This window comes from Pan paniscus, chromosome 21, assembly GCF_029289425.2.
Source record: "Pan paniscus chromosome 21, NHGRI_mPanPan1-v2.0_pri, whole genome shotgun sequence".
Taxonomy (NCBI): domain Eukaryota; kingdom Metazoa; phylum Chordata; class Mammalia; order Primates; family Hominidae; genus Pan; species Pan paniscus.
In genome coordinates this window covers 944,748-1,008,156 of record NC_073270.2, presented here as the reverse complement: position 1 = coordinate 1,008,156, position 63,409 = coordinate 944,748, and the positions used below count along the sequence as shown (strand labels likewise).

General features: G+C 43.8%; 1 pseudogene; it reads left to right on the top strand.

Moving 5' to 3' along the window:
• Positions 1 to 5,934: 5,934 nt before the first annotated feature.
• On the top strand, positions 5,935 to 59,724 carry LOC129394898 (KN motif and ankyrin repeat domain-containing protein 1-like; annotated as a pseudogene).
• Positions 59,725 to 63,409: the final 3,685 nt, after the last annotated feature.

Genomic DNA, 63,409 nt, shown 5'->3' with positions numbered 1-63,409 from the left:
CTTTGTACTCTTACCTTGTTTATGGCCAGATTTGCCTGATCCCTGATTTCCCTCCCAACTGGATCAGAGGTTGTGGAATTGGAATTTCACCATACAAACCTTTACTTAAAGGAGGTAGTACTAGAGTAACCATTTATGGAAACAGTTTGCTACTAATAGTTACCAGTACTGAGTTTATTTTAGTTCCTTTTTCATGATTTTATTCCATTGGAAAAGTTTTCTCTCAGGGATCTTTTATACTTTGGACATGATCTCTGTTAGGCAGAATCAAAAGATAGCTGTGTGGCTTTCTGAATTTAGTCTCACAATATTTGGTTTAGTTGATAAATCCCATCCATCAGCTTTGCAAATAATTTTGTGAAAACATTGATTCAGCTTGTCCTGCCCAATTTTCCCATCCCTGCCCAGTTTACTGAGTGCCTTTTCCATTTGCATCCACTGTCCGTTAGGCCAAGGCGTTTGAAGTGTTTCTGTACAGCAGGTACATTTAAGACTCTCCAGGAAGAAAGGGGGAAGAATATTCCAAACTGAAAACATCAAAGAGAGAGATGGGGTATTTCCAGTAACTTATATGCCCAGTGCTTAATATCTTAAAAACCCTACTCATGTGCATCAGCTCTTACTTTTTTCTAACTAAAACCAGAAAAAAGTTCTCTCTTCCTCTGTTCTCAGTATCCCCCTCTTGTAAGTCTATCTACCCAACACGGTGCAGCCGATTTATTTATTTTTCCCTCAGCATTTTTAGGTGGATTGACTGGGATGCTTTATTCAACTCAGGGACGCACCATGAATATGTTTTTTGGGGCAACCCGTTTGGCATGTTCCCCCTCAGCTGTGAGGACAAAGACTGGTTTGTCTTCTTGTGACCTGGCAGAGGAGGCAGAAGTACCTGCTGAGCTTAGGCAGCATGTACCCCAACCGGGGCCCCACCTCTTCAAGTGGTGAATCAGCCTGATGATACACTGATTTTTAGAACACGCTAGGGTGGAGACCTGGAAGTCTGTACACTGGTCGGGGAGGGAGGGATGGTTTGCATGTCAAACCATTTCAACAATGCAGCTTACAGGAAAAAAAAATTAATTGCAAAACACTGTGATGCCCTTTGCCACCAAATTTTTCCATTAGCACCACACTTTATACAGCTTCCAAGTCTGCCCCAGGGACAACTGTTTGGCAGTGTGAGGGGAAATGGCAGCATCACATCATAAGTGCAATGATTGTTACCTATGAGCCTATCCGGTAAGGGATCTGAGTGGGCCCAAGCATCACACACGTGCTGGAGCTGAGTGTTCTCTGAGGAACATGCTAGGATGTTACTTGGGTGCTAGAAGACAGCAGCTGGAATTCACAACACCTCAGGACGCTGATTGTAAATGAAGAATCCTGAGACTAAACATCTTCTAGAAAGGTAAAGGGGGCTTAGGGCTGGGGGCTTTTCCTCTGGGCTCTTATCCTTTGGCATGTTGTCCCTGGATGCTTTGAGGTGAGACTTTGCAGATACTGCTGAATTTCTTTTCTTTTCTTTTTTTTTAATACTGCTGCATTTCAATTGGGGTGTTGTTTGGGGACTACTGGAAGGAATGTTATGAAACTCCATAGAAGTACTTCAATTCAGTGAGTTCATTCATTCAGTGGCTCACTTTTAAATGACCATACAAATGTATTTGGCAGATTAGTCTTTGCCATTTTCCTTCTTTGTGTGATGGACCAGCCCCGAGGCTGCGAGCCTTGCTCCTTTGCCTTTTTCTCCCTGCTTTGTGGTTTTGTGTATGTAAGGATGGCTGGCAAGATTAGGGATCATTGAGCTTTGTATTTTCTGTTATTTTTCTGTCTCCCCAAACATTTTCACTTTCACAAACTTTAATCTCTAACTATTATTCCCTTATCTTAACTCTGAACTTTTGTTTTGGACCTTATTTTGTCTGAAATCATGGTCTATTTCCGTTTCTTCAGTTCTTGTGTCTGTAAAAATCACAGTAGGCCTTACCGGAGGTCCATGACTACAGGTACTCAGAGACCAGCTGTATCCAAAGAGTTGTGTAAGATAGGGGCATCTGCTCCCTCCCAGTGCTGTTTCCCAGCCCCACCCTGCCCTGTTCCCCAGTTAGTGTCTTTGCTTTCTTGACCTGGATATCTTTCCCATATCTATTAATATAAGCCCTTCTTATCCTTCAAGTCTTGCTACCTCTCTTACCTCTCCCAACAGGCATTCTCAGATACTCCCAATGGGAGTTCCTCTCTTCCTCTTCTTTATTCCTTTTATTCTGTTATTATTCTATTATTATTTCTATTACATAATTGCCATCAGTTGCTTTTAATTAAGAGTTACGGTTGTGTGCCTCACTAATCTTATAAACTTGAGTGTTTTAAGAGGCAAGAATCATGTCATCTTCTTCATATGCCCAACAATGCCTTGCTTAGTAGTCCTTGTAGAGTCAACAGATTCAATGTTCAACCAGCAAATATTTGCAGAGCACCTACTTTGTGCTGGCATGATGCTGGGCATATAATACAGGTCAAAAATCAGGCCCAGCACCTGCCTAAGAATTTGTGGGCCTGAGCCCTGCCAGTTGCCAATCTGATGTGCTATATTCTTTGCAGTTTTCTTCCAGCCTTTTCCCCTAAGTTCCCAGTTGGTCGCTCTGTGAATTCATGTGTGACACTTCACCTGGGTGTGTTTCCTGGGTGAACAGATGGCTTTTACTGTGTCACACACACACTCTTACATTCTGCCTCCTCTCGTGAAAGTTGTAGTTACCTGCTTTCTCTCCCTCACTTGCTCTAAGGCAGGCTTGAGATGGTGTTGTTGCTGGGTGTGGTGGCTCATGCTTGTAATCCCAACACTTTGGGAGGCCAAGGCAGGCAGATCAGTTGAAGTCAGGAGTTTGAGATCTGCCTGGCCAACAGGGTGAAACCCCATCTCTACTAAAAATACAAAAATTAGCTGGGCGTCGCAGCGGGCACCTGTAATCCCAACTACTTGGGAGGCTCAGGCAGGAGAATAGCTTGAACCCGAGAGGTGGAGGTCACAGTGAGCCGAGATCTGCACTTCAGCCTGAGCGACAGAGCGAGACTCTGTCTCAAAAAAAAAAAAAGAGTAAGAAAGAAAGATGGTATTGTCTGTTAAGTGCCTTGGGTTCCAGAGAGAGGTGACCAGGTACGTTGTGGCTGTCTTAAGGGGAAGATTATTGTCAGGGGCCATTTGGAAAGTTCTTGCTGGCTGCCATGGCCTTTCATTGCTTTTTGTGGCATGTTAGCAGCACAACCAGTTAGGGAGGAGATGGGACTCCAGTTGGTTCCTTTTGTCTCAGGCTTATTCTCTGGTGCAGCTTGGTGGGCTGGTTGCAACTGTAGGTAAGAACCTGAGCTGGTAGCCCCTGGGGGTATGGCTGGCTGGCCTGCTTTCCTTCTTTCCCACTGTTTTCTTGGGAAGGTCTCTACAGACCTCACCTCTTTTAGGTGTGAGGAGATAAATAGTCCTTATTATCCCTTATTTACAGCCTTCATAGAGTCTTTGTAGTAATCTAAGTTAAGGTCTTAATGTTCTTATTTAGTTCCGTGTCCCCCCAATTCATTTGGTATTGGCTTTTCTTAATGCTGATTTCAAATCTTGGATGAAAATATATTATGAGACCATCGCTTCTTTAGATGTGACAAAGGTAATAACCATGGGGCAATCCAGACTGTGAAGAAAGCCTAAGGTGTAGAAAGCCCATGCGACACTAGTTTTAAGCCTTCACATGTGTTTGGGGAAATGCATTTGTTGAATAAAGGATCAGAAGACAGAAGACTTTTTATTTTTCTTGTCTTTTAAGGTAGGACCATCAGATAGCATCGTCTTCCTAAAGTCACTCTCCTGACAAGAATCAGACCCCTCTGCCGCGGCACACCCTCCTCATGTGGAAGGCAGGGTGGCCTCTCCTTGGAAAATCTCCCCTCCTGTTAAGTCTTCTGAGCGGATCCTGCTAATCCAGGCATGTAAAGGAGGAGTCCTCTTCCAAGACCCAACATGGTGCACACCTCCCAGGAGGAGGAATGGAAAAGCAGGCGCCTTTGCTGGACTTTCCTTTTAATCCCCTAAATCCTGTCACACCCTAAGACTATGAAAGAGATGGGTGGAGAAGAGCCTTGGTGCTGTGGAAAGGGCCATACCCACTTTCTCCCTCATTGCAGCTCACAGTGTGGGTCTCACACCCATCCCAAGCACCTCAGGGGAGGGGTGGTTAAAGCAGCACAATACAGTATTTGAACTCTTTAGGGGTTTGGGGAAGTCCAGTATAACAGAAATAACCCAGGCCCTCAGCGTGGGGTAGCAGAGCATCCTCCTTTCACTCTGTCTCTTTCTAAGGCAAATACTCATAGGTAGAGTTTTTGCAAGGTAAGCTTGCCTGAGCCAGAAAGGGTGGGAGGAATGTGAGATTGTTTTGATTGTTGTCCTTGGGTTTTGTTGTTGCTGTTGTTATTGTTGTTTATAAGAGCTACAAGAGGCTGGGCATGGTGGCTCACGCCTGTAATCCCAGCACTTTGGGAGGCCGAGGTGGGTGGATCACCTGAGGTCAGGAGTTTGAGACCAGGCTGGCCAACATGGTGAAACCCCATCTCTTCTAAAAATACAAAAAACAAAACAAAAAAAAACTAGCTGGGTGTGGTGGCAGGCCCCTGTAATCCCAGCTATTTAGCAGACTGAGGCAGGAGAATTGGTTGAACCCGGGAGGCAGAGGTTGCAGTGAGCCGAGATCCCGCCATTGTACTCCAGCCTGGGTGACGGAGCGAGACTCTGTCTCAAAAAAAAGAAGAAAAAAAAAAAGGCTACAAGAGAGAATGTCCCTAGTTTATGGCTTTTCAGTACCAAAATAGTATGCATTCAGCAGTAGAGTGAGCAGTAGCAGTAGAATAGCAGCATGCTTATGCATGACATAAGCTTCATCTGTAAAAGGCCGAAGTAATCATACCTTGCTGTATGGTTGTTGTGAGGATTAAATGAGTTCGTGTATGTATAAGGCACCTGCAGCAGTGGAGTCCAGAAGAATTGTGCACAGTGGGTGGTGGGGAAAGATGGGGGCAGGGAACATTGGGGGAGGAAAGTAAATTCAATGGATGTCAGGAAATAGGCATCTTGACCTGTCCACAGTGTAATTCAGGCCACCACTCACTACTTAATTTAACCTTGTTCTTATCTCTAGACTAAGGGAGCAGGCTCTCTGGGGGAAAAGTCTTGCTGCAGTAATCCTGTTAAGTGTAAGAACTGAAGGTTCAGGTTGAAGTCTCAAAGTTCCGAAGCCACCATCCCAGGGATAAAGACTGTGCTGGTGTACTCTCAGCCAGCCGGGTACCACAGAAGGCTTTTGTCTCCAGCAGGTTCCTTTTCTCACTGGGCGTCGCCTTTTCTGGCTACTCTCCACCTGTCAGAGGCCAAGCCTTGAGTATATCTTCATCTTCCCACATCTTACTTGGCTTCTTTCTTTGTATGTATATTGAAAGAGTAAAGGCAGATAGGTGTGTGTTTCTCTCTTCAGTGGGAACCTTTGTGACTGATGGTTTCCAGGCAGAAGGGGTTCATATTTTTAATTGTTTCCCTTCCCAACCCTTGTCATCGTCTGATAAAGGACTAGGCATTTATTTGCATACAATGACTTTTTCTGGTGGACCTCACCTTCACAGAAGCACAGAGGCAAACACCCATAGGGTCAGATACAAGCTACTTTAGCAAAATGATTGACTTCGACTGCTTTATGTAATCTAAACTCTTACCAGAACACAATATTTATGAATGTAGCAGATTTTTTTTTTGCAGGATCAAGAAACACTACATTCAGTACTTTATTCGTTTAACTTTTAAGAACAAGTCTTTTGATAGTTTTAAAATTTTATGTGTGTGTGTGTGTATATATATATATATATATATTTTTTTTTTTTTTAATAGAGACAAGGTCTCACTATTTTGCTTAGGCTGGTCTCAAACTCCTGAGCTCAAGTGATCCTCCTTCCTTGGCCTCCCAAAGTGCTAGGATTGCGGGCATGAGCCACTGCACCCAGCCGATATTAAATCTTAGTTTGGAATATAATAATGTAACTAAATAATACCAGAATTTTTTTTTTTTTTTTTTTTGAGACCAGAGTCTCACTGTGTCACCCAGGCTGGAGTACAGTAGCATGATCATAGCTCACTGCAGCCTCAACCTCCCAGGCTCAAGAAATCCTCCCAGTCTCAGCTCCCGAGAAACTGAGACTACAGGGGCAAGCCAGCACACCTAGCTAATTTTTTTTTTTTTTTTTTGGTAGAGACAGAGTGTCACTGTGTCATCCAGGCTAGTCTCAAACTCCTGGGCTCAAGTAATCCTCCTTCCTCAGCTTGCCAAAGAATTGGGATTACACGCATGAGCCACCATGCCCCCCAAAAAGGGTTCTTTTAAATGCCTTCTTCACCTTTGTCTAAGTACATTGGGTAAATGTGGCACTAGTTGAACAAGATTTACTGAATTTTATCACAGGGCAGGCAGGCAAAGCCAGTTCTAAACAATAAAACAGAGATCAACAAAGATGAGGGATGACTCTAAATAGCCTGCTTTGTAAAATTCAAAACAGGGGACAGCTGTGTAGAGAGAGGCACAGTTTTATAAGAATTCACTGGACCTGCCTAGTTTGGCTCATCTTGGTGCCTGCACATGCCCTGCCTTATTCCATTTACTTTCCTTCTGTCTCGTCTCCTACTGGTGACCACAGTTACTGATGGGAGACCTTAAAGGTGATTATCTTTGAGACACATACTTTCCTGTGTGAAGACACAAAGATTAAACTCTATAAGACCATGGCACTTATTTGGGCTTGGTTTATACCAAATAAACCAACAGATTAAAAAATAACAAACTAAAAACAAAGCTTCAAGTGCCGGGTATTTTGAAACAGCAGATCCAAATAATTTCATATTACTTTAGCCAACAAGGCCTCCATTAGTAAGAGATTTGGGTTAGATTTTTTCTTCCTTTTTTTTTTTTTTACTTTAAACTTTATTGAGCTGTTTTACATACCATAGAATTCACCCATTTGAAGTGTATGGTTTGATAAGTTTTAGTATATGTGGACAGTTGTATATCCACAAGCCAGTTTTAGAACATACCCGTAACACTAAAAATTCTCTTGAGGTTTATGTTATCATTTACTTTTGACAGAAATGTTTTCTTCTGCTTTTGAAAAAAAAAAAAATTGTGGGCCATGTGTGGTGTTTCATGCCTGTAATCCCAGCACTTTGGGAAGCCACAGCTGGAGGACTTCTTGAGCTCAGGCATTCGAGCCCAACCTGGGCAACATAGTAAGACCCCATCGCTACAAGAAAAATACAGAAATTAGCTGAGCATGGTGTCGTGCTACTCTGGAGGCTGAGGTGGGAGGATCACATGAGCCCAGGAGGTTGAGGCTACAATGAGCTGTGATTGCACCGCTGTACTCCAGCCTAAGTGACAGAGTGATACACTATCTCAAAAAAGAACTTTTTTTATTTTTTTGAGGTAATGAATTTAAATCATTGGGGAACATACCATTCTTACTAACTTTTTGAAACAAAAACAAAGGTTGCTCGAAGATGTTATTAATAAAATGTTTAAGAGTATGAGGGTACAGAGAAAGGGAAGGAGGCTTGGGCCTATGGTTTACAAATGGTGATTGTTTTTAGCCTTCTAATTGTATGTTGCATTAAATAAGAAGAAACCAAAAAGGAACCACTTGCCTCCACTCCAGCCTCGGTTCAGCATAAAACTCAATCATTTCCTTCACAAGCCAGCTGCTGTGCTGTAGCTCAAATTGTAACAGAGAGCCTTTCTCTGCAGTGGAGGGTTGGGGAAAGAGGGAGTAAGTCAGCACAAACAATGAGGAAACATTTGCTGCCTTTCTGATTTCTTCCTAGAATTAACAGGCTTACAGCTGCATTTCTAAGTCAGCATTTCATATGCCTGAAGAGTATGAGGATAGTTTGAAAAATCAGAAGGAAGATGAGAGAGGGCTTTGCCTCTTTTTTAAGATATTGCTAGCAGTTTGGTTTGTTGGTAATTTTTGCTGTCTCACTGACGCCAGGAGTCCTGGAATTAAACCCCGTGGCCAGCAGGCTGTTAGTTCGTCAGGAAATTCCAAATGGGTATAAATAAATTCTCTGCAACAGCTCCTGGGCTCTTTGCCTGCTAATGTGTGGAGTCCCTTTAATGCTGAGGGAAGTTTGCCTGAGACCTGGCTTCCTGCTCGCTGAAAATCACAGTTATTTTGTTTCTGGGTGGGTAAGTAAGAATGCCCACAAAAGAAAGAGAGGAGGAGAGCATGATGTTTGCGTGGGGGTTGGTGAAATATAAACTCGAGCTCTGTGTGTTGTGAAAAAGATTTGCTTTTACTTCAAGCTAGAAAGAATAACCCAGTACTTGATTTTTGGTCCAGTGAAAATTTCAGCTTTACCTATGGCTTTAACATAAAGATGTCATTGTTGCAGGAGTGAATGGTTGTACATATATATATGCTAAGATTTGAGTTTTTGAGTTTAAGGTTTAGTTCAATTCAATAATTTCCTTTTTTGTTGCTAAATCCATCTTTGGGTATTTGTTTTCAGCTCTGTTTTTCCAATAGGGAGTTGCTCAATATTCATTAAAGCTGGCTTCTTGTATAAACACACTATAAAACAAAATAAGGACAGGGATTCATACAAATACTAGTTTTCCACTACCACCCCACCTCCCCCTGGCCAAAAAACTGTAATGTTTTGTTAGAAAAGCCTGTTTTATCCCTAAGTTAGCCAGTGTTCCTTTTCTGCTTTTCACAGAATTACTCTCTGAACTGGCACATTTCCTTTTTACGCTTAGAACAGCATGTTACTTTTGAAGAAAGTTTGGAAAATAACAGTCCAAGCTCATTCTCTTCTGTGCATGCGTGATTGATTTGGGCTGTATTTCAGCAATAACTTTTAAAATGAGACAGTGGACATTAGAGAGCAGCATAGTTGGGGTTGCACTTAGGAGCCCATGGCATTTTGGCTGTTTTGAGACAGATTTGGGGTAAAGAGTTGCTGCATCTTGTGGTTGGCACTGAACACTGGAGAAGAGGGCCACTGTATAAACCGCAAGGCCCCTGTTACCATCACATGCCTCTCTAGCACAATGTGCCCTTTATTAAGACAGGCCGTTCCACTACTGGGAATAGTAACCCTTTCCGCTGTCTTCCCCTCACTCTTACGTGCAGCCTGGCTTCTGGCCTCTTAACTCATGCCCAGAGTAGAATTGGCAATACCCAGGAGGGACACTGCACTGGGGATTGTTAGGTCATGCCAGTTAGGATGCAGCTGGAAAGGTGCTGCTGAGTGGGACGTGCAGAGGGGAAGACGGCAGGCTCTGTCTGCCTGAGCTCATCTGGTCTGACACCTGCTGTGATTCATTTTTCTTCATGCCATGTTAAGAAATTTTGTATCAAGTATAGTCGACAGTTACTCATAGCCTGGAAGCAGCTTTGGAAATCAGAGTTCCACTGACCCCCCTCATTTTAAGGGGATGAATCACATCACTGCATTGTACGATTCCAGGGCTCTCTTGCCCATTGCTCATCCATGAACTAGGAAGTGATCATAGTTCCTGTTCTTGTTTTATGAAAACAAAAGTATATCTTCCCCCAGCCTAGGCAGGCCATTCAGGACGACTGCCATGGAGGTGCTCGGGGTGGTTTAGATCACCGTCTTTGCACAGTGTGTTAGAGAGCACTGTGCCCTGAGGACTTTGGGAGAGCTGCAGAATGAGTGTGCAGAATAATCAGCACTCACCTTTGTCCTCCTGTTGTGAGATGGAGATATTTTAACCTGGCCATAATATGCTTTAAAAGTTGGGGGGTGTTTGTCTGCTTTTGCTTTTATTTCCTTCCTGTGCTGGACTGGGACTCCCCCTTATCTAACTAGTACATACCACTCTGCCCAAGCAGTGCGTGCGCACACACACATCCCCTACAGCTCCCTGCTGGCATCTCCTTCATACACTCTTAAGAAGAAGAAACCAATGTAGAACTCAAGATTTTAGCAGACTTACTTGGTCTTGAACAAGTATCACAAATACCTTAAACCCTGACTTCATGGGGGTGGGGGCAGGGTATGGAGGAGGAAGGGTTCTGGATCCTCTCTGGGGGGCCAGGGTTGTGTTCTTCTCCAGACAACAGAGGGTGATCCAGTACCACTAGTAGTGACAATAGAACCCACACATTGTTCTAAGTGACAACACACTGATGCAGGTACTATTATTTTCTCAAACAATTGGAATATAGTCTAATTTGCCGACAGCTGCAAAGCAGCAGAGCCAGGATTCAAACCCAAGCAGTCTGGCCCCAGAGTGCCTGCTTCAAATCACTACATCTCTTCCTCTGTTACACTTATTCATCAGTAGATGCCTAGATGTGGGGCTTTACACTTCAGCAGATACTAAGAGGGCCATGTACCAAGCGCCAAGTACTGAGGAATACAAACATAAATACTGCTTGAGGGCCGGGCGCGGTGGCTCGCGCCTGTAATCCCAGCACTTTGGGAAGCCCAGCTCACGAGGCCAGGAGATCGAGACCATCCTGGCTAACACGGTGAAACGCCGTCTCTACTAAAAATACAAAACATTAGCCAGGCGTGGTGGTGGGCGCCTGTAGTCCCAGCTACTCGGGAGGCTGAGGCAGGAGAATGGCGTGAACCCGGGAGGCGGAGCTTGCAGTGAGCCGAGATTGAGCCACTGCACTCCAGCCTGGGCGACAGAGCGAGACTCCATCTCAAAAAAAAAAAAAAAAACAAAAAAAACTGCTTGACTTCTGCCTCCCGTAGACACTTAGAGTCTGGTAGAGAAACACAGGCATGTGCTTGCTAACTGTAACACAGTTCCGCATATACAGGCAAAGTGACTTAGGAAAAAAGAGGGAAGGAGGGGACCAGTTCTTCCCAGGACAGAGCAGTTGAGGGTAAGTAGGGCTTTACAAAAATGAGGTATGTGGGCCCTTTAGGACAATGCAGCTGATTTTGACAGATGGGAGAGTGTGGGGAAGGGTGTGCTGGGTAGAGGGGATAGAATGAGCAAAGATAGATAAGCTTGAAAATTTCTCAGTATGTTGAGGTTTGGGGTGGGGAGGAACCTGGGAGGTGCTGGATTGGGGCTAAATTGTTGACATTTCGTGCCACAGAAAAGAGCTTTTAGGCTTTCTTCTTTAAAGTGGAGCTCCTGGCACATCACTTTGCAAGGATAGTGATTGAGAAGTTGTAGACGTTTCCAGGAATACCTGAAACACATGTAAAATTTCTCAAATAATATGTAATACAGGAAAGCAAAGCCATCTGCCCCTGAAAACAGGCTGCATATTTGCAGTATGAGTAACCGCAGAGTCTGGGCTGTGCTCCCTAGTGGCAGGCTGACTGCACTCGTGCACCCTAAGGACATTGATGCACAGATGAAGAAAGGAAAGACAGAAATAAAATTTATTTTTAAATAATTTTAATCGTACATAAAAAGAGCTCTCATGTCTTCCTCACCCAGACTCAGCTTTCCCAGTGGTTAACATTTTACCATATTTGTTCCATCTGTGTGTGTGTGTGTGTGTGTGTGTGTGTCTGTGTGTAGCAATGCAGTTGTCATGTCTTTTTGGCCTCCTACCATCTGAAAAGTTCTCATTTTTACCTTTTTTTCATGGCCATGATGGTTTTAAAAAGAGAGGCCTGACATTCTGTAGAATGTGTTTCAGGCAGGGTCCAGGCCATGCCTTCTTGGCAGGACAGTGCAAAAGTGATGCTCTGCTCTTCCCCATGCAGATACCTGATGTCAACTTTGATCACCTGGTTGAGGTGGTTATTTGTCAGCTTTCTCATCATAGAGTCACCATTTTTTTTTATGGTTGACATTTCATGCCACAGAAAAGAGCTTTTAGGCTTTATTCTTTAAAATGGAGCTCCTGGCACATCACTTTGCAAGGATAGTAATTGAGAAGTTGTAGACGTTGGCAGGAATATTTTCTGGTGAGATATTCTGAGACCACATCAATATCTTAGTCTTTAGTAGGAAATCTCTACCCAGTAGCCTTAGCTAGTGATTCCTACCTGAATCCGCCACTGTTCTAATAGTTGGTCCATGGTGATTTTCTGTTGACATAATTCCTTGTATATATTAGTTGGTATTCCTACATATTTATTATAGCATGATGGACTCACAAGTAGATACCTATTCTCTGGATTGTAACTTGTTACTATCATTAATTATATTATTTTAATGCTCAAATTATCCTAGATTTGGCTAGTGGGGGTTCAAAAGAGTTTGAATCAAATAGACCCTTGACACTGGCATTAAATAGCCAATCTGATGTGTGCTGACGATTGAGACTAATAACTGGTAGGCGGAGGGTGTTACCTGAGTTCTAGATATGTATTTATCTCAGACAGTATGGGTCACCTGCAACAAGATCTGTTGTAGGTAGGCCAACAGTAACACTCGGGACCCCAGAGGCAAGGCAACCTGAAATTCAGCTTGTCAGAGACCAGCTGGTGGGTGGAAGTTTTGCGTTTTCAGAGTCTATTAAGTTCCCCAGGCCTATCGTCTACCTTTAGCTTTCCCTGTTGGCCAATTCAGGCCCTGGTCAGATGCGGGTGGAGAGGTACACAAAGCTGGAAACAGCGTGCTGCCCGCCTTTCTCTCCTGCCTCCAGAGACACTTGCTGGCTGCCAGGGTCGGTGTTGTCTTAGCCTCACAGGCGTTTTCAGTCCTTGCTCTTCCCATCCTAGAGTTTCAAACACAGAGCAAGTCTGTGTTCTGCATCTCAACATGCTAAATCAGAACCTGGATTCCCTAAAATGTTGTCTCCTGTTTCTTCCTGCCCTCACTCATGCCATATCCGTCCTTCCCAGGTTAGATTTCTCATACTTTAATGACCTTCAGAAAAGGAATCCCATCACTTTTCTCTGCGGTGAGCCATCCATTGGTTTAAAGAAAAAATTTTCTTTTTTAATAGCAGAATGAGGTAACAGAGCCCTAGAAGACAAGCCCAGAGACCTGATCCTGGTCTCCAGCTCAGCCCAGAGTAGCTGGAATTTGTCAGGCCTTCTCAGTTTCCTCCTAAGTATTAGGGGCAGACAGAGTTAAGGCTACAGGCTGGCTAGCCCAAATGCAGACAGTGTCAAAGTTCTAGTTGTTGAATACCACCAGAACTTACCTTACTATTACCACTTACTATCTAATTGGGTAGATAAAATTTATATGGTGCAAAGGAATTTGTTATACCTAGACAGAAATTCATGGGGACTTGAATAATCCATGGAAACCCTAATGGAGAATGCATTTTAATCTCCAGCATCTAGCCAGAGCAATCTTATTAAAATGCAAATCTGATCATTTCACTCCCTTGTTTAAAACCCTTCAATAGCTTACCAATGCATCTATGATGCAAAAACTTGATTCCCAGGGTCCTGTGGAATTAGGGCTCTGTCTGTCCCCTTTCTGCCTCACTGCAGTCTTTGCAAAGTCCCCTTTCCAGTTCTTAAAAGTGGCAGGTTTTGCATATGCTCTTTCCTCTGCCTAGAATTTCTGCCATCCCTCCACACATCCCCACCACACTGCCCGGTGGACTCCTTAGCTACCGCTCCCTTGAAGAACCCTCCCTACCCGTAGCCTAGGCAGGGTCCCTGCTCTGTTCCAACATAACGCCTGCATTTCACTTTCACAACACTTAATACAGTTGTTATTTATGTGATCACTTGTCTGTCTCCTCCTATACTTCATAAGTTCTACCCAGACAGGCTCTGTGTCTGTTTTGCTTAGCACCTAGCAGTGTTTGGCCTATTGCAGGCACTTAATAAATATTTGCTGAATGAAAGAATACATCCATCTTTCAGTGTAACAACTGCATCTTCCTTACATCAGCATTCTCTTTACAGAGTGTGGGAACAGGTAGATGTAGAAGATGGAGCTGGTATGGAGAAGGGTAGTGATGGGAGACAGTGGAAGATGTAGGAGTAGTGTGCAGGTTAATGTCTGTTAAAAAAGTCCAGATAAGATTATCTGTGAGAGGAAATCCAAAGATTTGTGGGGAGAAGCCAAAAGGAGTTAGGAAGAGTTAGGAGTACAGGAAGCAAGACCACATTCTAACTTAATCATATAAACAAACCAAGCCTGTAAAATTGCAGTTATGCTACATATGTGTCAACTGACCTGATATTTCTTAGGAACTTCTGGCATATACTTTTGCTTTCTTTAATGTTACAATTTTATTTGCATGAAGTGTTTAGGTAGCTTTTTAAAACAGCTATGCTAGCCTGGGCAACATAGTGGGACCCCATCTCTATAAAAAATTTAAAAATTAGCCAGGTTTGGTCACACACATCTGTAGTCCTAGCTACTAGAGAGGCTGAGGCAGGAGGATCACTTGAGCTGGGGGGTTCAAGGCTGCAGTGAGCTGTGATCGTGCCGCTACACTCCAGCCTGAGTGACAGAGCAAGACCCTGTCTCTAAAAGAATGAATGAATACATACTTACCTACCTACCTACCTGTAACCTGAAGAGGTATTGGTGAATTGCAGTAGGCAGTATAAACTCTGTGAGGAGAAGGATTTCAGGCTTCTTAGAAAAAGCCTAGCACTTGGCAGGTGCCCATCATTTGAATGACTGAATGAATGGGTTTTATCTGGGAGGGAAAAGAGCAGGCTTAAAAACAACTCTTTGGTAAATGCAAGAGCAAAAGAAAATCTCATCTGTTATACATTTCCTTTAAACCAGAAGGAGGAACACTCATATTGCTACCCTTTTTATTGTGTGTTCTCTAACAAATGGTGTTCCTCACACAAATTTGATACAGGTAGTGAAGCTGCTGGGTCTCAAAGAGCTTAATGCTAACAGTGTCATCAGGAGATGCCACCTGCTAAACCCGTTCAGAAGGACGCTGTTGTACTTCGCTGTCTTCTTAGAACACTTTCCACTCCTGGAAAAGTTGATGTGCTAACTTAATTACTCTCATACTCTGAGTAATTAGCTTCATGAGAACTGGCCTCTCTTCCTGAGTTCATCCTACTGGTTTGCTTTCCTGCTGATGTGGCATCTTTTTTGACTGCTTTGAACAGCAGGATGCTTACACTCTGGGACTTTTAAATGTGGAAATCTGTGATAATTATGTACTTCTCTAGGACTGACTCAGCTCTTCAAGCAAAATCTTCATGCTTCATGTGAGAGGGGACAATAACATTAATGGGAATTAGCAAAGTTCTTCAGTTTCAACAGTCAGGTGTGGTATCTGGCGAAGAAAAACACATAAATAGTGTGTGAAAGTTGTGGCACAGGGGTGTAATTATTTTTCACAGCACCGTCAGTCAGTAACTGGGCCTAGAGTGTGCAGCAGTGAAATCAGAACAAAGAAGTCAGTGTGTCCTAATTAATAGATAAAGTAATAATATCAAAGTCTCCTCCATTTTAAAGTCCACGGGACACATTATTTCACCCCAGTGCTTTTTGCTCATATTAAAGAATGGCTCATTGTGGTAGAGTATGTAGAAAGTATTGAATGCTTTTCTTTACTCAAAAGTGGCGTCTTTTATCACTTGAGCACTTGAGCATAGTGTTATTGGCCCCAATAGGAAATGAAAGACTTGAAGACTACAGATTTTTTTTTTTTTTTTTGAGATGGAGTTTCACTCTTGCCCAGGCTGGAGTGCAATGTCATGATCTTGGCTCACCACAACCTCTGCCTCACAGGTTCAAGCAATTTTCCTGCCTCAGCCTCGCAAGTACCTGGGATTACAGGCATGCACCACCATGCTGGGCTAATTTTGTATTTTTAGTAGAGGTGGGGTTTCTCCATGTTGGTCAGCCTGGCCTCGAACTCCCCACCTCAGGTGATCCACCCGCCTTGGCCTCCCAAAGTGCTGGGATTACAGGCATGAGCCTCCGTGCCCAATGGAAGAATACAGATTATATGGCCAAAATTTCAGTTGCTATCTGTGAATTTTTATTCTTCTCGCTGTCCCCAGCACAGGCTTTCTCAGCCTCAGCGCTACTGACATTATGAGCTAGATAATTCTTTGTTGGGGGAAGGAGGGCCTGTCTTGTGCATGGCAAAATGTGTGCAGCAGCTCTGGCCTCTACACACTAGATTCGGGTAGCACCCCAAGCAGTGACAACGATAAATATCTTCAGGCATTGCCAAATGTCCCTTCGTGGGGGCAAAATCACCTCCACACCTCGTTTGGTTGGTTTAAAAGAAAAATTACCTCCAGTTGAGAATCACTGCAAGCAGGTTAGTACTCGACTAGTTTCCTGTGATCTAATCTTCTTCCTGGTGAGTATGTTAATTTTTATGTCTTTCAAAACCATGTATTATTTGGACAGCAAGTTTAGTTTCATTAAAAGTTAAAATCATATAGTACTTTATGAATCTAGATGAAATGATTTTTGAAATATCCATAACTCCATTTCACTTTGTTAACGCAGAAGAATTGCAAGCAAATTTCGCACTGTTCTTGAGGCAGTAAATTGGGCCCCTCTCACAGAGCACTAAGTTTTATAGGAGATAAATATATAAATAAGGAGCAGACTTGCCATCAGTTTGTTGATTTCACCTTTTCTCTGAACACATAGGAATTTGGTCTGAACTTGGAGAGTTTTCTCTAATTGATGCCGTTGCATTGGTGTTTGGTTACCCCAAATTGCAGACTGTGCAAACTTAGTTGGGAGCGAGAGGGAGGAAATGGACTGTGTGACCCTTGGTGTCTAGGAGTGAGTTGGCTCAGAGATGATGCCAACCTAAGACAACATGGAGCCCAGTGTTAGTTAGCAGGCCATCCACTTACCTTGAGACACTGGTATAAATTCTGGCAATGCCAGCTGTCATGTAGCTGTTTGCTTCACTTCTGCCTTTAATGACTTTTCTATGCACCCCATCCCCACTAGACTGTGAGCCTTGTGAGAGCAGAGACTTTGTCCATTTTGTTCGGTGTCCCCAGCTCCTAGAACAGTGCATGGTAAATAGTAAGTGAAGATCCACAGAAAACTAGAGAGATAGAGAAAGAGAGACAGAGACAGAAAGTAGATATTAATTCATGTGCCTTTATTATCAATATCAATTATAATGTAAGTCGAATGTGTGAATAAATGTTTTATTTGGTCTGCACTTCCCACTGGGTATTATAACATTTTAACTGGTCCTATTGAATTTAGCCTCTTTCCCTACGTCAGTCTCACGCACACACAATTGTCAAGACGATCTTTGTTGATGCCTTTTAGCCCCTAGTTTCAGTGGAAAAACTTGCCCTGCTCCAGGATGTGAGATTGGTGGCCTCTCCTGTACTCATCTTCTTCCCCTTGTCTAACCTTGGCATTCCTTCAGCAGCACCAACAGGTTCTGCCCTGGCTCTTCACCTTTTTACTCTTGTCATTTACCTTGTCTTCAGAACTCATCTCTCGTTAACTCGGTTCTGTTTTGATCACTAGTTTACATACTTTCATACTGCATTGTGTTTTGGTTTTTTGGAGTGGGGGCGGGGTTGTTGTTTTTTGCGGTTTTTTCAGACGGAGTCTCTCTCTGTTGCCCAGGCTGGAATGCGGTGGTGCAATCTCGGTTCACTGTAGCCTCCGCCTCCCAGGTTCAAGCGATTCTCCTGCCTCAGCCTCCCAAGTAGCTGGGTTTACAGGCCTGTGCCACCACACCCAGCTAATTTTTGTATTTTTAGTAGAGACAGGGTTTCACCATGTTAGCCAGGCTGGTCTCGAACTCCTGATCTCAAGTGAACTGCCCACCCTGGCCTCCCAAAGTGCTAGGATTACAGGCATGAGCCTCCACTCATGGCCTGCATTGTTGATCTATGCCTTTGTCACTGATCTCAATTAGTGTTATGTTAAGGGTGTTTGGTAGTCATCTCTCAGCTAGACTATATCTCATTTTATTTCTTATAAATTTTTCCTCTTACTCCTTCCACTGAATAGGACCATTTCCTATAGCCAATTAAGCTTTCAATAAATGTTTATATAATGAAGGTAGAGGTGGTGCCAGGAGCAGTCTCCACCACTGGATTTCCAGACATTCAAAAAATTCTTGTAAACACCAGGGACAGCCCTCCAATTCCAGAATATTTAGTTGGAAGCTATTACTCTCAGGATTTCAGTTGCAGATATAGCCAGTGCAATTTTGACTGTGCAAAAGCAGGCATAGTTCTGTTAGTCCAAAAAGGCTTAGTTAAGAGTCTCTTTATAACCCAGGTAGATTTTTTTTTTTAAAACTGCTTTTTTTTTTTTGAGACGGAGTCTTGCTCTGTCACCCAGTCTGGAATGCAGTGGCGTGATCTTGACACACTACAACCTCCACCTCTCTGGTTCAAGCAATTCCCCTACCTCAGCCTCCTGAATAGCTGGGATTACAGGTGCACACCACCATGCCCAGCTAAATTTTTTGCATTTTTAGTAGAGACCTGGTTTCACCATGTTGGACAGACTGGTCTTGAACTCCTGACCTCAGGCAATCTGCCCACCTCGGCCTCCCAAAGTGCTGGGATTACAGGCGTGAGCCACTGTGCCCGGCCAAAACTGTTGTTTTTATACTTCCTCTTGATCCTGAATTAATAATTTAAGTTTTATTGTAACGCTTTTCCAGTTAATAATTTAGCATCTTTCTCCTTTTTAAGATCTAGTCTTAATTTTTGAGAGGGGAAGGGGGAAGAACTATAGTACCTGTTAGAATTCAGTGTAACTCCAAGTAAACAAGACCCAAAACAAACGATAGCTAAAACAAAATAGACCTTTGTATCTTTTTCACTTAAAAGTATAGAGGTAGGCTTTTCAGAAATGTTATAGTAGCTCTGATCCACAAAGTCCTTTGAGGCCCAAGTTCCTTCTAGTACATCGTTCCTCCACCCCTAGATATGAACTCATGTTTCAAAGTTACACTAGTGTCCTAGTCATCACATCTGCATTCCAGGCAGCAGGATGGAGGAAGGCACAAAGAAGAACATAGGTGAAAGGATTATTTCTGTTTTTTAATGCAGGTTCCTGGGGTATACTACATGACACTTCTGCTTACAGACTTGTATTTGCCCCTATTAGTGTGGAAGGAGGGGATAATGCATACTAAAGAACATCAAGCTGTCTTTGCCATGGCCACCCCCATTCATTCACCTCCCAAGTGAACTTTCTCAGTTTATTGCAGTCAATTCCATTCGCCTTCCAAACAGTGACTTCTTGTAATATATTTTAAGACAAATGCCCAGGCCAGGTATAGTGGCTTATACCTGTAATCCCAGCATGTTGAGAGGCTGAGGTGGGAGGATTGCTTGAGGCCAGGAGTTCAAGACCAGCCTGAGCAAAATAGCAAGACCTCATCTCTATTAAAAATAATTTTAAAAAATTAAAATTAGCCAGGCGTGGTGCTACATACCTATAGTTCCCAGCTACTCAGGAAGCTGAGGCGGGAGGATCACTTGAGCCCAGGAGATAGAGACTGTAGTGAGCCATGATCGCACCACTGCACTCCAGCCTGGGCAACAGAGTCGGACCCTGTCTCAAAAAAAAAAGAGCAATACCCATGTGTTGTAAAAATTATAAAATATAAAGAATAAAAATCATCTATAATTCCACAACCTAAAGATAACAACTGAAACAGTATCATGGAAGAAATGTCCTTAACACTAATATTTAACGAACAACTTCTGTCTTCAGAGCATCAAGATGTTTTTCAAAGTTTATTATCTTGTACTGTTGGCCAGGCACAGTGGCTCACAGCTGTAATCCCAGCACTTTGGGAGGCCGAGGCAGGCAGATTACCTGAGGTCAGGAGTTTGAGACCAGCCTGGCCAACATAGTGAAACCCCATCTCTACTAAAAATACAAAAATTAGCTGGGCGTGGTGGCACACGCCTGTAATCCCAGCTCCTCGGGAGGACGAGGCAGGAGAATCCCTTGAACCAGGGAGGTGGAGGTTGCAGTGAGCCAAGATGGCGCCACTGCACTCTAGCAAGTTTATTATGTTATACTGTATATTCAGTTATTTATTCCTTCAGTAAACGTTGTCAAACATCTCCTTTCTTCCCAGCATGTTGATAATTGGTGTGTGGTTGGGAGAGGAAGCAATGAAAAAAAAAATGTATATTTTTCTGGGGGGGTGGGGGCGGAGATGAGGTTTTGCTCTTGTTGCCCAGGCTGGAGTGCAATGTGTGTGATCTTGGCTCACTGCAACCTTCACCTCCCAGGTTCAAGCGATTCTCCTGCCTCAGCCTCCCAAGTAGCTGGGATTACAGATGCCCGCCACTATGCTTGGGTAATTTTTTATATTTTTAGTAGAGATGGGGTTTCACCATGTTGGCCAGGTTGGTCTCGAGCTCCTGATCTTCAAGTGATCCACCCTCCTCGGTCTCCCAAAGTGCTGGGATTACAGGCGTGAGCCAGCGTGCTCTCCAAAAAAATTTTTTTTTAATTAAATTTTTTGCTCTCTGGGTGCTTATAGTCTGGTACAAAAGACAAAAAAGTGTTTTGGTCTTGTTAAAGTTGGGAAATAAATCAGAGACTCATAAGTGCCTAATTTATGTTGATGTATGTAAACATACACTAGAAAACAGGATATTAAAAAAATAATGACACCGGGTAGTTTTATTGTAGAATAATTTTTACCATGGACAATTGTTTGTGAAAATGACACCTTGAAAACACATCTTACTTTTTTACTTGCTGGAGAATGAAACTTGAATTACAAGTCCTTTGGGTAGCCTGGTTTGAGCAGTATTAGGAAATAAGCAAGCCTAACTTAGTTAAATTCTAACCTCTCCTGATTCCCAGAAGTCCAAAGTTCATTTGGGGGTAATTCAACCTGATACAGGCTTTTTGTGATTTCTACAAGGTGAACTAAAGAAATAACTAAAGATGGACCAGTTAGGTTTTGGTAAAAACTGTGATAAGTTTTGTTGTGTTTTAAATACTGATGTTGAGTCACTTCATCTTTCCTACTGAAAATCCTTAAGTGGGAAAAGTAGCTAAGTTAAGAAATACATAGAAAAAGTAGGAGTTACACCAAAATATTAACGCTTGTCACTTGATGGTAAGATCTGAGTGCCCTTTTTTTTACGTTCTTTAAATTATCTGTACGTGGCTTTTTTCTTTTTTTTTTTTAATGTTTTACAAGCATGTACTACTTTTGTATCTGGAAAAAGGTTTGTTTTTCTTTCATTTTTTAAGAAGAAGCTTTCATCAGTGGCAAAGGCTCAGTTGAAATTAATGATAAAGGATAACTACTTGCCACGTGTCATAAGCCCAGGGCTGAGAAGAGTCAGGCAGGGCTCTGAAACCAGTGAGTGCTGCCGGGATGCTGAGAACCCACAGAGAACAGTGGGGCTGATTGTGCCTCTGCACCTCCTCAGGTGACCCAGGGCTGAGCAGGAGGACACAGACTCTTTCATGAAGAAGTGACTAGTATAGGAAAAACAGAGCCTCTCTGTAGAGATGCTTGAAGTGCTAGCTTTATTTAAAAATCCACTGGCAAAACGGGAGTGAAGAACACACATTTTCAGAAGATACCGGTTTCCTGTTTTCATTAAGAAAACAGGGAATGCGGAACAGCTGAGTGTGGTGGGGGCGGTGTCACTGCGGCCGGAGGGAGACTTCATTGGTGAAAACTCAGCCTATGGCATTTGTGCGTGGCCGGCCAAGTTTACACGAATGTTGCAACTTTTCCTTATGGGGTGAGGATCGAGGACGTCTGAGGCTGGGTCCGGGTGAGCTGGGAGCGAGCTGGCGTGCGGTGCAGCGCGGGCTGGCAGGGAGCGCAGCGGGCGCCACCTGGTAGGTGAGCTGCGAGTGGCGTGGGGCGGTCACCGCTGGCCGAATTCCAGGGGGGCCTGGGCGAGGGGGGCCGGCCGGGAAGGCTGTGCGCTGCTCGGCCACTTTACTCCACCGCAGCGACCCCACAGGTCTACAGGAGTCCAGCTTAGACTCGCCGGCTCACACACACATCCCGGGAGGGCCAGATCCGCCTGCCTGACACCCAAGCTGCAGTTTCCCTTTGTTAATGGAATTTCAGACAGTACTGGAAACAGGTCTGGCTGCATATTTTGAGTGATCAGCTTCTCCATGTGCAGATGAAAGTTAAAAGGGAAAGAGAGAAGGACAGCTACGTGCTATTAACACGAGCACAAGTTTCCAGGCACAGCACTCCCGACCAGCCCTCCCATTCTTAGGCTGGAGCATGACTGCTGCTGGGCACTTCTTTCACATAGAATTCACTCCCCACACGTGTTAGAATCGAACAGCTAGAGCAATTTAATATTGTTTTAAATTGGCACGTAAGGAATATATGTCCTTTTTATTCCTCTGCTTGGCAATCTTATTTTTGTACTTTCTTTCCAACATTTGGGAAGAAAGCGGGCAGATGGAAGCAGAAGTGTTCTTCGTAGCATTCTCACTGTCGGGTGTAAATGTTCGGCAGTGCTGGGGGTTGGGAGGGCAGACAGCAACCAGGTTTGCTGGAAGTTACTTCAAACTGGACAGCAGTGAAGTGGGTTTGTATACTCAGGAGAGGGCAAGGAGACTGATGGCTTACATTTTCACTCATTGCTTTTGAGTTCTTTCCATCGCTCTAAACATGCACAGCTTATTAGCGTGGCTCTGGGAAAACAACACATGACCTGATCCTACAATTTAAAAAAATAAAAATGACCTTGCTTTTAAGTTTGAAATGCATAGCCCAGGTCAGCGACAAGGTCTGCGCTTTGAAAGGTTCTTGTGTTTCCTCTTTTAAATGTCTGGTTTAGCCTTAAGTAGTATTTACTGAGTGCCACATGATCCAGTGGTTGGAGTATATAGGTTTTGCCCTTATCTTCATTCTTTGCATCTGTTTGAACTCATGACAATACAAAACAAGGTGTTCCTGGGATAGGGAATGTTTTGTCCAAAAGAAGTCAACACGGAGAAAACTTTTCCTACAGTTAAGACAGGGTTTGGTTTGGTTTTTAAATGAGGAGAGAAACTGAGAAGTGGAAAACACAACATAGAGTTGAAGTCTTTCCTCTGTGTGCTTCTACTCATGCTGCCAGAGTTAATCACTAAATATCCCATGCCCCAGCTTTCTCAGCCAGGGAGGTGCCAAGGCAAATTGTAAGCCCATGGAGGTAGTCAGGAGCTGAGTGCCCTTGACCTCCATTTAGAAAGGCAGCCCAGTCTGCAAAAGACAGCAGCAGGGACATCTCATCCCAGGCCTCCTGGTTATGCTGCTGACTTTGTCTGTCTGCTACTGACTTTTAGTTTTTTTGTGTGCCTCACATAACACTTTGAAAAACAGGAATCTTAATGTCTGCTGTCTATATTCCAAGAGACTGTAGATGACCAATGAAATTATCTACTGGACAATGCTTTCATGTCTTTTTTTTTTTTTTGAGACAGAGTTTTTGCTCTATTGCCCAGGCTAGAATGCAATGGTGTGACCTCGCCTCACTGCAACCTCCACCTCCTGGATTCAAGCAATTCTCCTGCCTCAGCCTCCCAAGTAACTGGGATTACAGGTGCCTGCCACCATGCCCAGCCAATTTTTTATTTTTAGTAGAGACGAGGTTTTACCACATGTTGGCCAGGCTGGTCTCAAACTCTTGACCTCAGGTGATCCACCCGCCTTGGCCTCCCAAAGTGCTAGGATTACAGGAGTGAGCACCATGCCCAGCCTTTCGTGTCTTCTATAATGAATTCTTTTAAAAATATTTAGTAAGGACTTACTATGTGCTTGTCTCATTAATCATTATCTCTGAGTACTGATGGACATAAAGATGGAAAAAGATGGAAATAGTAGACATTTTAGACTACAAAAGTGGGGAAAGAGGGGAGTGAGGGTTGAAAAATTACCTATTGAGTACGGTGTTCACTATTTGGGTGATGTGTACACTAGAAGCTCAAAGCTCATCATTACACAATATATCCTTGTAACAAGCCTGCACACGTACTCCCTGAATCTAAGATACAATTTTAAAAAATAATACAATCATTATCTCATTACATTGTTTTTAAGCCTATGAGTTAAATATTTGCATCTCCATTTTTACTCAGGGAGAAACTGAAGTTAAGAGAGGTTTATTAACTTGCTTACCCAAGCCGGGCACAGTGGCTCACGCCTGTAATCCCAGCACTTTGGGAGGCCAGGTTGGGTGGATCACCTAAGGTCAGGAGTTCGAGACCAGCCTGGCCAACATGGTGAAACCCTGTCTCTACTAAAAGTGTAAAAATTAGCCAGGCGTGGTGGTGCACCCCTGTAATCCCAGCAATTCAGGAGGCTGAGGTAGGAGAATTGCTTGATCTCAGGAGACGGAGGCTGCAGTGAACCGAGATCATGCCATTGCAGCTCCAGCCTGGGTGACAGAATGACTTGTCTCAAAAAAAAACAAAACAAACTTGCTTACCCAGCTGTTGTAGATCCAGGTTCAAAACATAGGTGTGTCAACCCTTAAAATCATACCAGCTTGCTGTACTGCAACAAACACAAATATTAGTTTTTACCATTAGGTGTATTGCATGTCATTATAATATTCTTTTCTCCCTCTTCTAGGAAAAGCAGGTGATATTCTCAATGGAGACCAGGACAAGGAACAGAAAGACCCTTACTTTGTGGAGACCCCCTATGGTTATCAACTAGACTTAGATTTCCTCAAATATGTGGATGACATACAGAAGGGAAATACCATCAAAAGACTGAACATCTAGAAGAGGCGGAAGCCATCCGTGCCATGCCCAGAACCCAGGACCACATCTAGTCAGCAAGGTATATGGACTTCCACTGAATCCCTCTCATCCTCCAACAGTGATGACAACAAGCAGTGCCCCAACTTCCTCATAGCCAGAAGTCAAGTTACATCAACTCCAATCTCAAAGCCACCTCCCCCTCTGGAGACCTCACTCCCTTTTCTTACCATCCCAGAAAATCGACAGCTGCCACCTCCCTCACCACAACTCCCAAAGCATAACCTTCATGTCACCAAGACACTGATGGAGACCCGGAGAAGACTGGAACAGGAGAGAGCCACCATGCAGATGACACCGGGTGAGTTCAGAAGGCCCAGGCTGGCCAGTTTTGGAGGCATGGGCTCCACAAGCTCCCTCCCTTCTTTTGTGGGTTCTGGAAACCACAATCCTGCCATGCACCAGCTTCAGAATGGATACCAAGGTAATGGGGATTATGGTAGCTATGCCCCAGCTGCTCCCACCACTTCCTCCATGGGGAGCTCCATCCGCCACAGCCCCCTGAGCTCAGGGATCTCCACCCCAGTGACCAACGTGAGCCCCATGCACCTGCAGCACATCCGCGAGCAGATGGCCATTGCTCTGAAACGCCTGAAGGAGCTGGAGGAGCAGGTGTGAACCATCCCTGTGCTCCAGGTAAAGATCTCTGTCTTGCAAGAAGAGAAAAGGCAGTTGGTCTCACAGCTGAAAAACCAAAGGGCTGCATCCCAGAACAATGTCTGTGGTGTGAGGAAGCGGTCCTACAGTGCGGGGAAAGCCTCCCAGCTGGAACAGCTCTCCCGGGCCCGAAGAAGTGGTGGGGAATTATACATTGACTATGAGGAGGAAGAAATGGAGACCGTAGAACAGAGCACGCAGAGGATAAAGGAGTTCCGGCAGCTTACAGCAGACATGCAAGCCCTGGAGCAGAAGATCCAGGACAGCAGCTGTGAGGCCTCCTGAGAGCTCAGGGAGAATGGAGAGTGCCAGTCTGTGGCTGTGGGTGCCGAGGAGAACATGAACGACATCGTCGTGTACCACAGAGGCTCCAGGTCCTGTAAGGATGCAGCTGTAGAGACACTTGTTGAGATGAGAAATTGTGGGGTCAGCGTGACAGAGGCCATGCTTGGAGTGATGACTGAAACTGACAAAGAAATTGAGCTGCAACAGCAGACCATAGAAGCCTTGAAGGAAAAGATCTATCGCCTAGAAGTACAGCTTAGAGAAACCACCCATGACCGGGAGATGACTAAACTAAAACAAGAGCTGCAGGCTGCTGGATCGAGGAAAAAGGTTGACAAAGCCACGATGGCCCAGCCGCTTGTTTTCAGTAAGGTGGTGGAGGCAGTGGTGCAGACCAGAGACCAAATGGTCGGCAGTCACATGGACCTGGTGGACACGTGTGTTGGGACCTCCGTGGAAACAAACAGTGTAGGCATCTCCTGCCAGCCCGAATGTAAGAATAAAGTCGTAGGGCCTGAGCTGCCTATCAATTGGTGGATTGTTAAGGAGAGGGTGGAAATGCATGACCGATGTGCTGGGAGGTCTGTGGAAATGTGTGACAAGAGTGTGAGTGTGGAAGTCAGCGTCTGCGAAACAGGCAGCAACACAGAGGAGTCTGTGAACGACCTCACACTCCTCAAGACAAACTTGAATCTCAAAGAAGTGCGGTCTATCGGTTGTGGAGATTGTTCTGTTGACGTGACCGTCTGCTCTCCAAAGGAGTGCGCCTCCCGGGGCGTGAACACTGAGGCTGTTAGCCAGGTGGAAGCTGCCGTCATGGCAGTGCCTCGTACTGCAGACCAGGACACTAGCACGGATTTGGAACAGGTGCACCAGTTCACCAACACCGAGACGGCCACCCTCATAGAGTCCTGCAGCAACACTTGTCTAAGCACTTGGGACAAGCAGACCAGCACCCAGACTGTGGAGACGCGGACAGTAGCTGTAGGAGAAGGCCGTGTCAAGGACATCACCTCCTCCACCAAGACGCGGTCCATTGGTGTTGGAACGTTGCTTTCTGGCCATTCTGGGTTTGACAGGCCATCAGCTGTGAAGACCAAAGAGTCAGGTGTGGGGCAGATAAATATTAACGACAACTATCTGGTTGGTCTGAAAATGAGGACCATAGCTTGTGGGCCACCACCGTTGACTGTGGGGCTGACAGCCAGCAGAAGGAGCGTGGGGGTTGGGGATGACCCTGTAGGGGAATCTCTGGAGAACCCCCAGCCTCAAGCTCCACCTGGAATGATGACCGGCCTGGATCACTACATTGAGCGCATCCAGAAGCTGCTGGCAGAACAGCAGACACTGCTGGCTGAGAACTATAGTGAACTGGCAGAAGCTTTTGGGGAGCCTCACTCACAGATTGGCTCCCTCAACTCTCAGCTCATCAGCACCCTGTCGTCTATCAACTCTGTCATGAAATCTGCAAGCACTGAAGAGCTGAGGAACCCTGACTTCCAGAAAACCAGTCTGGGTAAAATCACAGGTAGGTGGTACCCTGAGGACCCGGGAATGAGGAAGGATGGGGGAAAATGTCTTTCCAGAAGCTAAGGATTATTTTTTAACTGCTGGAACCATTTTTGGAGGAGAAATGGAGAAAGTTTTAGAGTGGTAATCTGTAGAATGAAAACTAAGAATCAAAATCTATAAGCACCTCTGCTGATTCTTATTATCTGGTAGCCTCACTGGCCTCTGGCTGAGGACTAACGCTGGCAGAAAAGTAAACTGGTGTTGGCTGGCCTAGAGGTTGTCTTCTGGGGCTGCTAGTTTGGTAAGATGCTTTATTCTTTGTCTTTCAGTTATTTACTTGCTCATTATTTATAGAACTGCCTTTAAAAAATCCTACCCTGTTTGTACCCACTATTACCAGTATATTAGCAATTGAAATAGTGGCATAAAATGTTTTCAGTTAAAACGTTTATGAGAGGAGAGACTCCATTAATTCATTCTTTAATTCAGCAAATAATTATTGAATTTGAGCCAGGTGCAATGGTACACATCTGTAGTCCCAGCTACTCTAGAGGCTGAGGCGGGAGGATTGCTAGAGCCCAGAAATTTGAGGCCAGCCTGGGCAACATAGTAAGACCTCCATTTCTAAAAAAATACGAAGTAAAAATTATTATTACTTGGATTCCTACTCTGTCTCAAGCTATAGGCTGTGAAGATAATGTGAACAAAACAGAACAGAGCCCCTGTCCCTGCGGTGCTTACATTCTAGGTAGGGTGCAGGATATAGACAGTAGATCTATAATATGTCAGGAGGTGATAAATACTGTGAAGAAATTAACTCCGGTTATGGGAACAGCAAGTGGTAGTGGTCAGGGTGAGGGCTGTTTGAGATGAGGTGGTCAAACTTGGAGAGAAGGGAGTCTTTTCCCACTCTTTTTTTTTTTTTTTTTTGAGACAGAGTCGCTCTGTCACCCAGGCTGGAGGGTGGTGGTGCCATCTCGGCTCACTGCAACCTCTGCCTCCCAGGTACAAGCGATTCTTGTGTCTCAACCTCCTGAGTAGCTGGGACTACAGGTGCCCACCACTATGCCCAGCCACTTTTTTGTATTTTAGTAGAGATAGGGTTTCACCACATTGGTCAGGCTGATCTTGAACTCCTGACCTCAGGTGATCTACCCACCTCGGCCTCCCAAAGTGCTGGGATTACAGACATGAGCCACCACACCTGGCCCGATAGGCGCTTACATTTTTGTCTGTCTTATTCTTTCTCGTATTCATTGGGATTCCTGCTCACTCTTCCTTCTTGAAATTGAAGCTAATAATCAGAAAGCCACCCTGGATGATTTTATGGCTTACAGTCATTCCCTGTGAGCCTTACCAACCTGATTTTGCTTGTGCCCATGTGCACTGCCTCTCACAGTGTATAACATCATCCTCAGCTTAGGAGCACACTGCCTGGCTTCCGTTGCTGGCTCTCCAATTCTCATGAATCAGTGTGACCTGGGAAAGAGTGTGCATTAGATTAATTTTACATGAAAATGTGTAATACAGACTTAAGCCATCCACAGAAATTCCAGTCTTTCTATTAGTGTCTGATGGGGCAATGATTAAAATAGACTGAAATAGATTATTTTTATATCTTCCTAGGTTTCCACTTTCAAACCTGAATTATTGTTAGTTTTCAGTATCTGTGCTATAGGACAGTTAGTTTGTTGTGGAAGAAAAAAATGAATATGACAGCTCATGTGTGGGGTTTTGGCCTTTTAGAATCCAAAGAGTCTAATAAACATACAGGGAAGTCATTTTAGAATAAACAGGATTAAAATGATCTGTGGACTCAAACAGAGTCTGCAAGAACTCATGCCATGTCTGCTTTGACATCCTTTTAAAAATCATGATGTCAGATGAAGTCAAAATAAAATTCTTAAATACCTTCAGACACAGATGGCACAGTGGATCATCCATTATAAAAGCATTTTGTTCCCAGCCTTCCTCCCTCCTCCCCAAACTGGGGTTTCTATTTCACATTCTTGCCAAAAATATTCAGCTGTAACACTGAAGTAATTTGCTGACCCTCTGAGCACGGAGACCAGGGAGCAAGTTTGGTCTGGCTGTGTGACAGTGTTTTTTCATCTATTTCCAGTCACACTGACATGCCACACATCACTGGTTAGATCCAACCCTGCTAACAAACACCTAATTAATCAGCTAAAATACAGAAGACCTACAGCACTTGTGAACAAAACAATAAATATCGTTAACAGCACTTATTTAGTCACAATGGCAGCCCCTCTCAGAGCACACAAGAACAAATTTTAAGTATTTCTGTAATGCACATCATATTTGTGTTTTCACCATTTTGTTTCACGTTCTAATGAGGAATTAATTAGGTTAGGAAATGAACGCAGAGTATTCCATTTTTGTTATCTGGCATTTGTCATGTGGACTGAAAAAGCAACTTGATAAAGTGGAGATGCTCAACACTTAGAAGCTTTGAGAATCCAGGTGGCTCAGGGTGCACTGTGCATTCCTGTGCACACCATACCATAGAGAATAGCACTCACCACAGTCTAGAATGTATTTCTGGACCAAAAGATATACTGGAGTATAGAAGGGTATTCATCTCAATGTTTGTTTTTCCCAAATAAAACAGTAGGGAATTTGGGTCTGACCCCTACCAAAAAGAGCATATAAATGATCACTTATATGAACCTAACACAGTATTCTAATTTAAGGAAGTTGTTCAGTTTGGGCTCTGAAGCTAGACAGTGTGGGTTCACATTCTTTCTCTGTCACTAGAACAGATTGTCTTTGTTCCTTCACAGGGTTGTAATGAAGATTCAGTGAGTCAATAGGAGTAAAGCACAGAGTATAAATGCTCAATGAAAGTTGGCTGACGTTGTTGTTATGGTTAGAGTATTTCCAGAAATAGAAATGTAGATCTAGAACAAATGATGCCACACAGAAATTGTACAAGTGGTCTTTTGTTTTCAACCTAAATTTTTATCTTCATTATTCTGGGTGATGCCCCTACCCAATTATTATACCTCTCCAACTAACCATTGTATCAATATAAAGAAGTAAATAGATAACAATGGGAAACGCAAAATTGATAAATGTTCAGTCCAGAGTCATTCAGAATCCGTGTCAAAGCTCAAAACGAAGTATATTAGTGGCCAATCCATAGAATTCTGTTCATTTCTCCTAGAGTTGAAGATTTGATGATGGTGTCACTTTTCAGTATGCAAAAAAGTGTTATTTTTAGCAGCATCATAATGCTTAACACTATATTTAATTTCTTAAAATTACAACTAGAGCATGCATCATAAAGTAATAGTTCAAGCATAGGCAACGTAGTGAGACCTTGTCTCTACAGAAAAATTTTTTTAAATTATCTGGTCATGTTATCCTGTGCCTGTAGCCTCAGCTACTCAGGAAACTGAGGTAGGATGATCTCTTGAGCCCAGGAGGTTGATTTGAGGCTGCAGTGAGCTGTGATCACACCACTACACTCCAGCCTGGGTGACAGAATGAGACCTTGTCTGGGGGTGGGGGTGGTGGGGGGAGATTGTGCATGGTGGCTCACACCTGTAATTATAGCATTCTGAGAGCTGAGGCTGGCAGAGTGCTCGAGCCCAGGAGTTCGAGACCATCCTGGGCAATATGGTAAAACCCCGTCTTTACTAAAAATACAAAAATTTGCCAGGCGTGATGGCAGACGCCTGTAGTCCCAGCTACTCAGGAGGCTGAGGTGGGAAGATCACTGGAGCCCGAGAGGTGGAGGCTGCAGTGAGCCATGATTGTCACCCACTCTAGCCTGGGTGACAGAGTGAGACCCTGTCTCAAAAAAAGAAAAGAAAAAGGAAAAAGAAATTAAAAGTTCAGAAGAGCATATAATAAAAGAGTTAAAGCCTCCCTGGCGCACTCCTGTGGTAGCCCGCGTGTGTTTGGTATTTACAGATGTCCATGCTTGCACGTCTGTATTTTAGAAACATATATTTTTGTAATAAAATTTGAATCATACATAGTCTGCCTCTTTGTTTTTTCTCCTAAAAGGTCACGAACATTTTTCTAGGATTTGAGAGACAATATCTTGGTTTTGATGGAATTGGAACCTGATAGTGACCAGAGGTGTTCTGTATTTTTTAATTCCTGATAGTATGAGTTTAATGCATTTAATATTTTCTTTTATAAAATAAAAAAGTTAAGAGGAAATGAGTTTCTGTTATAACAAAAATGTTGGTAAAAAAAAAGTTTATTCTTCCTGTAAATCAGTTGGATTGTTTTCATTTGAGACATAGATTAGTGTTTTCTTTTTTTAATTACTATTTTCTTCTAGAGAGGGAAGAGGAGAGAGAAAATTCCAGACAAATGACTTACAGATACTCTAAAAATATATAACTGTCTCTGAGCAAATACAAACAAAACTATAACAGTGGAATTTAACTGCCTGCCCCATGATTTATAGAACATTCATCTCTCATATTGAAAAGACCTGCTTTTTAAAATCAGCTTCCGTATTTATGCTCTTAGTTATCTTAGTGCATCAAAGGTTAATGAACTCGAAGTCATTCCCATAACTATGAAAGTAAGTTGTAGACAAGAGATCTGAGCCAAAGCAAAAGTAGTCATTACAAAATACGTTTCTAGGTAGTTTTCTCCTCGTTCAAATAATATATCATTTACCTGTCTTAGCACTTGGCTTCTTAATCACTTTCTTTTAATTCTCAAAAGCACCAAAACAATGCAATCCAAGTGTTTCTGGGACCCTGCAGATATAAAAATATGATGTAGGTAGTGGAAGGCCTAGAAGTCAGAAGAGCTGACCTCTCATACTGGCTGTGTAGGTAACTTGCTGTGTCTTTTTTTTTTTTTTTTTTTTTTTTTTTTACTTTTAAGACAGGGTCTCACTCTGTCACCCAGGCTAGAGTGCAGTGGCATGATCACAGCTTGCTGTAGCCTGAACTTCCCAAGCTCTAACCATCCTCCCTCTTCAGCTTCCCGAGTAGCTGGGACTACAGGTGCATGCCACCATACCTGGCTAATTTTTGTATTATTTTTAGAGACAAGGTCTCCCCATGTTGCCCAGGCTGGTCTTGAACTTTTGGGCTCAAGCAATTCACCTGCCTCAGCCTCCCAAATTATTGGGATTACAGGTGTGAGCCACCATGCCAGGCCACTGTATCATTTTAGAAAGGGAGATTGTGGACTTCCATGGCCTCCTGTGTCAAATAAATAGGGTGAGATTAGTTTTTCTCCTACAGTCCCTTCAGCAGGATTATTCTGTACAAGTGTGAGTTAACTGTTTATGTTGGTGACCACACATGTATTAGCATTCAGGCTGAGGTCTGAGAGGAGAGCGTAGAAACAACATATTTGTCCTTTCTCCTCTATCAAAGCTACATGCTTTTCCTCACAAAGTAGTATGTACCAAAAAAGAAGATGGTCCTTCATGAATAATCTCTACTGCCTGTTCCCCAAACCATCATTTGGGCTTAAAGAGTGAATTCATGCTCGAGCCCCCCCCCCCCCCCGCCCTTTTTTTTTTTTTGAGACAGATTCACACTCTGTCACCCAGGCTGGAGTGCAGTGGTGCAATCTCGGCTCATTGCAACCTCCACCTCCTGGGTTCAAGTGATTGTCCTGCCTCAGCCTCCTGAATAGCTGGGACTACAGGCACACGCCACCACACCCGGCTAATTTTTTTTTTTTTTTTATTTTTAGTAGAGACGGGGTTTAACCTTGTTGGCCAGGCTGGTCTCGATCTTCTAACCTCATGATCCACCCGCCTCGGCCTCCCAAAGTGCTGGGATTACAGGCATGAGCCAGCGCGCCCGGCCTCAAGCCCTTTTTCTTAAAAACAAACATTATTTCAGATCCCTTTGAATTTTTAGTCATACTGTGGGAAATTAACCTAAATATTTGAAAGGACTCCATAATGAATTGGAAATTTCTACCTGTTCTCAATGAGTAAGTTTAGATGTTCTTTAAAAATTAAATCAGAATGTCAAGCTGAAAATGTGGCACAGCAACATGGTTAATTAGCTGGCTACACTCTTCTTTTTTGTGTTTTCAGAAAGCTCTTGGCACTATCAATACAAATATAGATCAGCATACCAGAACAGTTGGAATAGGTGAACAGAGCAACTTTTAAAATCCATTTTAATATATTTTTTTAAATTGATTTTCTAACAAATTTGGAAACCCATGGCTATATACCAATAACTAATACCCATTCTGGACAGATAAATGTTACACAGAAGACTGGAGAATTGATCTCTTTAAAACCCATTCAGCTCTAGTTTTGGGTGATTTTTTTTTTCTTTTTTTAAGAGATGGGGTCTTGCTTTGTCACCCAGACTAGAGTGCAGTGGCATGATCCGGGCTCACGCCACTGCAGCCCCCAACTTCTGGGCTCAGGGCTCAAGTGATCCTCCCACCTTCCAGCTCTAGTTTCATTGAATTATTTTTCTTGTAAAACAGTTTGCTTTTAACATTCCTTTATGTCAAGGACATAAAGTTTTCATTTTAAGTGGCTTGTTTTTCATTATAGTCATCTCATTTGCCTTAGAATTTAATATATGGATAATTATAAAAGCTAAGTGCACTTCGGAATGATAATTAATGCATCAAAGGTGTTCCTCTTATTTTCCAGGACACTGAGATGTCTGTCACTTGTTGTCCTTTAGTGATCACTAATCTGACCAAGTCGTAAAATGAGGCTCATGCTTTATTGGTGTTTATGGCCGTTATAAGTTTGAGTTAATGACAGAAGACTTCACAGTTGCCCACTCTGCTGTCCATTAACTTCCCAGTTGTGCCTGTGAAAACCGTTGCCACCTGGTGAGAATTTTGAGCATCTAGACCAGAGTGCCAGAATTCTGAAGGTGTTTTGTAATTACTCCACATGTTGCTGTCGTTTTGTTTTGTTGAGACAAGGTCTCACTCTGTCTTCCAGGCTGGAGTGCAGTGGTGCAATCATAGCTCACCATAGCCCCTAACTGCCAAGCTCAAGCTATCACACGTGAACCTCCCAATGGCTAGGACTACAGGCACTTACCACCATGCCCAGCTGTTTTTTGTTTTGTTTTGTTTTGTTTGTTAGAGAGGGGGGTCTCACTATGTGGCTCAGGCTGATCTGCAACTCCTAGGCTCAAGCAGTTAACCTCCCTCAGCCTCACTAAGTGCTGGGATTACAGGCGTAAGCCAATGCACCCAGCCTGTTTTTTGTTTTTCCTCAGAGACGGGGTGTCATTCTGTCACCCAGGTTGGAATGCAGCCTCAATCTCCCAGCCTCAAACCATCCTCCAGCCTCAGCCCCTCAAAGTACTGGGATTACAGGTGTGAGCCACTCCCAGCCTGTAATTACTCCTGTTTTTATCCCTATTGTTCAGGTAGCACTTACTTTCTGTTTAGTATGAACATCTACCATTAGTGGCCCAGGGCTGTTAATTAAACCACCAGCAGTTCCTAAAAATTCACATGGATCCAAGTTGATAGGTTGAAACTAGAGGGGAGTCTAAATTCTTCATTTCAGTAGTCAACTTTTATATTGGTTAATTTAATTCAGTGGATCTCAATCCTGGCAGCACAATAGAATCACCTAGGGAGAAGTTTGAAAATACTGATGCCTGCAATTGGAGACACTAGTTGTATTACCAAGGCTTTGACTGGAATGGCATGTTTACAGACTGCTTTGGGGAACTGAAGTTGATCTTTAGAGCCAATGGAAGCCCCTTGGAAAAACTGACCTCCCTCATACCTTGTCCTTTACAGGGTTCCTAACCTGTGGTAAGTAAAGAATGTCACTTTCTGACAAGCTCAGGAGCCCCAAGTTATTTTGGGACCTCGGGAAAAGAGGAAGTCACCTAATTTATATAGGTATCTGCAGGCACAAATAAATTCTTGGCTGGGCTCAAGAGGTTTGTAAAAGGTCTAATTTGAGATTCCTTATGAAAAATTTCAGCAAAGTCAATGTAAAAGAAAAAGGGGGGTGCTATATGGCAAATACTTACTCTTGCTGCACTTTATGCAAATAATTAGCCCAAGCATAATAAGACTAAAACTTATTTTGGAAATAAATTGGTCCTACTATGATTGGTCTTTGGTAGAAATAGAAAACCAGAGAGAGAAAAATTATGTTTCAGAAAAACTGTAGTACCCCTTTTATTGACTCCAGCCTTGTCCATTTTTTTGGATAAGGTTATCTGCTGATAACTCAATAATTGATTGGTTCTCAGGGTCATTTACCTGGGTCCCTCAAGGCTTCAGGTTGGTTCTACAGGGACTCCTGAAGCTAGGACTTTCACTTCTTGTGGTAGGGCTTACTATTAATCTTACAGTCTGCTGTTCACTTATGTGCTGTACTAAAACTGTGGATAAGAATGACCCCAACCAGACACCAGTGAAGGCATATGGTCAACTTCAAGACGGTTTCACTCCTCTTACCTTGGGGGCAATCCCTTCCCCAACAATGTTCCATAAGCAAGAAGAAATTAGAGCTGTCATTAGCCTTTCCCATCTCCATAGCTCACACCTCAGGATTGAGGTGTACCAAAACCCAAGGGGGTGGGGACATTGAAACTGCCTTTCCAAAATCATGACAGTAAAAGAAACCTGACATAGCTGACTCCATCTTACTTCTGACCTCCGAGCTGTCCTTGTTCATTCCTAGGCACAGGCCAAGCTAACTGTGGGTAGAATTTGGTTTATAATTTAACCTTAAAGCAAGGATGATAATAGCCCTTCCCAAGACTAAACTGCCTTTGTAAAACTAATGAAAGCACACAAGGTTAGAATTATGGAAGGGCCCTGAATTCTATTTTATTTATTTTATTTTTTTGAGATGGAGTTTCACTTCAACTGCAAATAAATGTTCATTCTCTCTCTCTCTCTGTCTCTCTTGCTCTGTCTCTCTCATATCTGGACCCATCCAGATAGTTCATTGTATCTACATTTTTTAAAGTCTCACCCTCAATTCAGGTGATTCTAAAGGGTAGCTAGGGTTGAAACGACTAAATTTTGTTTGTTGGCCTCTTTATTCTTTGGCTTTCCTGGCTGCACGTTTTCTTCGTTTTGCTCAAACACAGCAGTCATTTGTCAGTCTTACATTGGTGCATGTGGTGCCTACAACTACAAATGGGTCCTTATCAAGTTCAGAGAATTGTTTATAGGCCACTCAAGACCAGCCAGAGTTTCAACACCATCCAAAGAACATTTTCTGGCAATATAGGTGACCAATTCCCTCTGACTTGACAAAGGAGAGCCAGTTTGGAATTTAATGAGGTTCTTTTCCTTACCAGTTAAGCCTCAGTAGAATCCTCATGACCTTTGGTTGAATTACATGGACACTTATTAAAGGCTCTCAATGGTCCCACACTGTTCTAAGCACTGGACAGGACACCAAATAAGAATGTAGCATGGAGGAACTCAAGATGCTGACCATCTCATTGAGGAGACAGGGCATATTTGAATCTGGACCATAAGTGCTACAGGACAATGATGGGGAAAAAAGAGATCTCTGTGGAATGGTTGGAATGGTATCATAGAAAAAAGACTAGAGAAGATAGAACTTGGGCCAAGCCTTGAAAAGAGTATGGGTCGAATTCAGCTGGTGAAGGATGGTGCATTTCCAGACCTGTAGGATGATCTAATTACTCCCTACTCACAGAGTTGGAGTAATTAAGTCACAGGACCACTCTGAACAGAATGGACAGAGTGGAGGAGTAGCTGAGAGGTAAAGTTCCCGCAGGCAAGATGAAACCTTCCACCTTGACCCTTGGATGCCTGCAGGAGGAGGTGGACCTTGATTGGAGAAGCTTTAAAAAGCCCTAGTTTACAAAAGTAAGCTGTGGTGAGAAAAATTATAGCACCTGGTATTCCTGGGTGACACTATCTGGAAGGGGTGGGAGGAAAGGCTTACCAGGTTGTTAGAAATGTTCTGTATCTCTGTTACAGAGGTGGTTACACAGGCGTATACATTTACCAAATTCCATCCGACTTACACTTAAAATCAGTGCATTTTCGTGGGGCATGGTCACAAGCCCCTGGGTCCTGTGGTCCTAGCTACTCCAAAGGCCAAGGTGGGAGGATTGCTTGAGCCCAAGAGTTCAAGGCTACAGTTAGCTATGATCACATTCCATTGCACTCTAGCCTGGGTGACAGTGTGAGACCCTCTCTGTAATTCATTCTGTGCATTTTATTGTCTATAAATTGTGTTTGAATTTTTAAAAAATTTTAAGTTGTATTTAAACAAAGAGAACCTATGGATTAAAAGACTTTAAAATAATAGCAACCAATGGAAATACATGACTGGAATTCTGATGCAAACACCCTATTAAAGAAATTTTTTAGAGACTATTGGAGATTGGGCACAGTAGCTCATGCCTGTAATTTCAGTACTTTCAGAGGCCAAGGTGGGTGGATAGCTTGAACCCAGCAGTTCGAGACTAGCCTGGGCAACATAGTGAAACCCATCTCTATTAAAAATACGAAAAAAAAAAAAAAAGAAGCCAGGTGTGGTTTTGTACGTCTGTGGTCCCAGCTACTTGGGGGGCTGAGGTGGGAGGATTGATTAAGCCTGGGAGACAGGTTGTGGTGAGCAGAGATCACGCCACTGCACTCCAGCCTGGGTGACAGAGTGAGATGCCATATCAAAAAAAAAGACTATTGGAGAAATTTGAATACTGACTGGATTATGTGATAATCATACTTATCTTTTTTTAAGATTTGATAGTTTTAGCCTCATTGGTTTGCATTTTTTAGAGTTCTTTTAGGGACATATACTGAAATATTTATGGATGAAAATGATTGAATCTCTAGCTGTTGCTTCAAAATAATCCAGTGTGAGTGGGCAGAGGGAGTTATCAGAGAAGCCAGATATTTTCTAATCATTGTTGAAGCTAGTAATGGGAAGACAGGAGTTTAATAAACTATTATCTACTTTTGTATCTGTTTTATGGTTTCAATAATAGTCAAAACTACCATGTATTTGCGTTTAAAAAGTCATTGTTGGTTATTGAAGAGGAAAATGCTTCGTACAAGCATTTCTCTAAAAAGAGTGTTCTGGCGGCCAGGCACGGTGGCTCACACCTGTAATCCCAGAACTTTGGGAGGCCGAGGTAGGTAGGTGGATCACCTGAGGTCAGGAGTTCGTGACCAGCCTAGCCAACATAGTAAAATCCCGTCTCTACTAAAAATACAAAAAACAGCTGGGCGTGGTGGCGGGCGCTTGTAGTCCCAGCTACTCAGGAGGCTGAAGCAGGAGAATCACTTGAACCCGGGAGGTGGAGGTTGCAGTGAGCAGAGATCATGCCACTGCATTCCAGGCTGGGTGACAGAGCGAGACTCAATCTCAAAAAAAAAAGAGTGTTCTGGCATTCAGTGATTAACTAGTGAGACTTTTTGGAGGCCGCTGCAATATTTTCTAAGTAATGATGAATGGACTTGGAGAAGGAAAAATGAAGATAAATGCCCTGCTTTATTTACTTTGCTTAAAAGAAGTCAAAGGCACATTAGGCATTTCATATTTGCAGTTAGGGGACATCAGGTCACATAGTGTTAAACGTTGTTTGGACCGCTGAATTCAGTATTGTGTGTATGTGTGTTGAGGAGGAAGTTGGAGTTGTAAAGGAATCGTCCAGGTAGCCCCCATGTCCCACAGCTAAAGGAGAAAGCATTGTGCTGTTGATTTGTGGACAAGGGAGTGTTCACAGAATTAGGAAATGTGAGTTCTAGTTCAGCTCTGTGGCCTGGGGCAAGTCCTGAACCTAGCTGGCCTTCAGAATCCTTAGCTGGAAGTATGAGAATTAAAAATTAGGGATATCCCTTGAGGTCAGGAGTTTGAGGCCAGGCTAACCAACATGGTAAAACTCGGTCTCTACTAAAAATACAAAAATTAGCCAGGCGTGGTTGTGCACACCTGTAGCCCCAGCTACTTGGGAGGCTGAGGCAGGAGAATCGCTTGAACCCGGGAGGTGGAGGTTGCAGTGAACTGAGATCGCGCCATTGCACTCACTCCAGCCTGGGTGACAGAGCAAGACTCTGTCTCAAAAAAAAAAAAAAAAAAAAAAAAAAATTTAGATGATCTCTAATGCCTTACATTGAATTTTTTGCCAGCTCTCACTCTTTTACTATAGCGTCATTGTTTTAAACCAGTTTTCAAAGTGGGCCACCTGCATCAGTGATTCTTGTAGGTGGTGGGGAATGTCAGAAATGCCATCACTTGGCCCCCATCCCAGAACTGCAGAATGATCTTCTGGCAGCATGTGCCTGGGAATCTGCATTTTAGCCAATGTCACAGGTGATTCTTATGAAGAATAGAATTCAGAGCAGTTTTAGGGCTCGTTATTCGTTCTTTTTCTTCATATTGCCTCAAAATACAATCAACACTTAAGCTGCTTTTCTTCTAAGAATCTAAGAGATTTCAGAGCTTTACTTTGAAAGGGATAAAGTTGTAATCACCTGACATTGTGAGTAGATTTAAATGTTTAATTTTTGTTAGTAATTTATAAAGTATAATTTAGGAAATACTAGAGACAAAAAGAAAAAAGTTATAGTAGCCTGTGACTCTTTAGCCTTAGCAAAGCAGTGTTAAATGGGTTTCCTGTATATCCTTCCACGATTTTTCTAATACATATATATGTAAATATAATTATTTACTAATGCCAGTAGGCAGCAATGAGAACAAAACCTCTTTTGTATTTTTTTTCCCCATGAGTCAAACATAAGACTTCAGATTCAGATCAATTCTGGTGTGCTATAAGGCAGGCCTTTCCTACAAGGGGTGGAGAGGCCAGCCTTTCTTCTCTTGGTGGGAATGGCCTGAGCTGTGTTGTGGGCAGGCCGCTGATTTGTGTGATGTATCATTAGAGGGAATAAGCCCATTGATCTTTTCTAGTTTCCGTTAAACTTGAACTGAGAGGCCAGGCACGGGGGCTCACGCCTCTAACCCCAGCACTTTGGGAGGCTGAGGCGGGTGGATAACCTGAGGTCAGGAGTTCGAGTCCAACCTGGCCAACATGGTGAAACCGAGTCTCTACTAAAAATACAAAAATTAGCTAGGCATGGTGGCACTTGCCTGTAGCCCCAGCTACTCGGGAGGCTGAGGCAGGAGAATTGCTTAAACCGGGAAGGCGCAGGTTGCAGTGAGCCAAGATCGCACCACTGCACTGTAGCCTAGCAACAGAGTAAGACTCTGTCTCGAAAGAAAAAAACTTGAACGGAGACAAAAATTAAAAATAAGGCCAGGCGTGGTGGCTCATGCCTATAATCCCAACGCTTTGGGAGGTCAAGGCGGGCAGATTTCCTGAGGTCACAAGTTCAAGACCAGCCTGGCCAACATGGTAAAACCCCGTCTCTACTAACAATACAAAAATTAGCCAGGCATGGTGGCAGGTGCCCATAATCCCAGCTACTCGGGAGGCTGAGGCACAAGAATCTCTTGAACCAAGAAGGCAGAGGTTGCGGTGAGCCAGGATTGCTCCACTGCACTCCAGCCTGGGCAACAGCACAAGACAAGACACTCTCTCAATTAAAATAAAAAATTATTTACCAAAGTAGGTTTATTTTCTCCGTATTATTGTATGACCTATTTTTAATACACATCATGCTCATCTATGTTAATATTCTCCTATATCAAGATTTGTAATGGCCATATAGAATTCCTTTGTATAAATATACCAGTGCTTATATGGTTGTTTCTTACAAGCAGACTGTCTGCCTCTTTTTACTGTTTTAAACATGGAAACAATAGCCTTCTGTATCTTTTTGTACATCCTTAGGATAAAACTTTTAGACAAGTGAAATAATTTTTCATTTTTAAAAGTGATTTTGAACACAGTTAACCCATATTCAGTATAGAAAAAATGGCAAATCCAAGGAAATTTTTTTTTTTTTTTTATTAGAGTCTCGCTCTGCCGCCCAGGCTGGAGTGCAGTGGGACGATCTTGGCTCACTGCAACCTCTGCCTCCCGGGTTCAAGTGATTCTCCTACCTCAGCCTCCCGAGCAGCTCTGGATTACAGGCACTCACCACCATGCCCAGCTAATTTTTGTATTTTTGTAGAGATGGAGTTTCACCATGTTGGCCAGGCTGGTCTCAAACTCCTGACCTCAAGTAATCTACCTGCCTCAGCCTCCCAAAGTGCTGGAATTACAGGCAGGAGCCACCACACCCAGCCTAATCCAGGGAAAAATTAAAACTACCATAGCTGTTTCATTTAGCACAGTCAGATAACTTATCGTGTGTGTGTGTGTGTGTGTGTGTGTGTGTGGTAATGTATTTTAATAGGATCACACAATACATGGAATTTTATTATCTGCTTTTTTCAATTAACCATATATTACAAACATTTTTCCACATCACCCACATTGAAAATTCTACAATATATCTGTAAACCAAAAATAAAATTCTAAGCCCCCTAACCAACGGAATAGATCCCTCCTGTCAGCCAGGGGATTCCATAGTAAGCCTGAAAAACTAGTTCAGGCCATGATGGGAAGGAGGTGTCAAACATGCCTCATTATACCCTCCTCCCTTTGGAATTCAGGCACAACTGACCAGCATTAACATTAAAACAGAAATCTTAGGAGTGACAAACAGACTCTTTATAGCAATAAGATAACAAATTCCAACCTGACTCTCCTATAGCATCACATGACAGCAGACCCTAAAAGAAATTGAAGTATTTTACCCTAAAATATATTTCTTCGATGTATTTTGTCTTTTTTTGTTTTGTTTCTTTTGTTTTCTTGAGATGGAGTCTCACTCTGTCACTCTGTCACCCAGGCTGGAGTGCAATGGCACAATCTAGGCACTACAACCTCCACCTCCTGGGTTCAAGCCATTCTCCTGCCTCAGCCTCCCAAGTAGCTGGGACTACAGGCACCCCCCACCATGCCTGGCTAATTTTTGTATTTTTAGTAGAGACGGGGTTTCACCGTGTTGACCAGGCTGGTCTCGAACTCTTGACCTCAGGTGATCCACCTGCCTTGGCCTCCCAAAGTGCTGGGGTTACAGGCATGAGCCACTGCTCCCGGCCTCTTCGATGTATATTGAAATGGCCCTGCAAGGCTGTCTCTTATGGGGAATATCTACATTATGTAGAGAATCCCCTTACCTGTCCAGGCCTTTTCCTGATCAGGAGAGATTCAGAGTCTGGTACCTATTTAGGTCTGAAAAGAGACGTTTACCATCTATGTAGATGAAGCCTGCTACCCGGAGGCTTCATCTACATAATAAGAACCTTGGTCTTCACAACCCCTTATCTTAACCCAGACACTCCTTTCTGTTGATTCCAGGCCTTTAGATAATAAGTTAACTTTTTCAACCATTTGCCAATCAGAGTATCTTTGAATCTACCGAAGACCTGGAAGCCCACCCTTATTTGAGTTCTTCCACCTTTCTAAACTAGTGTATACCTTACATGCATTGATTTGTGTTTGCCTGTAACTTCTAGTCCACTAAAGTGTATAAAATTAAGCTGTAACCCAGCCACCTTGGGCACATGTTGTCAGGACCTCGTGAGATTGTGCTTTTGGCCTTGGTCATTCATACTTGGCTCAGAGTAAACCTCTTTTTTACAGAGTTTGACTCTTTTCATTGACATATCTGTATACATTAATTACAAAATGTTATTTAATCCAAATTGCTTCGGTCAGTATACAGATTTTAAGTGGCTAACATATACAAAAGCACTCTAGTAGATTTAAGAGAAAGTTGATCAGAACTGTTTGATGCCCTCAAAATATTTACCATCTACAAGGGAGTCTAAAACCATCATACAAGTCAGCTTGTACATTATATCACAGATCCCAGGAGAAGGTACAGAAGATGGGCTGTGAGAGTTCAGGGCAAGAACATTGTTAGTGAAGGAGATCAGGGAAGGGCCTGAAGAGGCAGTGATGGGAGGGTGCGGCTGTGTGAAGGTGGGGGAAGAAAGGTATTCCAGGTAGTAGAAGGGCATAAGCTGAGGCATGCTGCCGGGAAACAAGAGACCTGCATCTCTATACAGCGAGTACTGACACTTAATGGGATGCAGTCCCTGTCCCAGTAAGGATGACAGGAGGAGTGGGAAATGAAGTTGGGGGGGTCAGCCAGTACCAGGTTATGGATAGTTTAGAATCTCTGGCTCTGCAGTGTGGACTACATTTCCTGAGCAGTGGGTGCTTTTTAGGCGTTGCCACATTTTGTCTTAGCTGGAATAATGATGGCATTGGAGCTGGCTGGGAGTAATGCTCTGAAGCATTGTGCCAGAGTGGAAACAGTAATGGAAGAGGGGCAGTAAGAATGCTACTTCCGTGACTAGAAACCAAGGCTACGATGGTAGCAGCCAAAACAGAGAAAAGGAGAGGTGCTGTGGAGTTAGAATGGCAAGGCTCGGCAGTCTGCCCATGCTCATGAAATCAGGAAGGCTGGAGAGTCAAAGGGGCTTCTGAGGTTTGGTGGCTGGGATAATAGGCCCATTTTAAATTATGAATGGCAAGAATTGTTTTTTTTTAAGCCTGCTTTTTCAGTCCTAGCATCACACACTCTGTACCTTTCTTTTTCCTGATAGGCAATTATTTGGGATATACCTGTAAGTGCGGAGGCCTTCAGTCAGGAAGTCCCTTAAGCTCCCAGACATCCCAGCCTGAGCAAGAAGTGGGGACCTTAGAAGGAAAGCCAATCAGCAGCCTGGATGCCTTCCCCACTCAGGAAGGTACGCTGTCTCCAGTGAACCTGACAGACGACCAGATCGCCGCTGGCCTCTATGGTAACTTTTCTCACTCACAGTCATTGGCATCAGGATTCTAGGGCCAGCATTGCCAGCATTCCAATTTAATGTCAACGTACCTTTTAAATTGACCTGGAAGAAAGTTAATATCGTTATTCGGAAGGTAGGCCCAGAATATCTTTAAATAAGGTTACCAAAGAGGCCGGGCATGGTGGCTCACACCTGTGATCCCAGCACTTTGGGAGGCCAAGGCAGGCAGATCACTTGAGGCCAGGAGTTCGAGACCAGCCTGGCCAACATGGTGAAACCCCGTCTCTACTAAAAAATACAAAAATTAGCCAGGCATGGTGGTGCACACCTGTAGTCCCAGCTACTCCGGCAGCTGAGGTGGGAGAATCACTTGAACCTGGGAGGTGGAGGTTGCAGTGAGCTGAGATCACGCCACTGCACTCCAGCCTGGGTGACAGAGAGAGACCCTGTCTCAAAATTACCAAAGAAAGAAAGCTGTACAAGAAAGCTTACCTGATATTACAAATTATGAAATATTTTAAATAGCATTTTATTCACGTTCTGGCAGGCATAAGTTTTTTCAGGTTATCTCAGCTGAAGAAAAATAATAATCCCTGTTTAGTACGTAAATGGTCCTTGAGGCTTGTGAGACACGACATCACTTTATAAGCAATAAAGCCGGATACAAATGTCAATTTTCACTGGCTTTGTTATGTCTGGAAGTACTAATTGATTTTTTTCCCATGTGAAGAATGTTATTAATGGAACTTGGAATTATTTTCTTTGCATGAACACACTTTCCCATTGAATTTTGTGGAAACTTCTCACATATATATGCCAAGATCTACATTTACATGCATGAGAAAAGAACTGTACAGGAAAAAAGATCATTTAACATGTATGGGTGTGAGTTTTCATTTTTATTGCCTTGACTTTTTCACAGCATGTACAGACAATGAAAGTACACTGAAGTCCATCATGAAGAAGAAAGATGGTAACAAAGATTCAAATGGCGCAAAAAAGAATCTTCAGTTTGTTGGCATTAATGGAGGGTAAGGAAAGATGGTGGTTCTAGAGGCTAATGCTGTCAGTCTCCTTTGCCTCCTGCCTAAGTCACATTTCAAGGTGCCTAGTCGGGGAAGCGGCCACAGCGCAGTGATGAAAGATTCCCTCCTCAGAAAGGCAGAAAGGTGCATTTGGGCTTTTCTTTCCTCCTCTGGTGCTGTCTTTAAGGATTTGTCACTCTCTTAAGGATACCTGATGAAGCTGAGTGGTTTACATCTCACCTCTGATCTGAAAGAAATAGTCTTCAGCGAACGCAGCAGGGTTCCTGCACTGTGTTGGACAACTTGTACTTACCTATATAAGAACTCACAATTGAGCAGAAAAAGACTGAGAGCATCACTCTCTGGGCCAACGATCATCATCTTTTCCTTCAAAATGGGTCCTTTTGCTTAGCTCTCCATGTTTATGACCCAAATTGTAGGGCCTTTCACAATTGATAACCACATCACCAGTTTGCTTTCTAAATACAATGGTTATTGTTTGTTCCTTCTCTTTCCATTGGCCCACGTACATAGTTAAGCCCCTTTGTTGTCCTACAATTGAATCAAATCAATGAATTGATACATGGCCCCCACAAGAAAGAAATAATATAAAGTGTACCATTAGGGTTTAACCTTATGGTGCCTGTTTTCCAAATCTAGAAGTTTTATTCAGTGATAATGGCCAGGAGATTTTGGAGGGCATACACCAGAAAAACTATTGATTGCCTATGTAATCTATTCACCTTGATACTGGGAGAATTAATAGGATGAAATAGGAAGAAATGGGGTGGGGGGGGACAAAAAGTTAGCACCTACCGATCTGTTTTCCATAAAGTATGTTTTCTCTTGATTTATACTAAGCCGGAGATGCCATTATTTTCTTTAACAAGTGTTACATGATACCAATTGGTTATATGATACCGATTACCAATTTAAGTTAGAGTCCATTCAAAACCACCAGGCATTTAAATAGACCTTACTTTGAACTTCTAAGTGCAGGATCTAAAACCACTAGTGAAATTTCTGGAGTCAATTAGCAAATCCCTTATAGAAATTTCTATCACTGGGTCTTCGTGAGCACACCTTGCATCTCCTGAAATCCCAATTGCCACCTAGGTATGAAACAACTTCAAGTGATGATTCCAGCTCAGATGAAAGCTCTTCTTCCGAGTCAGATGATGAGTGTGATGTCATTGAGTATCCTCTTGAAGAAGAGGAGGAGGAGGAGGATGAAGACACTCAGGGAATGGCAGAAGGGCACCATGCAGTTAATATTGAAGGTTTGAAGTCTGCCAGGGTGGAAGATGAAATGCAGGTTCAAGAATGTGAACCTGAGAAGGTGGAAATCAGAGAGAGGTGTGGTATATTCCCCTTCCCTCCCACATTTAATGTACTTTGGCAATAGAGTTGGCCAGTTCAGAGCTTTTGTAATTAAATGTTTGCTTTTATCTGTTCCTCAGAGGTATACACATCTTGAGATACTAATATATACAAGTGCAGAGTATTGCAACTCTTAGATCTCTTATGGTAGAATGGCCTGATAACCTAATCACCCTTGTTTTCTGAAACCTTAACTCTGCTATATAATTTAACATATGGAACCACAATCCACTAAAACTTCCATTGTTTGAACACCTTACCTTATATTTAAAGACATTTTAATTTTTTGGTGGCCAGCCTACTGTAAGATTTCAGATTTTATGTTTAGCCATTTATCTTGATACAGGATCATTGTGTGGATGAGGCCTCAGCCAAAGATCACATATACTGTAAAGATGATGCGTATCACTTACATGTTTGTATTTTGTTACACATTGAATGATCAGGAATACCACAAGAATGGAGTTGGGTGTATCATAAACAGTAGCTGAAAAACACTCTGGTTGGCTGAAACATGTGCCTCAAAATGTAAGTTTTCAAGACCATTAGATAAGGATTTGATGCTCATAAAATAGAGAGTAGAAAAAGTGGAAACTTCAGTATGGTTCTTCACTATGTGAAATAGAAATAGAACATTTCACAAAACTTACCTCTATTTAATTTGGCAAATGAAAGTTTAACTGCATTAACACAAGGTAAGTGTTTTTAGTTTATATTTCCAAGTGTTTCACATGGCTTTTTAACAGCTTTGAGATGTAATTTATATACCATATGTCATTTTTTTACTCTTCATATGGGTTAAACACTTGAGTCACCAAATGTGGGTTCAGATGTGTGGTTTACTGGTCAGCACAATGGATATATGGTAATTTGTGGAAAGTCAAGGCAAGAGGATCGCTTGAGCACAGGAGTTTGAGACTAGCCTGGACAACATAGTAAGACCTCATCCCTACAAAAATATCAATTACCTGGGCATGGTGTCACATGCCAGCTGCTCTGGAGGATAAGGTGGGAGGATCACTTGAACCCTGGAGATTGAGGCTGCAGTGAGCCAGTGCACTCCAGTCTGGGTGACAGAGCAAGACCCTGTCTCAGAAAAAAAGTAATTTGGGTCTCCTTCAACCCCCTTAAGATTAAAAATATTTTTTAAAAACTTAGAACAGGTTGGGCACAGTGGCTCACACCCATAATCCCAATACTTTGGGAGGCTGAGGCAGGCAGGCAGATAGCTTGAGCCCAAGAGTTCGAGACCAGCCTGGGCAACATGGTGAAACCCTGTCTCTACAAATACAAAGCCGGGTGCGGTGGCACACACGTGTAATCCCAGTTACTTGGGAAGCTGAGGTAGGAAGATTGCTTGAGGCTGGGACAGCAAAACTACAGTGAGCCATGATTGCACCACTGCACTCCAGCCTGGGCAACAGAGTGAGACCTTGTCTCAAAAAAAAAAAAAAAAAAAAAAAAGCAAACTTAAAAATGGCAAAAAAAAATCTCTACATGTTATTCCAGAATGTCATAAAGGCCAATTGGTGAAGCCGAATGTCACCCTCCCAAACAAGGCCTCAATCTCTGGCTGGAGGTGTTGGCTCTGCACAGTGGACGTAACCCTTAGACCCCTAAGGATTTCTGTGCTGCCTCCACCCAAGCACCTTGTGCCATAATGACCTGCCTAGGCTGGCTTGGGGCCACTTGCCTTTTAAAAATATATTTTTAAAAGTTGAAGCTGTGCACAGTGTCCCACACCTGTAATCCCAGCACTTTGGGAAGCCGAGGCAGGTGGATCACCTGAGGTCAGGAGTTCAAAACCAGCCTGGCCAACATAGTGAAACCCCGTCTCTACTAAAAATACAAAAATTAGCTGGGCCTGGTGGTGCACACCTGTAGTCCCAGCTACTAGGGAGGCTGAGGCAGGAGGATTGCTTGAATCCAGGAGGTGGAGGTTGCAGTGAGCCAATATCATGCCACTGCACTCCAGCCTGTGCGACAGAGCATGACCCTGTCTCAAAAAAAAAATTATATATTTGGGTTGAAATAAAAATGATTTTCTTCTTGTGACCAATCGTAACTTGTTTTTTCTCCTTTCAGGTATGAATTAAGTGAAAAGATGTTGTCTGCATGCAACTTACTGAAAAATACTATAAATGACCCCAAAGCTTTGACCAGCAAAGATATGGTGAGTCTGACCTGCAAACACCATCCCCAGTGTGTGCAAAGTGCATGAGTGGGTTCATTGTCAAGGCCAGCTGTAGGCTGCCCGAGTTGTTGCTTGCATGCTTTTCTCCTGAACTGTTTCCAGCATGAGTGGGCTGGGTGAACATCATGTGGTCTTGCTCCCTGAATCACACTGCCAGCGTTTCCTTGAGGCCCAACTTCGGACATCCTTTACCCACCCTGGACTTTTCCTGGGGTGGAGGCATCTGTGAGACATACACTTGCAGACAGAAAGGAGGGCTAATTGCAGTCAGTCGTCATCTTTCTACATATTTCATTTCTATTTATAGAACAGTAAGATCCAGGGAGCAGCATCCAAGAATTTTTTTTTTTAAGTTAGCGTATGTTTTTAAAAGAAACCTATCTGAGCCAAGGTCAGCATTCCTTTCAGTTATGAAACTGTATGTTATGCTCTGATGTGGAATGCAGGCGGCCACTATTTTTAAACATAAAAATAACCGCACTTGTCATCTCGCAGTCTAAGAAATTCAGAGCAAACAGCAAAGAGTTTGTGGTTGCCTTAGTGATCATGAGTGGTACAACATAGGACACAAGTATTTCTATGGCAGTGGTTAATCTGACACCATGGCCAAGAATGACATATTCTCATGTGTCGAAGTTATGTGCACATTCTTTCATAGGCCAGACTAACCCACTGGTTGACAGCTGTCTTTTTTATTAGTGCATTGAGAAAATGTAGGATCCCCTAAGGATACCGAAATGCACAGATACTCAAGTCCCTTATGTAAAATGGTGTAGTATTTGCATATAAACTATGCATATACTTTAAATTCTGCCATATATTTTAAATCATTTCTATATCATAATACCTAATACAGGGCCAGGTGCAGTGGCTGACACCTATGATCCCAACACTTCGGGAGGCCGATGCAGGCCGATCACATGAGGTCTGGAGTTCGAGACGAGCTTAGCCAACATGGTGAAACCCTGTCTCTACTAAAAATACAAAAAGTTAGCCAGGCATGGTGGTACACTCCTGTAATCCCAGCTACTCGGGAGTCTGAGGCTGGAGAATTGCTTGCACCCGGGAGGTGATGGTTGCAGTGAGCCAAGATTGCACCTCTGCACTCACGCCTGGGTGACAGAGTGAGACTCCGTCTGAAAAAAAGCCTGGAGTGCAGTGGCGTGATCTGGGCTCACTGCAAGCTCCGCCTCCCGGATTCGGGCCATTCTCCTGCCTCACCCTCCCAAGTAGCTGGGACTACAGGCGTCCACCACAACGCCCGGCTAATTTTTTTGTATTTTTAGTAGAGACCGGGTTTCACCATGTTAGTCAGGATGGTCTCGATCTCCTGACCTCGTGGTCCGCCCATCTTGGCCTCCCAAAGTTCTGGGATTACAGGCATGAGCCACCATGCCTCCCAAAGTGCTGGGATTACAGGCATGACCCACCGCGCCTGGCCTCAAAAACTTAACACAATGTAAATGCTATATAAATAGTTGTTATACTGTATTGTTTTGTATTACATATTTTTTAAATATTTTCACTCTGCCAGTGGTTGAATCTATGGAAATGGAACCTGTAGATACAGAGGGCCAGCTGTACTAAATAAAATTGCTGGTCAAGTCCAGGCACAGTGGCTCACACCTGTAATCCCAGCACTTTGAGAGGCCAAGGCAGTGGATCACTTGAGCCCAGGAGTTCAGTTTGAGACCAGCCTGGGCAACATGGCAAAACCCTGTCTCTACAAAAATTAGCCAGGTATGATGGCATGTACCCATGGTCCTAGCTACTTGGGAGGCTGAGGCAAGAAGATAGCTGGAGGCCCAGGAAGTTGAGGCTGCAGTGCTCCATCATCATGCCACTGCACTCCAGCCTGGGAGACAGTGACACCCTCTCAAAAAAAAAAAAAAAATTCCTAGTCAAGGGGAAACATAGAACTACATATTGAAATTCTTGGATTTGTATTCATGAAAATACCTGGCTATACCCTGGTCACTAGTAAAACCATAAAATCTCACTGCAGTGTCAGTATTTCCCATCAGGTTTAACCTAAACTTAAAACTGGTGCCTTGTAACCCCAGATTTTATAGCCATAGTACACTTTTCTTTCACTGTTCTCAAAATACTAGGTTACCTGGCCTTTGGGAAGGATTCTGTTTTCCTGCATCCTCCAAATTGCCGAGCATGGTGTCATCCACACACACTGTGATGGGTACATCTTTTTAATTGAATTTTCATTTGGTGTGACAGTGTTTAAAGTATTGTGTTGTAAAAGTAGTGGACGAGTGAACACAATGCCAGGGCTAGATAATCATGTCAGGACACCAGTTATTTAGCAGTAATAGAATTAGGATGACCAGAACACATAATTTCCCTTCTTTCAGTGTGACAACTCCAAAGAAACAGGAATCTGAATATATACAGAAAAAAAAGGACACTTTTCAAGTGACCCAAAATGTGATTGAAATGGTTAAAACTAAATAATCAGTAGCAGGATGATAAAGAGATGGAAGCTCTATAATCCCAACTCTACCTTTTCTACAGAAAGAGGACTTCTTGGGTTCTGGTGCTTCTGACATAGGCTGTCTTTCTTTGATATATTTTTAAACTTTTAAAGAGTAAGCACAGCAGAAATGAATATTAAACTCATGAAGGCCCATTGAAAAGACACTGTAGTCATCCTCATCACCAGTACTGACCGCTCAGTCTCCACTGAGCTTCACGTGACCCAGGGTTGAGTTGATCATCCACAAAGCAAGTGCCTTCTTCATGTGTCCGCAGCCTAAGGAAGTCAGAGTGGAGCTGATGAGAGAATGAAATGAGTTCCAGATGGGCTTCCCTTTTATTTTCCCTTTCCATGGTTGAACAGTTGTATTTGGGATTGGGGTGGGAATTGGGTTGGCTATACACGTACAGTCTCCCAACCTAGTGCTGTGCTGAGGAGTTGAAGGAGGTGAGTTTGGTCTGGATAGGAAGGAAGCAGCATAATTCAGTGTAGGCTAGTTAATTTCTTCCTAATTTCTATGAAAATTGTTTGCAAGGCCAGTATGATTACATAATATTAATAGCTTAATACATGGAGCCAAGCCTGAGTGTTTATTCTCATCACAAAAACTATGAAAGCATGGTATTATCCAATTTTTCAGATGAGGAAACGGAAGCAGAATAACTTCCCTAGGGTCATAAAGCTTTTAGGTAGCAGAGCCTGCATTTGAAACTCAGTGGTCTGGCTCCAGAGCCTCTGCTTCTGCACGGTGCTGTCTGGTCTCCTTTATAGACATTAGAATCTACATGTCATTTAAAATCAGGAGAAATGTCCCAGTTTGGTGTTTGAAGCTTCTCTTAGGGCTGTTGGTTTTTGAGAGCAGATTCTAACTGCATATATATACTTTGACTGTAAAAGGACAGGTTACTTGTGCTTTCAACTAGGTCTCAAAAAGTCTATAAATAGAAGAACTAACGACCACTTGGTGTTTTGGCAGAGGTTCTGTCTGAACACCCTCCAGCACGAGTGGTTCCGCGTGTCCAGTCAGAAGTCAGCCATTCCAGCCATGGTGGGGGACTACATAGCTGCTTTTGAGGCCATTTCCCCAGATGTCCTCCGCTATGTCATCAACTTGGCAGACGGCAACGGCAACACAGCCCTCCATTACAGCGTGTCCCACTCCAACTTCGAGATTGTGAAGCTGCTGTTAGATGCCGGTATGTTGGCTGCCCTTCCACCCCCTCTTCTCTGACAGCACTTGGGTTGTGACTCATCTCAGAGAACCTGGTTGAGCCACTCCTGAATTCTCTGACCATGCTAAAAATCCTTTTTATTGCTTTTCCACATGACATGGCAAGAATTTTCTTGAGTCATTCATAAGAGGCTTGAAGTTTAAACAAAACTGGGTGACACAGATTCTAGATCTGTTTTTGAAAGGAGGTTTTGAGGATCTTCTTGCTGCAGTTCAGCTGCATTCAAGTGAGAGGTGTATCCCTGGTAAGAAGCATGACTCACGTTCGCTCCTGAGCTGAATCATTCGGGCCTGGCCGGTTTGCACTCAGGAGGCAGAGTGCTGCTTACAGGCCCAGGGTCACAGCCTTGGTGCATGTGGACCACTTGATTTGACCTTACTCCATGACTGCTGTCCTTGCAGAAGTGTGTGGTTAGTCAAGATGGGGACTAAGCAAAGCCACCTTAACAGATGGTCAAATGATCACCATTCTCACCAAAATATACTGTTATTGGGGAAACAGCATAGAGCAAAGGGCATGTTATTCTTGTCTCTCAACCATAATAGAATAGTAGAAACTTGTTATCCCAGAATAGAGCCAGTTGACATCTTAGACATGAAGTGAGGGAGGGGCACATACACAGATGGTACCCTCAAGAAACTGTGAGCTTTCAACTTCTTGTTCAAATGGAGCAGCCTGATGCCACATAGACTCCAAATCTTTTAATTTTTGTAATACATATTTTTATTTCTAGTGTGTGACAGAGAAGTCACAGTATCTCAGTCTGATTAATGAGGATGCAGTGTGAACCTTAGAATATGCAATCAAACTGTCCAATTTTCTGAAATTCTGTCTTCATCCACTGTCCAATCGCTTCTGCTCTGTTTTGGGAACTTGGAATTGATGCAGAGAAGAAAGCCAAGCAGATTTATCCTTCCTTTCTCTTATAAGTGTGTTTGTTCCCTCTTTTTGGAGCCATGTTAGGGTATAACTGCTTCCATCTTACAGGAAGGAATTTCAAGCCCCTCCTCTTCAGGCTTTCTAGACTATAAACAGAGCTGGTGATACAGTCAGCCAGAGTGATTGTTTAAACAGAAGTAGATAATATCCAGGGAGGCTGAAAACAAGATTTCACTATCACTCCTGACAGGAACAGCTTAGTGTATACCCTTAGAAGTTGATAAAACATCTTGGCAAATTAAGTAATTTTAATTCCATTGCTGGATGGTTTGGGTTAATCACTTATCTTAATGGTTACTGCTCCCCCTTCTAGGCTGAGATTCTGGCTCCGTAAGGTGTAGATCTAGGATGCTTCAGCATCTATGCAGAGCAAAGTCCGCAAAGTCCGAGGTGCTGAGGAGCCCCGAAGCGCACACGAACTCACCTGCTTCTCCGCCACAGGGCCTTTTCTTTTCTGCATTAAAAACACCCACTTTTAAAAACATGTCCTTAGTATGGAGTTGTTTGGGATCTTAAGGTAAATGTTCATGGTACCTTTTATTTTCCTTCATGATAGAAACATTCTGAACATTTTTAACTTCATATTTGGTCCCACATAAAAGCTGCTTTCTGACACTCCCCATTCCGGTCATTTCCGAGAAAGGGCTGAAGGAACTTTTCAGTGCCCGAAGGATAATTTTATCCCTGAAGACTCCTTAAGAATTACAAGAATAGAAAAGGTCTGGTTCATCGGTTCTGTTGAGGGGACTTAACTGCATTTGCTCTCGACCATAAATTCTGGAGCTGGATGTTATATGATTGGAATTCTGCTTTTCAGGACCCCCAACAGGCCAGAGTAGTAAATTCAGAGTCTCAGAATGAGTAGTGTTTGGATAAGTAGGTGCCACCCTGTCCAACGTTCCATACGTAAGCGTTTACAAACACTTCGTTGATGAGTAGCTCACTACCTGCTTCACTTTCCTAAACACAGCTGAGTGCCTAGATTCCATATGATCGTTTATTCTCAAGAGCAGCCATTAGAACCACCACCCAGACTTCCAAGCCATTGCATTTCAGCCACCAGTTGCAAACAAGATATGCTGTAGAAGCTCACCGTTGTTTCTCTTGCTTCAGGTCTCGTGAAATGGAGGGAAAAAAAAGGTTTTTGGTTTAGTATGAAAACATCTCTCACATTTCCTTCTAAGTCACTCTTGGTCTCCAGCCACCTGGTACCATTTCACTGGGCTCCTGTAAACACCATCCCTTCAGTGTCTTCGTAAGCGGCTGCTGTTAGAAGGGGCTGCTTCCTAAGAGACTTTTTTTTTTTTTTTTTTTTTGCAGATGTGTGTAATGTGGATCACCAGAACAAGGCAGGCTACACCCCCATCATGCTGGCGGCCCTCGTCGCTGTGGAAGCAGAGAAGGACATGCGGGTTGTGGAAGAACTCTTTGGCTGTGGGGATGTGAATGCCAAAGCTAGTCAGGTTAGTGCGCCTGGTTCCTGTGCTCAGGAATGCACCCCTAACCAGCAGGCAGGACTGCGGTGGCCACTCTGGCAGAGCAGGCATAGATGCCACGCTCCCACCACAGTGCACTTGTTTGCAGGCCTGCCCTGAGTCCATACACTGCCTGGTAGTCCTGGCTGACCAAACATACCAGGAAAATAAGGGCTTAAATTTCACACTGGAAACTTCTCCCTCCTTTGCCTTTCGTCCATTTGCGTAGTTTGCATGGAAATACTGTTAGTTCCCCTACATATAAATGATTGGGCATCCCCATCAGATACTCAGTGACTGTTGCTTCCTGTCTCTGTGTTGTAGTGTCTTCATAGCAAACAGTGTCCCAGGTCCAGATGTGTTCACAGCTTGACTTTTTTTTTTTTTTTTAAGAGACAGTCTTGCTCTGTCCCCCAGGCTGGAGTGCAGTGGCGTGATCTTGGCTCACTGCAACCACCTCGGGCTCCCTGGTTGGAGTGATTCTCCTGCCTTAGCCTCCCGAGTAGCAGGGACTAACAGGCACACACCACCACACCTGGCTTTTTTTTTTTTTTTCAGACTAAGTCTCATTCTGTCACCCAGGCTGGAGTGCAGTGGTGCGATCTTGGCTCACTGGAAGCTCTGCCTCAGCCTCCCAAGTAGCTGGGACTACAGGCTCCCACCCCCACATCCGGCTTATTTTTTGTATTTTTAGTAGAGACAAGGTTTCACCGTGTTAGCCAGGATGGTCTTGATCTCCTGACCTCATGATCCACCTGACTCAGCCTCCTGAAGTGCTGGGATTACAGGCATGAGCTACTGCGCCAGCCCCTGGCTTTTTTTTAAGTAGAGATGGGGTTTCAGTGTTGCCCAGGCTGCTCTTGAGCTCCTGAGCTCAGACAATCCGCCTGCCTCAGCCTCCCAAAGTGCTAGGGTTACAGGCGTGACCCACCACTCCAGGCCCACAGCTTGACTTTTAAACACCACCTGAACTTCCAGCCCCTTACTCTACTGAGACATCCTCCACGCTGAAATGAAGTTGGCTCCTTACTTTATGCCCTTCCTTTGCTCATAGCTCTTGGGAAGCTGGTTTCTCCCTGCTCGCCACCACCTGCCCCAAGTAGTTCCATCGCCAGTTCTTTCCCTTCTGTCACCACACTCTTCCCCCTTTCCCTAGCACAGCCCCACTAGAGGCCACCACTGCCCGCTCAGTACGTACTTCTGAAGTCCTTGTCATCTCTTCCCATAGGCGGGACAGACGGCCCTCATGCTGGCGGTCAGTCACGGACGGATAGACATGGTGAAGGGCCTTCTGGCCTGTGGGGCTGATGTCAACATCCAGGATGACGAGGGCTCCACGGCCCTCATGTGTGCCAGCGAGCATGGGCACGTGGAGATCGTCAAGCTGCTGCTGGCCCAGCCCGGCTGCAACGGTCACCTAGAGGACAACGTAAGCTGTCTCCCTTGGGCCTCCTGGCCAGGGGTCTGGGGGACTCTGGACGGGAGCCCTGGGAGTGCCTTTTGGCCAGGAGCGACCAAATCCTCCTCTATTCTCCTCTGGGATTTGTGTCGCCATCTAGGTGCCTCCCTTCACAGCCAAGCTTGGCTACACTTACTGTGTGCAAACTAACACGCTCATAAACTAGTACCCAAAGCAGAATAAATAGGCCCCACCCCAAAAATTCATGAAATGAAAAAGTGATTTAACGGGCGTGTCCAAGAGCCCCTCTACAAAAGGGAAATCAATGGATTTGCAGAATCAAATTCAGTGTAGGTGACTTCTGACAGGTGCACTTGGAAATCTGGATTATCATTACAGGCTGGAGTTACACGGTGACTAAAACCAGTTCCTACTATAGTGAACCTTTTCCCACCCAAAGTGAAGGCACTGTGACCCATCAAAGTGAGTAGCTTGTGACCAGCATATGCCGGAGCCTGTAGAGTAGCTTGACTTCTTGAAGCATTTTCCCATTTCTGCTTAGTCTGTCCCATCAACACCACTCTGCTCTCTTCTCCCAGTTCCCAGGCTGTCCACATTTCCAGATAACTCCTTGACCGGGAAACTCAACCAAAGGGGGTACTTCTGCGTGTCTCTAGGCCAAAGGAGAGGAGTGGTGATAGGTAGAAGGTAGGAACTGGCATGTAGGCAGTGAGATGGTTTAAAGGTCACAGAGGTCGGGTTGGCTTGGTTCCGGTTTTCAAAGTTTATCTCTATGGATCACAGGTTTGGATCAGAGCTTCTTTAGCTCAAAACACCAAAAAGTTAGGAAAATATCCTTTGTAGGTCAGATTCTTCTGGGCCCAAGCCAGCAGGGAGAAAAACCAGCGGAGTTTTTCACTGGTATGAGGGACTGACTAGCTTCACACTCAGCCATCTCCACAGGAGCACACGGAAGCTGCAGCTGTAGCAGATTCCCTTCTTCCCCTCTGTGGGAGGGAGAGCTTCTGACTTCTTTCTTCCAGAAGAGTTTGTTAGCTGTGCTGTGGTTTTTGTTTGATTTTACTTCTATTATCTTTCAAAGCTTGTGAGGGGAAGGATCATAAGATTAAACCAAAGAGAACTGTGTCCTGCTGCTGCTGCTGACCAGAGGGAAATCCTTATTTCAAGACTAGATAGGCTGGGCACAGTGGGTCACTCCTGTAATTCCAGCACCTTGGGAGGCTGAGACAGGAGGATCGCTCGAGCCCAGGAGTTCAAGACCAGCCTGGGCAACATAGTGAGACTCCCATCTCTACAAAAAAAAATTATCCAGGTGTGGTGGTATGCACCTGTAGTCTCAGATACGGTGGTGGTTGAGGCAGGAGAATCACTTGAGCCCTGGAGGTCAAGGCTACAGTGATGTGTGATCGTGCCACTGCACTGCAGCCTGGGAGACAAACCCTGTCTCAAAAAACAGACAGAAAACAAGTTGTGTTGGTCTTTCTCTTGATACTCCTTTATATCCGTTTAAATCCCTGAAATTTAATGGAAATCAAGCAGTTAAGTGAAGCTTTTTTCACCCATATGTAGTGTTTCCCCTCTTATTTCCAGAAGATGGATCTGTGCAACCCACTGGGATTGTGTGCTTACACACAGATGTTACTTGTAGCCTTAAACCGAGGTGGTTAGGGTTTTAGGATCACAGTGCCCTCTCTAAGAGGAAAGGTAAAAGATCTTTGGCAAATTGCAGAGTCTCTAAACACACACTACTGCTGCTTGCCTGGTCATTCATAATTAGAAGAAAAAAAAACTTTCTATCCCCATCTTCTGCTTCCCCCTCCTGGTGGACAGAATGGTTGAGTAAGATAATCCTCTTAACTGGGACCTCTGGAGGGTGGAGGCTTGCCTCATTCATCTTCACATCCTCAGGCCTTCACCCTTAGAGGTCCCAAAAAAGTTTCCCAGAAGACCAAACGAGTAGGGATATTTGGGGAACCTTGCCAATTATTGGAGGGTGTTTTGTTCTGTTACCTTTCGGTTGTCTGGAGGTTTGAGAAACCCAACATGGCTTGTTCTTTCCATCTTAAGGATGGCAGCACTGCGCTCTCAATCACCCTGGAAGCAGGACACAAGGACATCGCTGTTCTTCTGTATGCCCATGTCAACTTTGCAAAAGCCCAGTCTCCGGTCAGTGTTGTGCATTTGGCATTTGTAAATAGGCTGAAATCCACCAGACTGGTGGACCCCCTTCCTCCAGGAATTGACGGGAGACAGATTTTATGTTGATTCAGAAAATGGAAGTTTTAGTCTGGAGCTTTAGAGTTCATGCTTTCTGCCTCCACCCCGCAAAAGGCAGGAGAACTAATGTTTTAGCGGAGGCTGGGCCTTGCTTGTCCTTGCAAGACATATGCTCACAGCTTCCCATAGAGGTTTTGATTCTGTGCAGAATTATCCAGATAGCACCCCCCGAGCCCATGGGGATATTTCACCATGGTTCTGGCATTGTTCCTGAAGCAGATGGCAGGCAGCCTGTAGTCCACAGTTCACTCTGAGTGGGAAGGTGACTTCCCAGGACAGCCGGACATAGCACTGCTGAGCCCAGCTGGCCTTGGAGCTGTGGACACCTGTTCCCTGTTCTCAGCCAGAGCTCTCCTGGCTCGGGCTCACAGCTGGTTGTTGGCTGTGGTGGGCCCAGATCCTAGGTCACAGAGTACACATCTGCCTGAGGTCACCTATTAACCCCCAGTTTTTTTCCTTTCCTGGTCTCTAGGGCACCCCTAGGCTTGGAAGGAAGACGTCTCCTGGCCCCACCCACCGAGGTTCATTTGATTGCTTGTATGCAAATAGCCCTTCATTTACATGCCACTATTAAGCTGCTAATTGTTCCTGTTGGGGTGACAGATACTGAATGTATACGTATTGTGCCTGAGCTCACCAGCAAACAGAAGCATCAAGCCCAGGGGTAAAGGCTGAAGCTTTCACAGTGCAGAGACTGCTAGCCTGGGCACACACACCTCCTTTCTGGCCATCTTCTGTGTAGGGCACACTTTAACCCAGTCTCTGTTGCTGTTGAGTCTCTGCTCCATTTTGTACAGTCATAGGGAATTCTGATCTGAAGGGGCACCTTCTGTTCACTCCCACAAAGAAGTGTCTGGTTCTCACTGAGACGTTTTAAGATTTTTCCACAAATATTTATATTTACTAAATGTGGAACCACCAGAAAGTTCTTCCAAAATCTCATTCCAGCATAGTTTTGGATTTTTCTTTTGTCTTAAAATAAGGAAGTCGAGATGACTTTGATCATTGGTAATGTGGGCCTGGGCCAGACACAACTCTCAAAGTATAAAACTTAGAAAAGATGATGCTCATTTGGTCTTAGCCAGGTAGATGTAATATATGACTTTTTATAAAAAGGGTATCTATATGAACTTGACACAGTATTTTCAGCTTTTGTATTCCATACTGAAGCCATGAAGAACTACACGTAACATCATCATTTGTATTAATTGCACAACTCCAATGCTAAAGGTTGGATTGTGTTAGAGGAATCGGCTCTGTATTTGCCTCTAGAGAAACACAGTGTAGTTCTCTTTGTATTTATGGATTCCTTTTTACCGTGTCACATTTACTTTGGTCCTCTATGTATTTAAATGTTTGAAGTGCCTTAGACTCTTGCCATATTTTCAAAATAAAATTTCATTAAGCTCTTTTCCTTGTCCCTGTTTCATCTCTGATAGCTGTCCGCCCCGAGCCGATTGACTTACGGCAGTGGCAGCACACGCTGATGGATTGAGCTGAGCAGGGAGGGTGAGTGCGCCAGTCGGCTCCGACAGGGAGACAGCATCTTCCGAGGGCACTTGTCCACTTCCACAGCTTGGCTCCTGACTCAGATTGCAAGTCGGGAGGCTGAAGTTTGAGGCCTCCTTAGACAAAGCACTCTTCCGATGGGGAGCCCGAGATGGTTCTTCTCAGGGGCAGAAGCACTAGTCCTTGACTCTGAGTACAACTGCTGGGTGACTAGGTGATACGTGTAGTGACAAGAAAGGAGAGATGAAGCTGGACACTTTTTTTTTTTTTTTTTTTTTTTGAGAATGGAGTCTCTGTTGCCCAGGCTGGAGTGCAGTAGCATGATCTTGGCTCACTGCAAGCTCCGCTTCCCGGGTTCACGCCATTCTCCTGCCTCAACCTCCCAAGTAGCTGGGACTACAGGCGCCCGCCACCACGCCCGGCTAATTTTTTGTATTTTTAGTAGAGACGGGGTTTCATCGTGTTGGCCAGGATGGTCTCGATCTCCTGACCTCATGATCAGCCCACCTCGGCCTCCTAAAGTGCTGAGATTAAAAGCATGAGCCACTGCATCTGGCCCCAAATTCTTTTTAAACAGTAAAGTAAGTTGGGACCATCTCATTAAATGAAGCAGCATGACAGCCAGAATTCAAACCAGGTGTTTTTGGCACAATCGCTGGTGGTGAGTTTTGGCCAAGGCCATCTATGAGAGCCAAGTGCACTGGAGAAATATCAGAGACTTCTTTCCCTCCCTCCCCCGCTTTTAAAAATTAAACATTATTGAGCTCAGGAAAGAGGCCAGAGAATAGACTTTTCCCATAGGTGTTTCATTATGAGGTCTGTTTCAGAGTCAAGATTTGAACCTTTCAGAGGAAAACAACTTGGGGGGCTGTGAGAGCCATGCTGGCAGTGCAGGCAAACCTGGGCAGCAACAGACCAGCTCTCCTAGGACCACAAGGATGACTTTCCTCTGCATGAACTGTGAAAGTGAGGTCACAGCCACCTGGAGGCACATCCCTCTCGGGACATAACCTACTACCTGATACATGCTGAATTTCAGATCATGTAGCTCTTCAAGCCCAAGTTCCTACAGATCCAAAATGGCACAATAAAAGCAGGAGAGAGTGTGTGTGTGTGTGTGTGTGTGTGTGTGTGTGTGTGTGTGTGTGTGTGTGTGTGTGTGTAGAGAGAGAGAGAGGTAGAGCCATGCGTGGTCTGCCCCTTATGGGCATAACCTACCTTTTGAGCAAATAAGGTAGTACCTCTGGTGGTTCCTGGGCCTGGGAATTTTCTTTGTTCCATCTGAGAAAGGAAAGGCATGAATGTAAATGAGCGAGCAAATGAATCCCCGTGTCTGCATGCTGCCCTTCTGATTTCTCATGCTAGATTTTGAAAAAGAAAATGAGTGCTTGTTTTATCAGATACAAGATAGGTATCTGACCTCTAAGTAATGAATGCTAGCTGGTACCTTGTTTGCTTTAATCACACTAGGCATTTAGAATGCCTTTTATCTTGGGATCCTGGTATACTATATAAACAAGCCTGATTATGCCCATTGGTACAGCTGCAGTTTATTGAGGCACAAACTCCATAAAAGGGATTTGTGACAGGAGGCTTGGGCAAGGTTCCCAAGTAAGATCAGCATGGGGTTGGCAACTCCTGATCTTATTTTCCAGCTTAAGAGAAGTCTAGGTGGGTGTGGTGGCTCAGGCCCATAATCCCAGCAATTTGGGAGGCCGAGGCAGGCAGATCACCTGAGCTCAGGAATTTGAGATCAGCCTGGGCAACATGGTGAAACCCCATCTCTACTAAAACTACAAAAAACTAGCCGGATGTGGTGGTGCACGCCTGTAATCTCAGCTACTCAGGAGGCGGAGGTTGCAGTGAGTCAAGATCGCGCCATGGCACTCCAGCCTGGCCAACAGAATAAGACTCTGTTCTCAAAAAACAAACAAACAAACAAAAAAGCAAATTTCCAGCCTGGTCTGAGAATCCCCATCCTTAACAAGCATCCCAGGTGTTTCTGAACATAGCCTTTGGTCCACAGTAAGAAGCTGTTGCTCCCAAAGTATGAGACATGATACATCTGTTATTCCCCAAACATGTTAGGCAGGGTGGGGGAACTACATCAAAACAAACATTGGTTTTTACCTTAGCTCTATAAAGAGCCGGCCTTCCAGTGGTGATCAGGATCCCACATAGGTTTTCTGTGGTGCTGCACATCCATGTTCAGTAGCATTTCTGCATCTCCTGGAATATAGTCATTTCTAGAAGTCCAGGAACCATGGCTGCCACAGATCCATTTTTCCGTGCTTGTAAGGACCAGAGAAGGTGGCTCAGTATATAGGTGACAGTGGCTGGGCAGGCAGACAGCTCTTAGAATATTTTCCCAAGCTAATCTTTTCCATTTCCACTTCCTCGTGGAGCTGGACTATTACTGCTCAGAAGGAGGCCATGAACCATTGCTTTGGCTTTGGAATAAAGAGTTTTCCATTTTCTTTTTTTTACTAAAAGCACCTTTTTTTTTTTTTAAAGCCCTAGGCCTTAGCCAGAAACTGTTCTACTTTCTGCATAAGGAAATTACTAATCATACGTTTTCTCTGCTCTTATTCAGCATGGCTGTAATTTAAAAGCCAGCTGATTATAAAAATATAAAGTACATTTTGTTGCAGTTTCTTACCACAAAGGATGTGGCTGAACCGTAGACCACAATGTTCCTGAGCTGCTCACGCTCGAACCCCTCCCCACTGAAGGCACCAGCTACTCCCTGCAGGGACCAGACAGTCATGGCTTTTCAAGCATGAAAGATGGCATTATTTGGAACTTGTAATGATATCCTTGAGATACCTATCCTGAATTCTGGCAAGGATCTTGCAGTGAAGCTGGAAAACAACGTATCATTTTTGCAGGTGCATGCTTAGACAGAAATGTCTGATTTAGAGGATATTGGGAAGGAGCTGGCATTTTAAGAATCCAGCTGCCCATTGCATCTCCATTAAGACCTTTGTTGATTAAATAGGTAAGAGGATGGAAAACATATCCCTCATTTTCATAAAATGGAAGCTGCATAACAAATATTCCTATTTCTAAAACCAAATGTCAATCTTGTATTTGAGCCAAAATAACTTTTACACTTGTTTCCCATTCCCCAACCCAGAAGGAACTAGTTACCCAGCCCTGGAAACCGCCTGGAAGGCTAAGGCTGTGCCACTGAGAGCCAGAGAAAATCCCTGAGCTGCAGACAGGCAGGTGCTGCTTTGCTGTCACTGGTGCAGGCAGCTCGATGCCTTGTTGAGGCTGGTTGTAGGAGAGCAAGTGCCAGCTGGGCAGGCCGCTTCTCATGTGTCAGGCAGCAAAGAGATTCTTGCTATGGTCCCATCTGCTCTTTTAGGAAGTACTGGATGTGCTTAAACAGGTAATAAGGAAAATATTTATTAGGTAAAATCCCTGAGAGTTGAGAGAGCTCACCCACCCCCAATCCTGCCTAAAATATGTCACCCCCACCCCCAGAAAAATCCAGTCTTCCAACAGGAAGCTTACTAGGATGAAATCTCATGCTTCGGTTTGTAACACCATCTGCCAGGACTGAGAAGTTCCGGTGCCTAGC